Genomic DNA, 72,089 nt, shown 5'->3' on the forward strand with positions numbered 1-72,089 from the left:
TGTTATAGTTATAGAAATTGAACCAAAGTTTGAATATGATTATTACCTTGTATTAGAATGATAACCTACTGTAAGAAACAAAGATTTCTTGAGGTTGGATGATCACCTTACAAGATTGGAAGTGAGCTAGCAAACTTGAAAGTATTCTTGATTTTATGAAACTAGAACTTTTGGAATTTATGAAGAACACTTAGAACTTGAAGATAGAACTTGAGAGAGTTCAATTAGATGAAGAAAATTGAAGAATGAAAGTGTTTGTAGGTGTTTTTGGTCGTTGGTGTATGGATTAGATATAAAGGATATGTAATTTTGTTTTCATGTAAATAAGTCATGAATGATTACTCATATTTTTGTAATCTTATGAGATATTTCATGCTAGTTGCCAAATGATGGTTCCCACATGTGTTAGGTGACTCACATGGGCTGCTAAGAGCTGATCATTGGAGTGTATATACCAATAGTACATACATCTAAAAGCTGTGTATTGTACGAGTACGAATACGGGTGCATACGAGTAGAATTGTTGATGAAACTGAACGAGAATGTAATTGTAAGCATTTTTGTTAAGTAGAAGTATTTTGATAAGTGTATTGAAGTCTTTCAAAAGTGTATAAATACATATTAAAACACTACATGTATATACATTTTAACTGAGTCGTTAAGTCATCGTTAGTCGTTACATGTAAGTGTTGTTTTGAAACCTTTAGGTTAACGATCTTGTTAAATGTTGTTAACCCAATGTTTATAATATCAAAAGAGATTTTAAATTATTATATTATCATGATATTATGATGTACGAATATCTCTTAATATGATATATATACATTAAATGTCGTTACAACGATAAACGTTACATATATGTCTCGTTTCAAAATCATTAAGTTAGTAGTCTTGTTTTTACATATGTAGTTCATTGTTAATATAATTAATGATATGTTTACTTATCATAATATCATGTTAACTATATATATAACCATATATATGTCATCATATAGTTTTTTTTTTTTTTTACAAGTTTTAACGTTCGTGAATCACCGGTCAACTTGGGTGGTCAATTGTCTATATGAAACCTATTTCAATTAATCAAGTCTTAACAAGTTTGATTGCTTAACATGTTGGAAACATTTAATCATGTAAACATCAATCTCAATTAATATATATAAACATGGAAAAGTTCGGGTCACTACATAAGTGTTGTACCACTTCTTGTGGTAATGGCTTTAGCTGTTTCATTCCGGGGGTTAGCGTTTGTATCACTAGGTAAACTTTCCGGTTTTCTTTCACCTATTAACCTTGCTAGGTTACTTACTTCTTGTTCCAGATTTTGAATAGAAGCTTGTTGATTTCTAAATGCTTGAGCATTTTGTTCATTAGTTTGTTTCTGAGATGTGAAAAACTGCGTTTGAGTTTCAACTAGCTTCGTCATCATATCTTCTAAATTCGGCTTTTTATCATCGGTTTGTTGTGGTGGTTTGTTTTGAAAATTAGGTCTTTGCTGATTGTAAGTATTATTGGATACTTGTTGATTGCTAGGACCTTGTTAGTTGTTGTATGGAATATTTCTGTTATAATTCTGGTTTTGATTGTAAATCGGTCTTGGCGGTTGATAATTATTCTGATAATTATTTCCAGGCCTTTGGTTTATGTATGAAATATTCTCTCTTTGTTCCATTGTTAATTCAATACTGAGATAATCTTATGTCAAATGTGGTCCTCCACACTGCTCACAACTAATTCGTATTGAGTGAATATCTTTAGTCATCTTTTCCATTCGTCTCTCTATAGCATCTATCTTTGCGGAAATGGAATCTAAGTCATGGCTAGAATCTGCTCTAGCTGCTTTAGATGATCTAACGATATCTTTTTCTTGGTGCCACTCATGTGAGTGGGAAGCAGTGTTATCAATAATTTTGTAAACATCAGTTTCGGTTTTCTTCATTATAGAACCACCAGCTGCTATATCTATGTCTTTCCTTGTAGTGATGTCGCAACCTTGGTAGAATATTTGTACTATTTGACAGGTGTCTAAACCATGTTGCGGACATCCTCTTAATAACTTTCCAAATCTAGTCCACGCCTCATATAGAGTTTCATTTGGCTTCTGTGTAAACGTAACAATTTCTCCTTGAAGTCTTACGGCTTTAGATGCAGGAAAGAATTGTTTAAGAAATTTTTCAACTAAAACGTCCCATGTATCAATCGCCCCTTCAGGTAACGACTCCAACCAATCTTTGGCTTCTCCCTTTAAAGTCCAGGGAAATAACATGAGATATATCTGTTCATCCTCAACTTCTCGAATTTTAAATAGTGTGCAGATCCTATTAAAGGTACGTAGATGTTCATTTGGATCTTCCTTCGGCGCACCACTAAATTGGCATTGATTAGTCACCATGTGTAGAATTTGTCCTTTGATTTCATAATCTGGCGCATTAATGTCTGGATGAGTAATTGCGTGACCTTGGCCAGTGCGTTTAGCTCTCATTCGGTCTTCCATACTTAAAGGTTCCAGATTCTCCATAATTGAATTTGTTGAATCGGAATCACTAGAGGATTCTGATTTAATGGTTCGTTCCTCAACAGTCTCTGTTTGAATGATTGGTGGTTCCGGAGGAAAGTTTAGTGGTTCAGGATCTACGAATCGTTCCTGAATATTCTCCGGATTCTCAATTGTGAGGTCCGGTTCAAAAAATGGATTATCGGAAATTTGAACTGGAGTACTTGGTCGACTGGATGACGATTCTAAAGAAAAATCGACGGCAGTAATATTTGCTAAATGTCTTGATCTAGTTACAGGTGGTGAACGTACAAAAGGTGGTGAACGTCTTGCTCGGTGCACTCACTGAATATCCTATTAGTTTTTAAAAGGAAAGAAAAATTATAATAAGTTATCCAATCAATAGACTTTTCTGATTTTGCCCACGTTTCGAATAGCCAAAAGATGCAGCAGAGGGGCAGGATTCGTTTGGTCTCAATATAATTGAGGACTGTTTGGCTCCAATAACCCGGTCCACGTACAAATCTAACTATTACTACGAACCAGAAAATTTTGATGTCTATCAATTTAACCACTTAAAATAAATTTTCGTAATTTTAAGAAATTTAGATAAGAAGTAGAATAAAAATCTATGTCCTAAAACTAGAATATCGAGAAATAAGAAAGAAAAAGAGTTCGTCGAAAAAGGTCGAAAAAGAAAAATGGTTGAAAAATAAAAGGTGACGAAAAAATAAAAGAAACTTATAAAACTTAAAAATACTTGACTAACCTAACCTTATTACTACAACTAACTTAAAATTATAATCGCAAATTGAGATTACTAATTGGAATGATAATTGATACATAGGTAAAAGTCGTCTAAAAATATTAAAGCTTACAGGAAAAATTAAATCCCAAATGGAAATAACTTAAAAATAAACTAAAACTTAAAAAGGCGTCGCAAAATTCTAAAGCACCTAAATCTTAGTCTAAAGAAAAAGCACTTAAGGGATTCTACGGCAAAGCCTAAAAATCTAGAAGTAAAAATAACTATGGCAAAAACTAAGTTTAAAACTAAATATGAGCTAAAAAAATACAAATATTATGCTAAAACTATTAAAACGGGACAAAATATAAAAATATACAAAAAGTTGTAAAAAGTACAAATTTTATAAAAATATTATTTTTATATTATTTATTTATTAAAACTATTAATTTTACAATTTAATTAAACTAATTTAACTAAATAAAACAAATTAAATAAAAAGAAACTTTAAAATAAAACTAATTATAATAATAATAGGTAATTAGGGTTTATAATAATAATAATTAATAAATACCCCGTAATTAATGATGTTTAGGGTTTCTGTCAGTGGTGTCAGAGAAACTCCGCGAGTTGCGGTATTTAAAGCAGCAAACCCCGCGAGTCGCGGGGTTTCAAAATTCAACTTTGGTACAGTTTTTTAATTGACGCGTTTTTTTTTTCTGTTTTTATCAAAATATTTATATAATAAAAACTTATATTTAAAAACTTAAATAAAAATAGAACCACTTTATAAATTTAAAAATATCTTAAAAATAGATTTATATATACTAAAATTTTTTTTTTTTTTATATTAGCGTTGCGCTTCCGGCGTTTAAGAGTTCCCCGGCAGCGGCGCCAAAAATAACTTGATGTGTGCGAGGTGTACTAGGAAATACTATTAATTTTAGCAGAAAAATACTATTAAATACGATACAATTTTACACAAGATATTTATTTATTTAGAGAATGGATATACTTAAACCTTGCTACAACACTTATAGGCAGTGTACCTAATCATACAGTAGTGTAGTTTTTAGTAAGTCCGGTTCGTTCCACAGGGAAATCTTTAAACAAAGCTTAACGCTATATTAGTTTACTTTTATAAAAATACAAATATATATATATAAGTAATATTATTATTATAAAGGGGGGGGGGGGGTTTACCGTTTAATGACCGGTTTGTCGATTTTAAAACTTTAGTCGCAGTTAAAACCAAATGTAAAATAATAAATAAATACAAGACTTAATTTAAAGCGTAAAGTAAATAACGATAATGAAATTGTGAATAATAAAAGTGCTATAAAATAAACTTACGATAATTAAAAAGTACGATAATTAAAAGTGCAATTAAATACAATAACAATAAAAATGCGATAATTAGAAGTGCAATTAAATATAAAATAAAGGAAATTAAATATGAAATAAAAGAATTATGCTTATTTAAACTTCCGTAATCATGATGTTTGACGTGTTGATTTTAGTTTTATGCCCATGGGTTAATTGTCCTTTGTCCTGGATTATTTAATATGTCCGTCTGATTTTTGTCCATAACAGTCCATCAGTCATAAATATAAAGTGCGAGTGTCCTCGTCAAATTATCCTTATACCCGAAGTTAAATATTCCAACTAATTGGGGACTTAAACTGTAACAAGATTTTAATACTTTGTTTAATAATTACACCAGGATGTCGACTGAGTGTAACCCAAGGTTTTAATATTTTGTTATCGATTATACCAAGTGTCCTTGTACATAATTTCACCCCTGTTTTAATTATTCTAGTGGCTATTAATCCATTCCCGTGTCCGGTTAAATGAACGATTATTCGTACATATAAATACCCCGCCCATCGTGTCCGATCGAGTGTACATGGTAATTTATAGGGACGCCCAATTGTAAATCTTTATATTAACATTAACAAACTATCATTTAGTTAAACAAATATAAAGCCCATTAATAGCCCATAGTCTAATTTCCACAAGTGTCGTTCTTTTGTCCAAACCCCAATTATCGTACAAAGCCCAATTACTCAATTTTAGTAATTAGCCCAACATCATGATTACTTCGGATTAAATAAGCATAATAATAACTTAGCTACGAGGCATTAAATTAAAAAGGTTGAACATAACTTACAATGATTAAAAATAGCGTAGCGTTACACGGACAGAATTTTGACTTACACCCTTACAACATTCGCTAACATACCCTTATTATTAGGATTAAAATTAAAATTAAAATATAAATATATATATTTACGATATAGATAGAGAGATGGATATATGAATGTGAAAAATGATCAGAATTCGGTTGGCTTTATAGGGAGTTTCAAACTTTGGGGCTCCGCGACTCGCGGCATTTTTTGCCTTCAAACTCCGCGAGTCGCGGAGTTTGAAATTACAGCTCACTCCAGTTTGGAGTCTTTCTTGCCGACGGTTTATTTTATTTATATAATATATAAATAATTATAAGAATTATTTAAATATTATATTATATTTATGTGCATAGTTGACTTGTAATTTTTAGTCCGTTGCGTCGAGCGTTGAGAGTTGACTCTGGTCCCGGTTCCGAATTTTCGAACGTCCTTGCGTACAATTTAATATCTTGTACTTTGCGTTTTGAATCTTGTACTCTTGTAATTTCGAGACGTTTCTTATCAATAATTGGAACCTCTTTGATTGTATTTTGTAATTTTGAGCTTTTTGGTCGTTTGCGTCTTCAATTCGTCGAATCTGTCTTTTGTCTTCACCTTTTATTATTTAAACGAATATTACTTGTAAATAGAACAATTGCAACTAAAAGCTTGTCTTTCTTGAGGAATAATGCTATGAAATATATGTTCGTTTTTAGCATTATCAGTTAGTAACCTACAACTAGTTGTCCACAGTTAGATGTACAGAAATAAATCGATATATATTATCTTGAATCAATCCACGACCCAGTGTATACATATCTCAGTATTGATCACAACTCAAACTATATATATTTTGGAATCAACCTCAACCCTGTATAGCTAACTCCAACATTCACATATAGAGTGTCTATGGTTGTTCCGAAATATATATAGATGTGTCGACATGATAGGTCGAAACATTGTATATGTGTCTATGGTATCTCAAGATTACATAATATACAATACAAGTTGATTAAGTTATGGTTGGAATAGATTTGTTATCAATTTTCACTTAGCTAAAATGAGAAAAATTATCCAATCTTGTTTTACCCATAACTTCTTCATTTTAAATCCATTTTGAGTGAATCAAATTGCTATGGTTTCATATTGAACTCTATTTTATGAATCTAAATAGAAAAAGTATAGGTTTATAGTCGGAAATATAAGTTACAAGTCATTTTTGTAAAGGTAGTCATTTCAGTCGAAAGAACGACGTCTAGATGACCATTTTAGAAAACATATTTACACTTTGAGTTTAACCATGATTTTTGGATATAGTTTCATGTTCATAAGAAAAATCATTTTCCCAGAAGAACAACTTTTAAATCAAAGTTTATCATAGTTTTTAATTAACTAACCCAAAACAGCCCGCGGTGTTACTACGACGGCGTAAATTCGGTTTTACAGTGTTTTTCGTGTTTCCAGGTTTTAAATCATTAAGTTAGCATATCATATAGATATAGAACATGTGTTTAGTTGATTTTAAAAGTCAAGTTAGAAGGATTAACTTTTGTTTGCGAACAAGTTTAGAATTAACTAAACTATGTTCTAGTGATTACAAGTTTAAACCTTCGAATAAGATAGCTTTATATGTATGAATCGAATGATGTTATGAACATCATTACTACCTTAAGTTCCTTGGATAAACCTACTAGAAAATAGAAAAATGGATCTAGCTTCAACAGATCCTTGGATGGCTCGAAGTTCTTGAAGCAGAATCATGACACGAAAACAAGTTCAAGTAAGATCATCACTTGAAATAAGATTGTTATAGTTATAGAAATTGAACCAAAGTTTGAATATGATTATTACCTTGTATTAGAATGATAACCTACTGTAAGAAACAAAGATTTCTTGAGGTTGGATGATCACCTTACAAGATTGGAAGTGAGCTAGCAAACTTGAAAGTATTCTTGATTTTATGTAACTAGAACTTGTAGAATTTATGAAGAACACTTAGAACTTGAAGATAGAACTTGAGAGAGATCAATTAGATGAAGAAAATTGAAGAATGAAAGTGTTTGTAGGTGTTTTTGGTCATTGGTGTATGGATTAGATATAAAGGATATGTAATTTTGTTTTCATGTAAATAAGTCATGAATGATTACTCATATTTTTGTAATTTTATGAGATATTTCATGCTAGTTGCTAAATTATGGTTTCCACATGTGTTAGGTGACTCACATGGGCTGCTAAGAGCTGATCATTGGAGTGTATATACCAATAGTACATACATCTAAAAGCTGTGTATTGTACGAGTACGAATACGGGTGCATACGAGTAGAATTGTTGATGAAACTGAACGAGGATGTAATTGTAAGAATTTTTGTTAAGTAGAAGTATTTTGATAAGTGTATTGAAGTCTTTCAAAAGTGTATAAATACATATTAAAACACTACATGTATATACATTTTAACTGAGTCGTTAAGTCATCGTTAGTCGTTACATGTAAGTGTTGTTTTGAAACCTTTAGGTTAACGATCTTGTTAAATGTTGTTAACCCAATGTTTATAATATCAAATGAGATTTTAAATTATTATATTATCATGATATTATCATGTATGAATATCTCTTAATATGATATATATACATTAAATGTCTTTACAACGATAATCGTTACATATATGTCTCGTTTAAAAATCATTAAGTTAGTAGTCTTGTTTTTACATATGTAGTTCATTATTAATATACTTAATGATATGTTTACTTATCATAATATCATGTTAACTATATATATATCCATATATATGTCATCATATAGTTTTTACAAGTTTTAAAGTTCGTGAATCACCGGTCAACTTGGGTGGTCAATTGTCTATATGAAACATATTTCAATTAATCAAGTCTTAACAAGTTTGATTGCATAACATGTTGGAAACATTTAATCATGTAAATATCAATCTCAATTAATATATATATAAACATGTAAAAGTTCGGGTCACTACAGTACCTACCCGTTAAATAAATTTCGTCCCGAAATTTTAAGCTGTTGAAGGTGTTGACGAATCTTCTGGAAATAGATGCGGGTATTTCTTCTTAATCTGATCTTCACACTCCCAGGTGAACTCGGGTCCTCTACGATCATTCCATCGAACCTTAACAATTGGTATCTTGTTTTGCTTAAGTCTTTTAACCTCACGATCCATTATTTCGACGGGTTCTTCGATGAATTGAAATTTTTCGTTGATTTGGATTTCATCTAACGGAATAGTGAGATCTTCTTTAGCAAAACATTTCTTCAAATTCGAGACGTGGAAAGTGTTATGTACAGCCGCGAGTTGTTGAGGTAACTCAAGTCGGTAAGCTACTGGTCCGACACGATCAATAATCTTGAATGGTCCAATATACCTTGGATTTAATTTCCCTCGTTTACCAAATCAAACAACGCCTTTCCAAGGTGCAACTTTAATCATGACCAACTCTCCAATTTCAAATTCTATATCTTTTCTTTTAATGTCAGCGTAGCTCTTTTGTCGACTTTGGGCGGTTTTCAACCGTTGTTGAATTTGGATGATCTTCTCGGTAGTTTCTTGTATTATCTCTGGACCCGTAATCTGTCTATCCCCCACTTCACTCCAATAAATCGGAGACCTGCACTTTCTACCATAAAGTGCTTCAAAAGGCGCCATCTCAATGCTTGAATGGTAGCTGTTGTTGTAGGAAAATTCTGCTAACGGTAGATGTCGATCCCAACTGTTTCCGAAATCAATAACACATGCTCGTAGCATGTCTTCAAGCGTTTGTATTGTTCTTTCGCTATGCCCATCAGTTTGTGGATGATAGGCAGTACTCATGTCTAAACGAGTTCCTAATGCTTGTTGTAATGTCTTCCAGAATCTAGAAATAAATCTGCCATCCCTATCAGAGATAATAGAGATTGGTATTCCATGTCTGGAGATGACTTCCTTCAAATACAGTCGTGCTAACTTCTCCATCTTGTCATCTTCTCTTATTGGCAGGAAGTGTGCTGATTTGGTGAGACGATCAACTATTACCCAAATAGTATCAAAACCACTTGCAGTCCTTGGCAATTTAGTGATGAAATCCATGGTAATGTTTTCCCATTTCCATTCCGGGATTTCGGGTTGTTGAAGTAGACCTGATGGTTTCTGATGCTCAGCTTTGACCTTAGAACACGTCAAACATTCTCCTACGTATTTAGCAACATCGGCTTTCATACCCGGCCACCAAAAATGTTTCTTGAGATCCTTGTACATCTTCCCCGTTCCAGGATGTATTGAGTATCTGGTTTTATGAGCTTCTCTAAGTACCATTTCTCTCATATCTCCAAATTTTGGTACCCAAATCCTTTCAGCCCTATACCGGGTTCCGTCTTCCCGAATATTAAGATGCTTCTTCGATCCTTTGGGTATTTCATCCTTTAAATTTCCCTCTTTTAAAACTCCTTGTTGCGCCTCCTTTATTTGAGTAGTAAGGTTATTATGAATCATTATATTCATAGATTTTACTCGAATGGGTTCTCTGTCCTTCCTGCTCAAGGCATCGGCTACCACATTTGTCTTCCCCGGGTGGTAACGAATCTCAAAGTCGTAATCATTCAACAATTCAATCCACCTACGCTGCCTCATATTCAGTTGTTTCTGATTAAATATGTGTTGAAGACTTTTGTGGTCGGTATATATCATACTTTTGACCCCATATAAGTAGTGCCTCCAAGTCTTTAATGCAAAAACAACCGCGCCTAATTCCAAATCATGCGTCGTATAATTTTGTTCGTGAATCTTCAATTGTCTAGACGCATAAGCAATCACCTTCGTTCGTTGCATTAATACACAACCGAGACCTTGCTTTGAGGCGTCACAATATATCACAAAATCATCATTCCCTTCAGGTAATGACAATATAGGTGCCGTAGTTAACTTTTTCTTCAATAACTGAAACACTTTCTCTTGTTCATCCTTCCATTCAAATTTCTTCCCTTTATGCGTTAATGCAGTCAAGGATTTTGCTATTCTAGAAAAGTCTTGGATGAACCTTCTATAGTAACAGCTAGTCCTAAAAACTGGCGTATGTGTTTCGGAGTTTTCGGGGTTTCCCACTTTTCAACAGTTTCTATCTTTGCCGGATCCACCTTAATACCTTCTTTGTTCACTATGTGACCGAGGAATTGAACTTCTTCCAACCAAAATGCACACTTTGAAAACATAGCGTACAATTCTTCCTTCCTCAATACTTCTAACACCTTTCTCAAATGTTCACCGTGTTCTTGGTCATTCTTTGAGTAAATAAGTATGTCATCAATGAAAACAATGACAAACTTGTCAAGGTATGGTCCACACACTCGGTTCATAAGGTCCATGAACATAGCTGGTGCATTAGTTAAACCAAACGGCATGACCATAAACTCGTAATAACCGTAACGTGTTCTGAAAGCAGTCTTTGGTATATCATCTTCTTTCACCCGCATTTGATGATACCCGGAACGTAAGTCAATCTTTGAATAAACAGACGAGCCTTGTAGTTGATCAAATAAGTCGTCGATTCTAGGTAGTGGGTAGCGGTTCTTGATGGTAAGTTTGTTCAACTCTCGGTAGTCGATACACAACCTGAATGTACCATCTTTCTTCTTGACAAACAAAACAGGAGCTCCCCATGGTGATGTGCTTGGTCGAATGAAACCATGCTCTAAAAGTTCTTGTAATTGGCTTTGCATTTCTTTCATCCCGCTGGGTGCGAGTCTGTAAGGAGCACGAGCTATTGGTGCAGCTCCTGGTACAAGATCTATTTGAAATTCAACGGATCGATGTGGGGGTAATCCCGGTAATTCTTTCGGAAATACATCGGGAAATTCTTTTGCAATGGGAACATCATTGATGCTCTTTTCTTCAGTTTGTACTTTCTCGACGTGTGCTAGAACAGCATAGCAACCTTTTCTTATTAGTTTTTGTGCCTTCAAATTACTAATAAGATGTAGCTTCGTGTTGCCCTTTTCTCCGTACACCATTAAGGGTTTTCCTTTTTCTCGTATAATACGGATTGCATTTTTGTAACAAACGATTTCTGCTTTCACTTCTTTCAACCAGTCCATACCGATTATCACATCAAAACTCCCTAACACTACTGGTATCAAATCAATCTTAAATGTTTCGCTAACCAGTTTAATTTCTCGATTCCGACATATATTATCTGCTGAAATTAATTTACCATTTGCTAATTCTAGTAAAAATTTACTATCCAAAGGCATCAATGGACAACTTAATTTAGTAAAAAAATCTCTACTCATATAGCTTCTATTCGCACCCGAATCAAATAAAACGTAAACAGATTTATTGTCAATAAGAAACGTACCCGTAACAAGCTCCGGGTCTTCCTGTGCCTCTGCCGCATTAATATTGAAAACTCTTCCGCGGCCTTGTCCATTCGTGTTCTCCTGGTTCGGGCAATTTCTAATAATGTGGCCCGGTTTTCCACATTTATAACAAACTACATTGGCATAACTTGCTCCGACACTACTTGCTCCGCCATTACTCGTTCCGACACCATTTGTTCCTTTCGTTCTATTAAACCCTGGTCCATAGACCTCACACTTCACTGCGCTATGACCATTTCTTTTACACTTGTTGCAAAATTTGGTGCAGAACCCCGAGTGATACTTTTCACACCTTTGGCATAGCTGCTTCTGATTGTTGTTGTTGTTGCGGTTATTATTGTTGTTGGGATGATTGTTGTAGTTGCTGTTGTTGTTGTTGTTGTTGTTGGGCCGTTTGTTGTAGTTGCGATTGATGTTGCGATTGTTAGGATAATTGTTGCGATTATTGTTGTAATTGTTGTTGTTGTTGTATTGGTGATTCTTATCACCGTTTTCCTCCCACTTTCTTTTGACTTGCTTCACATTGGCCTCTTCAGCAGTCTGTTCTTTAATTCTTTCTTCAATCTGGTTCACTAGTTTGTGAGCCATTTTACATGCCTGTTGTATGGAGGCGGGCTCGTGTGAACTTATATCTTCTTGGATTCTTTCCGGTAATCCTTTCACAAACGCGTCGATCTTCTCTTCCTCACCTTCGAACGCTCCTGGACACAATAGGCACAATTCTGTGAATCGTCTTTCGTACGTGGTAATATCAAATCCTTGGGTTCGTAACCCTCTAAGTTCTGTCTTGAGCTTATTAACCTCAGTTCTGGGACGGTACTTCTCGTTCATCAAGTGCTTGAATGCTGACCACGGTAGTGTGTACGCATCGTCTTGTCCCACTTGCTCTAGATAGGTATTCCACCATGTTAACGCAGAACCTGTGAAGGTATGCGTAGCGTACTTCACTTTGTCCTCTTCAGTACACTTACTTATGGCAAACACCGATTCGACCTTCTCGGTCCACCGTTTCAATCCGATCGGTCCTTCGGTTCCATCAAATTCCAAAGGTTTGCAGGCAATGAATTCTTTGTAGGTGCATCCTACACGATTTCCTGTACTGCTAGATCCAAGGTTATTGTTGGTATGTAGCGCAGCCTGTACTGCGGCTATGTTTGAAGCTAGAAAAGTACGGAATTCCTCTTCATTCATATTCACGGTGTGTCGAGTAGTCGGTGCCATTTCCTTCAAAATAGTCAAATGGAACAAGTTAATCATACAGAATATTAAGAGTAGTTAATAGTATTTCGTAGCATAATATGAACTCATTTATAAAAGCTTTTTCTTCATATTAGCGTTTTATAAGTTTAAATTCGGGTAGTACCTACCCGTTAAGTTCATACTTAGTAGCTAATATACAATTCAACTACTACAATTCTATATGAAAAATTTATTATAATAATATTTCGCGTTCAAACTTTTACACAATATTTTACAAACTTACAATACCGCTTATTTTACATATAGCATGAAATATAGCACACAATAAATTTGATACAAGATGGTTGTGAAGATAATTCTAGCTAGTACACAAGTCGTTCAGCAAAGACAATAAAGACACGTAATTCATACGTCCAGAAACAAGTCATGCATTCTGGTTTTACTAGGATTACTTCCCATCCTTGGTCTTGTGGAACATAACCGTTATGGCCGTTGATAAGACAGCGTATTGTAACGTCGTCAAAGGGATGAGGGTTACGTAATGTCCAACAGTCCCGTAACAATCTAAAAACCTCATTTCTTACCCCAATTACCGACTCCGTCACTTGTGGGAACGTTTTGTTTAATAGTTGTAGCCTGATGTTCTTGTTCTCACTTTGGTGAGAAGCGAACATTACTAATCCATAAGCATAACATGCTTCTTTATGTTGCATGTTAGCCGCTTTTTCTAAATCACGAAGTCCAATATTCGGATATATTGAGTCAAAATAATTTCTTAACCCATTGCGTAAAATAGCATTTGGGTTCCCCGCAATATATGCGTCAAAGTAAACACATCGTAACTTATGGATTTCCCAATGTGATATCCCTCATCTTTCGAACGAAAGCCTTTTATAAACCAAGGCATTCTTGGAATGTTCTTCGAATGTTTTACAAACTGATCTCGCCTTAAATAGTTGTGCCGAAGAATTCTGACCGACTCTAGACAAGATTTCATCAATCATGTCTCCGGGTAGGTCTCTTAAAATATTGGGTTGTCTATCCATTTTGTGTTTTTATACTGTAAAATAGACAAGAGTTAGATTCATAAAAAAAATACTTATTAATACAAGCAATTTTTACATATATCATAAAGCATAAGCACACTATATTACATATATTACACCACACGAATACAACTATCTTATTCCGACTCGCTTATTTCTTCTTCTTCGGTTTTGGTTCGTTTTGCCAAGTTTCTAGGGATATATGATGTTCCCTAATACGAGCCGTCGTTTTCCACATTGGTTTAGAAAAACCTGGTGGTTTAGAGGTTCCCGGGTCATTGTTACAACTTAAGGACTTCGGGGGTTGACGATACATATAAAGTTCATCGGGGTTGGAATTAGATTTCTCTATTTTTATGCCCTTTCCCTTATTATTTTCTTTTTCCTTTTTAAATTCAGTTGGGGTAATTTCTATAACATCATCAGAATTCTCGTCGGAATCCGATTCATCGGAGAATTGGTAATCCTCCCAATATTTTGCTTCCTTGGCGGAAACACCATTGACCATAATTAACCTTGGTCGGTTGGTTGAGGATTTTCTTTTACTTAACCGTTTTATTATTTCCCCCACCGGTTCTATTTCTTCATCCGGTTTCGATTCTTCTTCCGGTTCCGATTCTTCTTCCGGTTCCGACTCTTCTTCCGGTTCCTCTTCGGGAACTTGTGAATCAGTCCATGAATCATTCCAATTTACATTTGACTCTTCATTATTATTAGGTGAGTCAATGGGACTTGTTCTAGAGGTAGACATCTATCACATAATATCAAACGCCTTAAGAGATTAATATATCACATAATATTCACATGTTAAAAATATATAGTTTCCAACAAAATTTGTTAAATATATAGTTTCCAACAAAATTTGTTAAGCAATCATTTTTCAAGTAAACACGGTCGAAGTCCAGACTCACTAATGCATCCTAACAAACTCGATAAGATACACTAATGCAAAATTCTGGTTCTCTAAGACCAACGCTCGGATACCAACTGAAATGTCCCGTTCTTATTGATTAAAAACGTTCCATATTAATTGATTTCGTTGCGAGGTTTTGACCTCTATATGAGACATTTTTCAAAGACTGCATTCATTTTAAAACAACCCATAACCTTTATTTCATCAATAAAGGTTTAAAAAGCTTTACGTAGATTATCAAATAATGATAATCTAAAATATCCTGTTTACACACGACCATTACATAATGGTTTACAATACAAATATGTTACAACAAAATAAGTTTCTTGAATGCAGTTTTTACACAATATCATACAAGCATGGACTCCAAATCTCGTCCTTATTTAAGTATGGGACAGCGGAAGCTCTTAATAATCACCTGAGAATAAACATGCTTAAAACGTCAACAAAAATGTTGGTGAGTTATAGGTTTAACCTATATATATCAAATCGTAACAACAGACCACAAGATTTCATATTTCAATATACATCCCATACATAGAGATAAAAATTATTCATATGGTGAACACCTGGTAATCGACATTAACAAGATGCATATATAAGAATATCCCCATCATTCCGGGACACCCTTCGGATATGATATAAATTTCGAAGTACTAAAGCATCCGGTACTTTGGATGGGGTTTGTTAGGCCTAATAGATTTATCTTTAGGATTCGCGTCAATTAGGGTGTCTGTTCCCTAATTCTTAGATTACCAGACTTAATAAAAAGGGGCATATTCGATTTCGATAATTCAACCATAGAATGTAGTTTCACGTACTTGTGTCTATTTTGTAAATCATTTATAAAACCTGCATGTATTCCCATCCCAAAAATATTAGATTTTAAAAGTGGGACTATAACTCACTTTCACAGATTTTTACTTCGTCGGGAAGTAAGACTTGGCCACTGGTCGATTCACGAACCTATAACAAATATGTACATATATATCAAAGTATGTTCAAAATATATTTACAACACTTTTAATACATTTTGATGTTTTAAGTTAATTAAGTCAGCTGTCCTCGTTAGTAACCTACAACTAGTTATCCACAGTTAGATGTACAGAAATAAATCGATATATATTATCTTGAATCAATCCACGATCCAGTGTATACATATCTCAGTATTGATCACAACTCAAACTATATATATTTTGGAATCAACCTCAACCCTGTATAGCTAACTTCAACATTCACATATAGAGTGTCTATGGTTGTTCCGAAATATATATAGATGTGTCGACATGATAGGTTGAAACATTGTATACGTGTCTATGGTATCTCAAGATTACATAATATACAATACAAGTTGATTAAGTTATGGTTGGAATAGATTTGTTACCAATTTTCACGTAGCTAAAATGAGAAAAATTATCCAATCTTGTTTTACCCATAACTTCTTCATTTTAAATCCGTTTTGAGTGAATCAAATTGCTATGGTTTCATATTGAACTCTATTTTATGAATCTAAACAGAAAAAGTATAGGTTTATTGTCGGAAATATAAGTTACAAGTCGTTTTTGTAAAGGTAGTCATTTCAGTCGAAAGAACGACGTCTAGATGACCATTTTAGAAAACATACTTACACTTTGAGTTTAACCATGATTTTTGGATATAGTTTCATGTTCATAAGAAAAATCATTTTCCCAGAAGAACAACTTTTAAATCAAAGTTTATCATAGTTTTTAATTAACTAACCCAAAACAGCCCGCGGTGTTACTACGACGGCGTAAATTCGGTTTTACAGTGTTTTTCGTGTTTCCAGGTTTTAAATCATTAAGTTAGCATATCATATAGATATAGAACATGTGTTTAGTTGATTTTAAAATTCAAGTTAGAAAGATTAATTTTTATTTGCGAACAAGTTTAGAATTAACTAAACTATGTTCTAGTGATTACAAGTTTAAACCTTCGAATAAGATAGCTTTATATGTATGAATCGAATGATGTTATGAATATCATTACTACCTTAAGTTCCTTGGATAAACCTACTTGAAAAGAGAAAAATGGATCTAGCTTCAACGGATCCTTGGATGGCTCGAAGTTCTTGAAGCAGAATCATGACACGAAAACAAGTTCAAGTAAGATACATCACTTGAAATAAGATTGTTATAGTTATAGAAATTGAACCAAAGTTTGAATATGATTATTACCTTGTATTATAATGATAACCTACTATAAGAAATAAAGATTTCTTGAGGTTGGATGATCACCTTACAAGATTGGAAGTGAGCTAGCAAACTTGAAAGTATTCTTAATTTTATGTAACTAGAACTTGTAGAATTTATGAAGAACACTTAGAACTTGAAGATAGAACTTGAGAGAGATCAATTAGATGAAGAAAATTGAAGAATTAAAGTATTTGTAGGTATTTTTGGTCGTTGGTGTATGGATTAGATATAAAGGATATGTAATTTTGTTTTCATGTAAATAAGTCATGAATGATTACTCATATTTTTGTAATTTTATGAGATATTTCATGCTAGTTGCTAAATGATGGTTCCCACGTGTGTTAGGTGACTCACATGGGCTGCTAAGAGCTGATCATTGGAGTGTATATACCAATAGTACATACATCTAAAAGTTGTGTATTGTACGAGTACGAATACGGGTGCATACGAGTAGAATTGTTGATGAAACTGAACGAGGATGTAATTGTAAGCATTTTTGTTAAGTAGAAGTATTTTGATAAGTGTATTGAAGTCTTTAAAAAGTGTATAAATACATATTAAAACACTACATGTATATACATTTTAACTGAGTCGTTAAGTCATCGTTAGTCGTTACATGTAAGTGTTGTTTTGAAACCTTTAGGTTAACGATCTTGTTAAATGTTGTTAACCCAATGTTTATAATATCAAATGAGATTTTAAATTATTATATTATCATGATATTATCATGTATTAATATCTCTTAATATGATATATATATATATATACATTAAATGTCTTTACAACGATAATCGTTACATATATGTCTCGTTTAAAAATCATTAAGTTAGTAGTCTTGTTTTTACATATGTAGTTCATTGTTAATATACTTAATGATATGTTTACTTATCATAATATCATGTTAACTATATATATATATATATATATCCATATATATGTCATCATATAGTTTTTACAAGTTTTAACGTTCGTGAATCACCGGTCAAATTGGGTGGTCAATTGTCTATATGAAACATATTTCAATTAATCAAGTCTTAACAAGTTTGATTGCTTAACATATTGGAAATATTTAATCATGTAAATATCAATCTCAATTAATATATATAAACATGTAAAAGTTCGGGTCACTACAGATCCTGGCGAACCGCGGCCTGACGACACCGCGCAATTAAAAACCGTCCGTTTCGGCCATATCAGGAGAGTTACTAGTTTTTGATGCCGTTGCCGGGGAACTGGTATCAGGCAATACTGCTCTCTATCAAACTTATTCACAAGCATTTAGTGGTGTCTAAGAAAGACAATTATACACGGACTTGGTTATTGTATTTTCTGAACAGTCGCCAATTATATTGGGACCAAAAGGATCCTGCCTCTCCGTAGTCATCCTGGCCACTTGGTTTGTTGAATAGTTCGTGCGGAGCTCTGTTACCGAAATACCAGGGAATCAGAAGCCAGAACCAAAAACATATTCCACCGTAGGATAGTTAGTTAATTAGTTAAAGAACTTTAGATTACTCTAGATTACCTTAGATTAGATTACCTTAGATTACCTTAGATTAGATTACCTTAGATTAACTTAGGTTACAATTAGATCAAATTAGATTACCGTAGAATTAAATTAGTTTAGTTTAGCTTATTATAATTTAGCTTATCTGCGAAAATTTAAAAACAAAAAGGCATACCCAGTGTATGACCCAAACCCGATCTAGACCAGGGCCGTTGTTATTCGTACCTGATCCAGACGCAATAATCTCTAAAGCACGCAAGGAAGCACGAATCAGAAACCAAATGGTGTTACGCGTTACTTTAGCAGAAAATACCAAACCCTCGATTGAAGGTCGAGGAGGACCAATTAGATTTCCAGAGATTCAAGGACACTCGTTCGAGTTAAAACATCACATCATCCAGCTCATTCAGAATAGCTGTCATTTTCATGGATTACCGAATGACGATCCTAATTCTCACCTTGATAAATTCATATCTCCTTCAAACTCCTACAAACAGCCAGGGATAGGACAAGATATAGTTCGGCTATACCTGTTCCTCTATTCTCTCACTCATCATGCTAAAACTTGCTTTGAAGTACTGGAAAAAGATTCCATCACGTCATAGACGAAGATGGCTACTAAATTCCTAACCAAATATTTCCCCCTTCTAAACAAACCAAGCTGAAGAATGACATCATTAACTTCAAACAAAGTTATGATGAATCTCTTTACACTGCATGGGAGCGTTTCAAAACCCTGCTGAAGAAATGCCCTAATCACCAGCTAGAACGGTCAGCCCAAATCTGCACCTTCTACAATGGTCTTACGGTAAATCATAGGACGACGATCGATGCAGCAGCTCAAGGGAATCTGATGAACCAAACCACAGACGAAGCATGGGAATTGCTCGAAAACATGACGATGCATCATCATGACTGGAACAGTGGTGAAACAACTTCATCATCTGCCCCACTCTCTGCACTTAACAATCAAACGGAGGCCATCAAATCCCTCACAGACAAGATGGAATCTCTTGCTAAACAACTCGAAGAATTGAAGACACAGCCGCAGCAGGTTAACCAAGCTCAAGCTTGTGTTAATTGTACCAACCCACAACCTACTGAAGATTATCAAGTTGAGTACGAAAACCCCGACGGTTCAGTCTGTTATGTCCAATACCCAGCTCGTCCACCAAATCCCGGATTCAATCAACCACCCAGGGTTAATCAATTTTAGCGAAGCAATCAACCTTTTCGCTATCACTATCCACCTTACCCAGCCCAACAATCTCAATTGACCTACGATCAACCACTTCCACTCACTGGTCCCCCAACTGAGGAAAATTCCCCTACCACCCAGATTACAAAAGCAGATAACCCCACTCTCGAAGTTGATGATTAGTTAACTCAGTTCATCCAAGGACAACAATAGCTAAATCATAGAACTACAGCTAGGCAAGATCAGACGGAGATACTAATGAGAAATCAATTGGCTCTGCTCAAAAGTTTAGAAACGCAGCTCGGACAGTTATCACAACGCCTTGAAACCGGACCGCAGGGAAGATTGCCAAGTAATACTATCCAAGATCCCCACATAGAAGAGGCAAAGCAAATGGTTTCCGTAATCCCAGAGGAAGAACCACGGAGAAGTTCAACTAGGCTCAAGAACAAATCGACATATACTCAGAAGCTGACCCCTGAAACTCCAGTTCGCGTACCTTATCCTGCTAGGCTACAAGGAGTACCATCCAAGCTTGATTCCTTTAAATTGGATGGCAGATTCCTAGACACCATGTCCAAAGTTCCCAACCAGAAGAGATACATCCGAAGGCTTCTTTCTACAAAGGAGAGGATACCATACTCTAACAAAATTCCACTGAGTGAAGAATGCTCTGCATTACTCAGAAACTCTCTACCACCTAAGCTAGGAGATACGGGCCGATTCGTTTTCCCGTGTTTAATCTACCAATCTGGAACCATTCATGTGCTAGCAGATTTAGGAGCAAGTATCAACCTAATCCCCTACTCTCTCTATAAGAGATTATACCCTACTTGTCGATCATACAATTCGGTATCCTAAGGGCATATTTGAGAACTTCTTGGTGAAAGTTGACAAATTCTTGTACCCTACGGATTTCGTAGTAATGGATATCAAGGAAGACCTACACACCCCAGTAGTGTTAGGAAGGCCTTTTATGAATACGGCTAGGACTGTCATTGATGTGTACAATCAAACCTTGATCTTACGATCACATGGGGAGAGCGTTACCTTCAAAATTGACCAACCAACCGATCTTTCTGGACAGGCAGAGATGTTTGCTATTTCCACCAGACGGATCACTTCTGATGACGAGTCTTTACCACCAGCCGATGATGTCGAGATGGGTGTCGAATCACAGTCTGTAAACGACCCAGAAAAGGAAGAAGAGGATCCCAGCGAAGAAATAGAGGAAGGGGAGGAATCTGAGGAGGAAGAGGAAATGGAAGACGTAAAAGAAACTGCGACAATACCCGTTCCAAGCACTGAGCATCATGAAGAAATAATGAGGCTTGAGACAGAAGATCACAGTTTAATCATTCGCTTCAAGAAGAAGACCGACAAGGCTGAGGTTAACGATATAGAAATTGATCCTGTAAGTATCAAAGTGGAGAATCAGAATACTGAAGAAACCCGTTCATCAGACGCATCCTCAGAGGAACCAGATACTGATGATGACGAGGAAGAGCAACATGAGGACATTCTGAATAACTCACACTCTCCAACCAAACCAGATCAAGGGGAGCCGGACTCTTCTTCAGATTGAATTCCGGTTATATCCACACATGCAGACATGATCACCTTCATCAATGATACCGATGATTTTGAAGACATTCTCGAAGCCATCCGAAAGTCAACCATTGATTTTTCGCTATGCTTAACAGAACGAATTATGGCTATCAGAGAAGAACACCACCTCTATCTCCGAAGAGAAGACAATGATGTTGAAATCCTAGAAGGATGCATTCAAGACTTTATCAATTCTCTTCACGATCATATCTATCACGAAGAAAGGCAACGAGAGCATAATTCAGTGGTTTGTACTATTCTCGAAACAAGATTCTGTCGAGATCAGAAGATCATTTACTCTAGGGTTTATAACGCCTTAGCCGAATCTGTACTTTCGTTCTCACGAAACCAAAAAGCACTACTGACTCTCATCCGGAAGCATATGGATCTTTCCATCGGATGCCCGACTTATCACTCTGATTTGAAAATGGTCGAGGATATTCACAGTCTTTTTGCTCTTCTGGATAGAGATAATTTCGAAAGCACACCAGACAGACTAGTGATTTACGTAACAATTGATCACCACGCTGATCTGATTATCAAAGAGTTACAAGACGCTGTTATGGAGGAAGCAAGGCGAAACAATATGTTCTCTCATATTGAACCAGATCGAGTCAACATTACCACCTATGTTACGAAGCAGCTATCACGTATCTTCCATGAGTCCACAGATCCTAGTTTCACATTTAAAGCTGGATGTCGGGAGATATACTCAAAGACGGTGAAATTAATACTCGGATCAGGATTGCTGTTCACTTCTTTCCAGCTTCGTCTCTTAACTAATCTGTGCAAAGCAACCGACTCCTACTGTGGAGATCACCGTTCTGAAGACTTCGAAATTCTAAAGATACAGTTTCTGACATTATTTGAAGACCTCCGAAATGAGCATCCCATCAGAGAAATCATTAACACCAGCACTGCTTCTATGATTGACATTTATGGGTCAACCAGCAGGGCTGTGGATCATATTCTCACCGGACTTCAAGACTTAGCAAGAGCCGAAACTGCGCACTACTTATCTTTCAGAAGATCTTCAAGAGAAGTACCGGACCTGTTACCACTATTGGTCCGACACTTTCTCAGGATTTATCCACCAAGACTCACATTCCCTCGAGAAGACCAAGATCACAACCATCGGCGAGGAATGTTTGCTTTTTGAAGCATCACTACGATCGAGCCAATGACCTTAAACAAAAGCGCTTCTCGGGAGGCAACCCGTGCAATAAAGTAGAGTAGAAGAATAAAGGGTGATAAATGAGCCGATAAAGAAGCAAGGAAACCAGCCGCATCTGCTAGGGGTATTTCTTTCTTTTCGCTACTAGCTCAAGATTCAAACTATGCCACATCCTAGCTTTTCACTAAGTGTGGGATAACACCCAACTAAAACACTAAACAAATACTCCTAAATCTTCAACTTAAACTCCTAAGTGTGGGATACACTAGGAACATTGAGGACAATGTTCATCTAAGTATGGGATGTTGGTTTCTTTTTATGCTGTATTATAATAAACCATTACGAAGATTCCAAGTCCTTAAGCCAAATTTCAAAATTTTTTGCAAAAAGAAACCCTTTTCGAAAGAGTATTTTTGAAAACCTAAAACGTTTGTCAATAAAAATAAGGCTTAAGTAGGGTAGAAATCTTGTTAGATTGAAATCTGATGCGTTGAAAGAGTACCTTTATTTATGAACGGATTTGAGTTGTTTTGTTACACGAATTGGTTTATTGTATATATGGTATTTTAATGAATTTAGGTTGATTTCACACATATATAGGCAACTAGTCCTATTCGCGTAGTTCAGTTTGTTGGTAAATCTGGTTCGTTCCACAGGGAGATAGTGTTTAATGGTTTTTAATAGTCTTTGAAGTTAAACTTATTTAAAGGGGGTTTTGGATTAGAAATTTATATTTAGCATAACATAATAATAAAATATAACTTATTCTTATATTTAATTGAACTACTTATTAATTAAAATTACAAGATTTCATGATTTATAATTATTAACTTAAAAGTGAATTAATTGAAACTATACTAATTGTGATAAAACAAGTTTATTACTAAATGATAATTAATAAAAATAAAAACTTGTAATAAAATTATATGATTACAATTTTGTTTTGAGCGATAAAATATAATACAAATTTATTTAAATTAACTTAATAATAAATTTTAGTAAGATTAAAACAATTATTAAGGGAACATATAATAATTAATACTAATTATAAATTAATTAATATAATAATAAAATATTTAATTTAAACTTTAGAAAATAAATAAAATTCGGAACAGTGCTGAAATTATACATACGCGTTTCGCCTACGTATATACGCGTTCCGCGTTTAGTTTTGACTGTACGCATTTTGTGTGATGTATACACGATACGCGTAAGTAATATTCGATCTGACAAACAGTACTGGTACAAATTCGAGTATTTTGGTGTATATTTTTATTTTTAGTGAATAATAGTAATACGTAAATAATAATAATAATAATAATAATAATAATAATAAGTATTTTATAATATATAAATAAATGGGAGTGTTCACTTAAATGTGTCACCTATAGATCCATGGATTGTTTTGAGTTTAAGCCCTATTAAAATGTTTTAGTATAAAACTTTATATTTTTCTTTCGAATAAATATAAAGTTATGACTAACTAAATTAAATCTAATTTTCATCGAATTCTATATAGATAGTTACTAGTCCTTAAGTATTTAAATTAAGACCCAACCCAATTTTGACCTTCGCCAAAACCCAAATCATAACGGTTTCTCTTTTTACAATTTCACTATTATATGACTAGTGATATTACCCAAACCACCGAACTTTATTTCTAATTTAGTGTTAGTAAATTATTCATAAATTCGTCTAAATCACTTTTAATGTTGAAGCTTAATTTATATAAATAAAAAATAACTTTCGTTATTTTAATCTAACAAATTAAGTGATAGGGGTTAAATATCCAAGTATATAATAATGGTTCTTTTAATTAGGCTCAATGTTAAAAATACTAAAGTTACATTTTAATTTTATTTTCAAATGATAACAATCCATTTCACTAGGGGCTCTACATCTAAGCAAACACTAGGGAAATTAGCTACTCATTATGCTAGGACAAACATTAAAATATAAATATATAAACATAATAATAATGCTAAAAATTGATAACGATAATTTTAATGGAATATACTTACGAAAATCTTCACTTTCATTAACTTCAAACAGTAGAAAATTACAATAATAACACCCTTTAGCGCGTACAATAATACCCTTAATTGCGAACAATACACCCTTAAAACTATCCTAAATATTGAACCTTAGACTGAACAATAATAGTGGTACTTGAAAATAAAATACAGTAGCTAAAATAGTTGATTGATGTAAATGTTGTTGTATATGGATTTGTGTACTGTGTAAATTGTGTTCCTTTATGCACCCCCTCCCCTTTGATGCACTCCGTATTATATCATTTAGATTGAAGTAGTAGGTGTACATTCTATCTGTATAACAATCCCTTTTTTGCGGTAAAAGACTGAAAATTGTTGTAAAGAAATAATATTAAATCAAAAAGCAACCGTCCCATGTGAAATTGAATTTGAATCTGGACTCGATATTACGCGTTTCGTGTAGAATATCACACGATCCGCGTAGGGCTAAAATACTACGCGTTTCGCGTAGAAAACCACACGATCCGCGTAGGAGTAATCGACAGTTTTCTTAGTTTTATTTTTTCGTTTGTTCTTTGTTGATCCCGTGTTGACGTATATTTACTTGGAACTTTTCATTTGAACTCTTTCTCTTCGATCATCTTGGACTTGCATTCAAGTAACGTTATCACGATATATATTTGGTTTAAATTCGTCGTTTATTATCATTTCTTCAAACTTTAAGCTCGCATTTACTTTTGCCTTTTTTCTCGTGAATTATGCATTTGAGTGTCTTCGTTTTGGTAAAATCCGATGAAATATAAATGATATTGCGTCGAAATATATGTATGTTTAAAGCAATATCAAAATACCCCACACTTGAACGTTGATTGTCCTCAAGCAATTACATCTTCTAAATAGAATCGGAACATTAAATATTTTTCCATATCGAACATTAAATCACACAACACACGCTACACGAAATGAAACACACGCTATATGGAATAAGATGGAAACACTACACAATATTTTGTTTTTATTGGATCACACGCACACCACACGAAATGAAATTCTGACAACAGAAACAAAGTAGAAACTCGTGATTAAGGTTTAAAAATTTGGATCCTTAGGGAAAATTGGACCTTGTGAAAACGTTTTATGATTTTTTAAAAGTCATGCTAGTTTTTACACTAGACACGTTTTCCGGTTTTAACCTCAAATTCCAGTTGAGGGTAACTGAAAACCGTAGTCTCAGTCGGCGATTAGCAAGCTATCCGCCCCCATAATTGAAGTATCATGGAACTTGAAACCGAATGTCCTAAAAATGATTTTACACAATATAATTTATAAAATAGCATAAGTTTTAGAATAAAATTATATCGTGTCCAAATATCATCGGTAAACCATGAGTTTGCATACCTCAATTTGTTATGGCATATGTATGTTGACCGCGGTCAAACATAGATGCGGTTGATCTTTACGGAGATCATCCATCTGGGGATTAGATTCATTAGTCTTAAAATCTAATTTGCAATGTGCCCCCCCCCCCCCCCATTGTACGAGACAGATCCATCTCATGGTTAGGATAAGTCTGACCACCAAAAACCCTATTTGATGCTGAGGTGAGGTGGATTTCCAGCCGATGATAGAGATGACTTTTCAAGATTTTTCGTCAACCTACAGCTGTTCTGGACTACATCTTCTAACATAAGTTAGAAAGTGTGTCATTTTGGAAGACTTTACTTCCTTAAAGGATGGACTTGATTCATCCTTTATTACTCGTATCAATGGGATATTCAGGTTTATACATTCCAAAGCAATGATATCTGCAATAAACTTCATAGAAACACGTGATAAATAGTTTTAAACATATGGGTTTATAAATTCTGATATACTTGGTTTTCTTTTATATATTTTAATCAAATAAACTTATGTATTTTTAATGTATGGAGACAATAATTTCGATTTTTGACACCTAATCTTTAATTGCTCGTAATTACCTTAAAATTGATTAGTTATATTTGTTTAAAAATTGTAAAAATTTTCATAAAAACCACTAAATTATAAGTTCTCAAAAATTTATATACTCCCACCCCACACTTAAGATTATGTAATGCCCTTATTACATAAAATCAGATTAAAATGTATAAATTTGAGAGGACAAAAAGTGTAAAGTGTTTAGAACTTCCTTTGTTAAGCAATTTGAGATTGTAAAATGCTTATTGTATGAACATAGCCAATCCTTTTTATCACAATAATACTTTCGTGTTTCGCTATGTCGAATCTCATCATCGTAAGTACCTGTCAATAAATATGTCAATCACAAACGAGATGGGGTTGTACTTTAGTAGTATAAAAATTTTACCCCACACTAAAAGTTTTTGTATATATAAAATATATAAAAGTAAAAGTAAATTAACACACCATAAAAATTATTTTACACAAACAAATACAAAATAAATTATTCTAAAATTAAAAAGAAAACTAGAAAAATGACCACGCAGGGCCTCCCTGATCTTCCTGTTCCTGTTGCTATTGCTGTCGATGTTCATTTAGGCGTTGTTCCTCGTAAAAACGCCTATAGGCTTCCTGACTTGCGGCTAGGGCAGCGTTGGGGTCATAAGGTGGAGGTAGAGGGTCACCGTGTGCTTGCCATTGGGGGTATGAAGGAAAGGCTGAGGGTGTGTAAGCCTGTGGGTTAGCTGCGTATAAATATGCCTGATGATGCGCCCACTCTAACTGTGCTCCCTTGCCCCTCTGATCGTAGCTGATGTTTTTCTAGAATATTACCTTGATCTAATTGGGTTGCCCTTACATCCCCTAACTGTCGAGATAAACTAGTGTATTGGTTTTCTGATCTCTGTCCTCATGTTTCATATGAGTTTCTTACGTCTAAACTCAATGAATCAAATGAATTTTGTAGCATATCGAAATCAGAAATACCTGCACTTGATGAACTAGCCTGATCTGGCTGTCTTCATCTCCTCCTAGTTTCCCTCGCGGGTTCTCATCCTCCTCCATAGGAGCGGAAGCAACAACTTCTTGTCGTCTTAAACTAATTACCCCGCCCCTCACGTGTATAGCCTTTGCCGTCCTATACACCTCCAATCCTAAAGTTTTAACAGCTTGATCTACCCGTTGGATTGGAGGTTCTAATTCACTCGGGTCGAGTTCGAACTAGTTTCCTAGACACGTGATGTAGTGACCCCCTGACATGTCACTTGTCCCTCTACCACCTTTACCAACATAGGCCAAAAAGTAAGCAACTCCATAGGGTATACTAACAAATGTATCCCTATCTCTGATCGCATCTAAATACCAAAGGTCGATATAATTAATTTTATCTGTATTACTAAATGACCTTTGGTTTATTGCGTTCGCTATAAATTTATGAATTATTCTAAAGCGAACATCAGTGATCTTTAGGTATGATTCCTGGCCTGGCTCATATGTATTCCTTCGAGTAAAAGATTGCCAGACTCTCGAAGAATCATAATTTCCTGTATATCTTGCCCCTGTAAAAATATACTCCCTAAAATCGGGAGCCAACATCTCCTCAACGGTGTAAATCCCTAATGCGTCAGTCACGTTGCTTAGGGACATACTTCTATCTACCCCACCCAGTCGAAATTGTAGAAAATTAGGGTCATTGATAGTTTCTGGGTGTAAACTCATTCTAACGGTAGAATAGAACTCTAAACACCATTCTCTATATACAGGGCTATTTAAATTAAACAACCTCTCAAAATCATTAAAAACCAAAGTCATTCCAAATTCGTTTGTGAAACTTTGGTTTAAAATTCTTTGTTCATCTAAGTTGAATGGGTGTCCTAAGGGAGCCCAATCCACAACGTATACTGGAGAGATGTTTCTGTTGACTAGAGAAAGTAAGTCCTTAACCTTTTGTAATTGGTTAGGTAAATCATAAGGAAATCTTAGGTTCGAGTGCATGTTCTGAAGTTGTTGTTACATTTTCGGTGTTACTTGTTCTTCCCCTTGTTGTTGGTTTACAGATCTCATTCTAAATAATCCATGCATAACATTTTAAAACAAGAGAAATCGTCCCAATTAGGTATGTTAATGTTAGCAAAGAATTCATACTCAACATACAAGCTTGTTTCAACACCACATGAATCAATATTTCAACAACAGTTTACTTCTAAAAATTAAAACAAACAAAAATAAATCAAAAATTCATAATCATAAATCAAGTTTCTAAAACAAAGTTTAATTCACAAGTGGAACACGCAATTAGCTAAGCATATATAATCCAATTCAATCACATTGCGTATATTCCAGCTCCTAATCATCATTACAATCCATACTTGTTTCATGACAATTGCAAAAATTATGAAATTTACACGAAAATTAAAATCACAAAATCAAACAATCAAACTTATATTCAAAGGTTCTACTACTATCAAAACATTTAAAACATCTAATTAGACCCAAAATAACACAATTCAATAGCAATTCCTCAATTTCCCCAATTTCTACAAACCCTAACTTTTCAATAATCAATTAAACATCAAATTTTCATGCTAATCGGGTTTAATAACATACTACCAACATAGCCATAGCAATAATCAAGCAAAATTTAACAATAACAAGCTCTAAATTCGGATTAAAGCTAAACAAATAAATAATGAAAAATTTGAAGAACAAGTGGTAAAATGGGTTTAGGACCCTTACCAATCTCGGCATGTTGAAAGGTGGAAGAATTGGGGAAGATTGAGAGTGTTAATTTAGTTTTTGGGTGTGATTTTGCTGATTTTCGTGTTCCTCCTTCGTCCACAGGAAAATGAAAATAAGAATGAAGTGTGGAGGAGAAGCTGCTGGTCGATCTGATTAGTATCTGATTTTGACCTTACGCGTTTCGCGTAGACTTCAATTATACGCGTTACGCGTGGATAGCCACACGGTCCGCGTAAGTGTTTGGCCCCCCTTTTTTTTTTAACTTTATAAGTAATTAAATTTTTAAGATTTCTTTTATAAATTTATATTTGTTGTTACGGAAATTTTGGTTTATTATACCTAGTCTTTATCCGTTTATAAATTTTTAAATTCAATTATAAAATTTAATTCTTTAAAAGTTAAAGTTTTTAATATTTTACGAAAACAACTTAGAAAAAAAAACACTATATATTTTTTTCTATATGTATATACTTTCAAACCAACTAATTTTCAAACTTAAAACTTTGTTTCCTATCAACTAGGTAGAGATAATCTCGGTTGTTACACCTATCATTACCCACGACAAAGTTTACAAGTTATATATTTTTACGGTTATTGATAAAAAAGTATATTTTTAGTAGTTTTAATTTTTCTTTTGTTTTGTGGTTTACTATTTAAAAGATATATTATGAATCCAACAATTAATTTCATGCAATTTGAAGAACGACAATTTAGTTGTTACACTTAACATTATCGTTTTCAATGAAAATAGGTTAAGCTCAAGGTTTATCAATTTTAAATGGTAGACCTTTTTTTAATAAAAACACAACAAACAAATACAAACTAAAACACACCAAAACATAAACACACAAAAATGCACAAAAATATAAAAAATACACAAAAACACAAAAATGCACAAACACACAATTGGCGAGAAAAAGAATTAGATAGTGAAACCACGTTGACTCGCCTCGTAGTAGAGTTGCACCATTTCGCCCCCCATGGCTTCGTTGGAGTAACCTCGTTGGTTTAAGAGGTTTTCCTTTGAACATTTAAAAGGCCCTTCTCGGCACAAGGTTACGTACTCGTAATTAGAGTCCGTCTGGTTCTTTAGGCAATTTCCGTAATGAGCTGGTTTTCCACATTTTACACACTTGCCCAAATAACGCGCTCGACGTTTCTTAGCTGATTTTGATTTTCCTTTGGCATAATTTTTCTCGTTAAGTTTTTGCCTTATTTCTTTACTCGCCTTATCGCATCTTCTCTTTATATCTAAAACCACATCTCTTGGTAAAATTTTATCGCACATCAAAAAGAAATGGTTGTAGACATATTGATTGCGCATCTTGAAAATAAACAATAAATAAAAACGAGAAAAAAAATAAAAAGGTAAAATGGAGGGAGAAGACTAGTTCTTTAGTGTCTGCTAGGGAAAGACCGAACAAACCTCACTCTTAAAGATGAAAATAAAGTTCGAGAATGGAGATGAAAAACCTTAAAGTTACCCTGAATTTACTTGTCCTTAGGGTAGAAGGTGATCTCGTCTCTTTCCGTAGTATTGATTCCTTCAAAGTATAATTTGAGTCGATGACCGTTCACTTTGAAAGTTCCACCGTCTTTTCTATATAATTCTGCATATCCAGATGGAAAAACTTGTTTTATTATATATGGCCCAGTCCACCGGGATCTAAGTTTCCCATGTGAAAACTTAAAACGTGATTGGAATACTAATACTTTATCCCCTTGTTCAAATTCTTTCTTTTCTTTTAACCGTGCATCGTGCCATCTTTTAGTTTTTTCCTTGTATGTTTTAGAGTTTTCATACGCTTGTAGTCTTAATTCATCTAATTCATTCAGTTGCAAGAATCGGTTTTCTCCGACTTTCACAAGGTTGGTATTACATTCTCTCAGAGCCCAGTATGCCTTGTGTTCCACTTCGACAGGTAGATGACACGCCGTACCATAAATTAATCGGAAAGGTGTAGTACTAATGGGTGTTTTAAATGCGGTTCTAAATGCACAAAGCGCATCATCTAGCTTTCGATGCCAGATTTTTGGATTATTTTTAACCGTTCTTTCTAAAATTCGTTTAAGACCTGTGTTTGTGTTTTCAACTTGGCCACTCGTTTGAGGTGGTAAGAAGTTGAAAAACGATGATTAACTCCGTAATTTTTAAGCACTTTCTCGAGTAGTTGATTTGTAAAATGAGTTTCACGATCACTCATTAATGCTTTTGGAATCCCAAAACGCGAGAAAAGATATTTAAGAAAGCTGACAACAACTCGAGCATCGTTAGTGGGTAGGGCTTTTGCTTCAGCCCATTTAGAAACGTAATCGACTGTCACGAGAATGTATTTGCATTTGTTAGAAGCGGGGAATGGACCCATGAAGTCAATACCCCAAATGTCGAATACTTCGCATACTAGGATGCTTTGTTGTGGCATTTCGTCTCTCTTAGATATATTTCCAGATCTTTGACAAGCATCACAAGTTTTTACCATATTGTGTGCATCTTTAAAAATTCTAGGCCAGTAAAAACCTGAGTCAAAAACCTTTTTGGCTGTATAGCTTGGTCCAAAATGTCCACCAGCCGGTCCTTCCTGACAGTGCTCTAGAATTTTTTGCGCTTCTTTGCCTTATACACAACGACGAATAACTTGGTCAGCCCTTATACGAAAGAGGTTAGGGCTTTCCCAGAAGTAAAACTTCAGATCAGCAAAAAATTTCTTCTTTTGCTAATAAGTTTGATTTTTAACAAGAATTCATGCGGCTAGATAATTAGCATAGCCCGCAAACCATGGAATTTCTTCTTCTGTTTCAATTCTCATAAGGAACTCGCCCGGAAAAGTATCGTGAATAACAGATTCGTCGAGTGTTTCTAAGTTAGAATTTTCAAGACGGGATAAGTGATCTGCAGCGAGATTTTCAGCTCCTTTTTTATCCTTAATTTCAATGTCGAATTCTTGTAGGAGAAGAATCCAACGAATTAGTCTAGGTTTAGCATCTTGCTTTTTGAATAAGTACTTTAGGGCTGAATGATCGATATAAACAATTGTTTTAGATAACACTAAGTAAGATCTAAACTTATTGAAAGCAAAAACTACTGCAAGAAGCTCCTTCTCAGTAGTTGTGTAATTCAACTGAGCTCCTGTAAGTGTTTTACTTGCGTAGTAGATTGGTTGAAATTTGTTATCTTGACGTTGACCTAAAACAGCTCCCATCACGAAATCACTAGCATCACACATTAGCTCGAAAGGTTTGGACCAGTCGGGTGATACCATAATGGGTGCATTCGTAAGTTTATCTTTTAGAATGGAGAAAGCTTGTAAGCATTCGTTATTGAAATCGAATGTACTATCTTTCTCGAGAAGTTTAGTCATGGGTCTAGCGATTTTGGAAAAATCCTTTATGAATCGTCGATAGAATCCCGCATGACCTAAGAAACTACGAATTCCTTTAACGTTAGTTGGAGGAGGAAGCTTTGAGATTACATCGATCTTAGCTTTGTCTACTTCGATTCCATCTCAAGAAATCTTATGTCCTAAAACAATGCCTTCCTTCACCATGAAGTGGCATTTTTCCCAATTTAAAAAAAGATTTGATTCCTCACAACGAATTAACATTCGCTCGAGGTTTGAAAGGCATGAATCGAAGGAGTCTCTAAAAATGGAGAAATCGTCCATAAAGACTTCCATACTTCCTTCTATCATGTCGTGAAATATTGCCATCATACACCATACCTCCTTTTTGACAACTTCTTTCATGTTAGGGTTAAACCTTCGTTGTCTTTGTACCACAGGTTTAAAATCTTCTTCCATTAGAATCTTATGAGTACAATAAGCGGGGTTAATCCCTGAAATATCTGTTGTTTTCCAAGCAATTGCTTTCTTATGAGTTTTTAGAACGGACATTAACCTACTCTTTTCGTCATTGGAAAGTTTTGATGAGATTATAACAGGTAATTGTGATGTACCTTGGAGATAAGCATACTCCAAATGTTTCGGGAGTTCTTTAAGTTCCAAGGTTGGTGGTTCTTCCACGGAAGGTTTTATTCGGAACCTGTTACCATCGGTAATTTCTTCAAAGGGTTCATCTTCCTTGGAAATTTCTTCCTCACAGCAATCTTCATCGATGACTAATTTCAACAATTCGTCAAGCTCAAGTTCTACATCGAATTCATCACTTTCACTCATTGGGGTGAAGTTTGGGGTGTCTATATTTAGTAATTCTTGCAATTCTTTTTCAACACAAAAATCAACAATGTCTAACTTATAACATTCGTCATCAGAGGAGATAGGTTGTTTCATAGCTTTATCTATGTTTAAGGTAACTCTATCTTCCCTTACACCTAGACTAAACTTTTTATCTTTAACACGCACAATTGTGTCGGTGGTATTTAGAAAAGGTCGCCCTAGAATTAGGGGAACCTTACTATCTTCTTCCATTTCAAGGACAACAAAATCGGCAGGAAAGATTAAATGATTAACTTTAACCGGTAGGTTTTCGGCAATACCAATAGGATAGTTAAAAGTTCTATCGGCTAGGCATATACACATCCTAGTTGGTTTTAGATCTCCTAGGTTTAGTTTTAAGTACAAGGAGTGTGGCATAAGATTGATACTTGCGCCTAAGTCAGCTAATGCATCGTACATTACTGAATCTCCCATCAGACACGGAATAATGAAATTACCAGGATCTCTAAGTTTCGGTGGCATCGTTTTCTTTTGCAAAATTGCTGAGCATTCCTCATTGAGGAATGTGGTTGAAACTTCTTCATATTTACCTTTATCGGCTATGAGATCCTTGATAAACCTTCCATAATTTGGCATACCCCTAAGAACTTCCGCGAGTGGCATGTTAATGCTAATTTGCTTAATCATATCTGCAAATCTCTGATATTGGCTCGTGAGTTTGTCTTTCTTTAATGCCTTTGGGTATGGAATAGGTGCCTTGTGCACCTTCACTGGTGGTTTTTCACCATTCTTTGATATGATCTCAGGTGGATCATTTTTCTCTTGTTCTTTCTCAACATGCTCATCTATATTAACAGGTTCTTGTAAACTAGAAGAAGATAAAGGAACTTCTGAGGTCTTACTAGTTTCTGGGTTAACAATTAAACCACTTCTAATAGTTATAGCATTTACATTTTCATTCCTTGTTTGATTGTTGTTGGGATTCACTTGAGTATTTGAGGGGAGAGCGCCTGGTGGCCTCTCTGATAGTAACTGTGAGATCCTTCCAACATCTCTTTCTAAATTCTGAATCGTAGCTTGTTGATTTCGAATTTGTTGAGTTTGAATTTCCGCAGTTTGCTCGTGTTTAACCAAAAAATCTCTTAAGAGATCTTCTAAACCGGATTTCTTTTCGGGTTGTGGTTGCATAAGTGCTTGTGGTTGTGGTTGATTGTGTTGGAAATTATTTTGATAAATTCATTGAGGTTGATTTCGGTTGTTTAGGTTATTGTAACTTGGTGGTGCATTTCTTTGATTTTGATTTTGATTTTGGAAATTTCGGTTATTTTGGTAAACCGGATTTCCTCCTTGATAGTTATTATTATTATTTAAACCTGAAGGTCCTCCTACTTGGTAGTTGTTAATTGGAGGATATTTTCGGTTATTTGCTTTTATCGCTGGAAAATTGTTGAAATTCATTTCACCTTTTCGCAAGTAACCTAGGAAATTTGCTTGCTCTTCCATCGTTGCTTGATCACAATCTCTGGTAAGATGGGGACCTTGGCATAGTTCACATCCTACCCTGATAGCATGCATTTCCTTAGTTACTTTCTCAATTTGCCTTGCTTGATTTGCCATTTGAGCTTTTAAAGAAGCAATTTCATCATTGCTTTCGATATTAGCAACAGTTGATGATCTAGAGAATTCTATCTCTTGATGCCAATTATGAGAATGTGCTGCTATATCGGCAATGATAGTGTGAGCATCTTCCGGTGTTTTCTTCATGATCGAACCTCCAGCTGCAACATCTATATCTTTTCTAGTAGCCACATTGACTCCTTTATAGAATATTTGGACTTTTTGGAATGTATTCAACCCGTGTTGAGGACATACCCTAAGCATTTTGTTGAATCGGGTCCAAGCTTCATAAAGAGTCTCATTAAGCTTTTGTTTGAAGTGGTTTATATCACTTTGCAATTTGGCTGCTTTTGAAGCAGGGAAGAATTCTAACAAAAACTTGTCCATCATATCATTCCAATCTTCGATATAACCTTCTGGTAATGAGTCTAACCAATCTCTTGCATAATCCTTTAGGGACCATGGAAAGATTTTCAAACATGCGACTTCATCGGAGACATCCTTGATTTTGAATAGCTTGCAAATGCTTACAAACTTACGAAGATGTTCGTTAGCATCCTCATTTGGAGCTCCACCGAATTGGAATGTACTAGTCACCATGTGAAGGAATTGACCTTTTATTTCAAAGCCGTCAGTCATCGTAGGTTGAATAATTGCGTGGCCTTGACCTGTTCTTGTTGCCTTCATTAATGCTTCCATCGTTTGATTTGTAACAGCCATCTCTTCTTCTTCCTTAATAACTGGCTTTATGATTGGTTGAATATCTGGTTCAGAGTTAGAATCTAATGAAAGTGATTCTAAATCCTCGGCGAGAGACTCTACTTCTTGAGCTCTTAAACGTTCGTGAAATTCTCTTTAGGGTGCAGGATATGGAGGAGTTAATTCAGTGTTGGAGGAACGTAAATTCATGCATTAATTTCTATTATGAATTCATAACACCAAAAGCTTTTCTAGTTTTGAATTCCTATAAAAGGATCGAATAACCTAAAGTCTATTAAAAAATTTTAAACAAAACCGCTCCCCGGCAGCGGTGCCAAAAAGTTGATGCATTGAAACAGTACCTTTATTTATGAACGGAGTTGAGTTGTTTTGTTACACGAATTGATTTATTGTATATATGGTATTTTAATGAATTTAGGTTGATTTCACACATATATAGGCAACTAGTCCTATTCGCATAGTTCATTTTGTTGGTAAATCCGGTTCGTTCCACAGGGAGACAGTGTTTAATGGTTTTTAATAGTCTTTGAAGTTAAACTTATTTAAAGGGGGTTTTGGATTAAGAATTTATATTTAGCATAACATAATAATAAAATATAACTTATTCTTATATTTAATTGAACTACTTATTAATTAAAATTACAAGATTTCATGATTTATAATTATTAACTTAAAAGTAAATTAATTGAAACTATACTAATTGTGATAAAACAAGTTTATTACTAAATGATAATTAATAAAAATAAAAACTTGTAATAAAATTATATGATTACAATTTTGTTTTGAGCAATAAAATATAATACAAATTTATTTAAATTAACTGAATAATAAATTTTAGTAAGATTAAAACAATTATTAAGGGAACTTATAATAATTAATACTAATTATAAATTAATTAATATAATAATAAAATATTTAATGTAAACTTTAGAAAATAAATAAAATTCGGAACAGTGTTGAAATTATACATACGCGTTTCGCGTACGTATATACGCATTCCGCGTATAGTTTTGAATGTACGCATTTCGTGTGATGTATACACGATACGCGTAAGTTATATTCGATGTGACAAACAGTACTGGTACAAATTCGAGTATTTTGATGTATATTTTTATTTTTAGTGAATAATAGTAATACGTAAATAATAATAATAATAATAATAATAAGTATTTTATAATATATAAATAAATGAGAGTGTTCACTTAAATGTGTCACCTATAGATCCATGGATTGTTTTGAGTTTAAGCCCTATTAAAATATTTTAGTATAAAACTTTATATTTTTCTTTCGAATAAATATAAAGTTATAACTAACTAAATTAAATCTAATTTTCATCGGATTCTATTTAGATAGTTACTAGTCCTTTAGTATTTAAATTAAGACCCAACCCAATTTTGACCTTCGCCAAAACCCAAATCATAACGGTTTCCCTTTTTACAATTTCACTATTATATGACTAGTGATATTACCCAAACCACCGAACTTTATTTCTAATTTAGTGTTAGTAAATTATTCATAAATTCATCTAAATCACTTTTAATGTTGAAGCTTAATTTATATAAATAAAAAATAACTTTCGTTATTTTAATCTAACAAATTAAGTGATAGGGGTTAAATATCCAAGTACATAATAATGGTTCTTTTAATTAGGCTCAATGTTAAAAATACTAAAGTTACATTTTAATTTTATTTTCAAATGATAACAATCCATTTCACTAGGGGCTCTACATCTAAGCAAACACTAGGAAAATTAGCTACTCATTATGCTAGGACAAACATAAAAATATAAATATATAAACATAATAATAATGCTAAAAATTGATAACGATAATTTTAATGGAATATATTTACGAAAATCTTCACTTTCATTAAATTCAAACGGTAGAAAATTACAATAATAACACCCTTTAGCGCGTACAATAATACCCTTAATTGCGAACAATACACCCTTAAAACTATCCTAAATATTGAACCTTGGACTGAAAAATAATACAGGTACTTGAAAATAAAATACAGTAGCTAAAATAATTGATTGATGTAAATGTTGTTGTATATGGATTTGTGTACTGTGTAAATTGTGTTCCCTTATGCACCCCCTCCCCTTTGCTGCACTCTGTATTATATCATTTAGATTGAAGTAGTAGGTGTACATTCTATCTGTATAACAATCCCTTTTTTGCTGTAAAAGACTAAAAATTGTTGTAAAGAAATAATATTAAATCAAAAAGCAACCGTCCCATGTGAAATTGAATCGGGACTTGATATTACGCGTTTCGCGTAGAATATCACACGATCCGCGTAGGGCTAAAATACTATGCGTTTCGCGTAGAAAATCACACGATCCGCGTAGGAGTAATCGACAGTTTTTTTAGTTTTATTTTTTCGTTTGTTCTTTGTTGATCCCGTGTTGACGTATATTGACTTGGAACTTTTCATTTGAACTCTTTCTCTTCGATCATCTTGGACTTGCATTCAAGTAACGTTATCTCGATATATATTTGGTTTAAATTCGTCGTTTATTATCATTTCTTCAAACTTTAAGCTCGCATTTACTTTTGCCGTTTTTCTCGTGAATTATGCATTTGAGTGTGTTCGTTTTGGTAAAAGCCGATGAAATATAAATGATATTGTGTCGAAATATATGTATGTTTAAAGCAATATCAAAATCTCTAATAGAGCATTGCATGACTAAGGCATTATCGACCTAAATTTATTGTGGTGAGGCACCCCAAATAAGACCAGCATTTATCTTTAATGCTTCACTATTTTTCGTTAAGAGTGCCGATGTATGTGCTCAGGATTAGAACTTGCTTTAAATCTACATCTCCAAGCAGCAAAACGCGATTCGGTTGTACTCAAAATAGATAGCCATTTGTCAAACATAAACCTTCCGCACCTCCACTACTTCTACTCCACCACCACATCCATATCACCTTTACCATCTCTCGAAAAATTCAGAAAATGAGGTTCCTTCCAAAAACTCGATGTTATAAACCTCTCAAGTATCATGGCAAAGGTCTTGAAAAAGTTTACCGACAAAAAGTTTCTCAAGATGAAGTCTCCAAAAAAAATGATAATATTTTCAAGTTCTGAAAAAAGGAGCAGAACTAAGTAAGAGAAATGCCGAAGAGAACTCGACCGAAAATGATTATCAAATGAAGAAAAAATTCAAAAGTGCTTCTCAAAATACTTCAGCACTCCTATCTATCCGAATAAAAGTCTGTGTAAAGACTATATTACCCTTTTATCTCACCCTTCAAAAACAACTTCACTATCACTCCAAAATTCCTTTCCCATCATTAACAAATGACCTATTAAGCTGAGATTACTACCATTCTCGCATTAGCAGCAAGGATTTGAGTCTTTATCAAGCCTATGACGACGGGTGTAGTAGGACTGGCTATGAGTGTACTTCATTTCTTAGATCTATAGGGAATCCTAAACACTTGAGTGATTTGAGTGACCCGTGAAAGCTAGCCTATGTCATGTAACCTCCTCGCATGCTTGCAGAGATAATTTTAATCCTAACATAGATGACTCACCATATCTTTTTACTCTTATAATAAAAGCAAACCGCTTAGGCTATTAGAAAAGAAACACCGAAAAGATTCTTAAAAAAATGAGAGTTTGCTTGAGGACAAGCAAAGTCTAAGTGTGTGATATTTGATATCGGCTAAAAAGTCACGTTTTCACCCCGGTATTAAAGCCCAAAAACAAGAAAGATTCGAACTTTGTTGAAAAAATACCCACTTCGTCGGTTAGAATTGAAGAACAAGAGAATCAGAGCTAAAACGAAGATTCTAGAGCAAAAACGGTGAAAGACAAGAAATCTAGTTACGATCCAGGGAATCAAGGCTGACCAGCATCAAATCCGGCCTGCCATACGGGCTGCCATACGGCCTGCCTGTATGGATATGGCCTGCCAAATACGCCCCAACACACGGCCCACCATGCGGTCTGCCAGCAATACGGCCTGCCAAATACGCCCCACCATACGGCCTACCATGCGGCCTGCCAGGCGTATTCTGGCAAATTCCAAGTCTATTTAAAGGGTCTTTGTCATTCATTCCAACACAAACTTCAATTCACTTCTTTCTCTCTCTTGTACAATATTAGTCATACTCTCAAGGCCTTCGACTCCATGCGGGAAACCTAGTACCCGGAGAAGAATGCTGAAGATTGTATTAGGAGCGTTCTGGAGTCTTAAAGTTGTCACTTTTGTATTCGAAACTCATTTAATCTACTGGTACTTCTATCCTTTATCTTACATAATGTTTTATGATATTGTTGCCATGATTAGCGAGTAGTTATCTTTAGTGTATGCTATGATGTAAGCAGTTATAATGCCGAAATAATATTATGGTTTGTCTATGCTGTCGAAATGCTTTTCGATTATGCTTTAAACTCAATCGATTTTCCAACTAATAGTACGTAGTTATAGGCTCTGTTCTTGGGAAGTCGCGAACCCCGATTCAGAGTACATTATCTATGTCACCCCTTGGTAAGAGAAGTCTATCGGATACAACGTAAGATCAACCGAGGCACACCGGTTATAGTAAGTCTACCGAGCTTTGGATTCCGACTGAGGACTCTTTCGTAGTGAAACATCTGACTAGGCCCTTAGTACATTGTCGGTCCTAGACCATGCTAGTGTAGTCACCAAGCATATAAACTTCATACATGCACGCTGAAGCACAGCGGTTGTTGTAAGCTGTACCTCTGCTAAGTATGGCCATGGAACACGGTTAGTGTTGACCAGTACAATGCACCATAAAGCGGTCTCAAGCATTGCACCCCGTTTGAGGGATTCTTAGTTAATTAAAGAAATGTTTGTTTAGACACATAAAGGATTAGACCGTTAGGATAACCGAACGTGTTCATGGAAGTCAACTTGACTTGGCCATGGTGTTCTTTATGGTTGAACTCTTTTTAAGGGCCTAACTATCTTTTACCAATCATTAAAGAAAACATTGAAACACATCACGTCTCTCGGATATGGTAAACCATGTATTCTATTATGCTTAAGAAAGTTTAGACCATTTTGGAATGTTAATACATCACCCAACCGAGTCGCTCAATTGGATGAGCCATCTGAACGTGTATGCCTGTAGTCAGATTTCACGGGCGTCGGGGGTAAGGGACGTTGCTGTCTATTCAGAATCTTCAAGCCTAACGCAGTACCCAGTGACATGTCTTATGACAGGGGCGTTTAGGACTAGTGTAATGAATACAAGGCCTCTGTCTATTCATGAGCCAGCATTCCATAATCTCGGCAACATAACTGACGAAATCATAGTATGCACTTACTTTAACCTTATCTGGATTACAAATTTTATCGTATTTACTTTACTTGTCTTATAAACTAGAAAATCCCAAAATAAACATTCACTACTCCCTAACTATCTTAGGCTAAAATATAGGTTCGATGTTACTGATATCTCAAAAATACGACTCTAGGTTATACTTCCCTTACTTATAAGGAGTAGTAAGATTTAGACCCCGCTAAATATAAATTTAAAATAGTACTCTCTCCCACGAGTGGCTGATCCTGGCGAGCCGTGGCCTGACGACACCGCGCAATTAAAAACCGTCCGTTTCGGCCATATCAGAATTCAAAGTATGGTTTTGTAAGATGTGAAAATTTAATAGTGATATCTTCTGTTAAATCTTGACTCGGATTCTGATCTGTCAAAAATCAGAATGTATAATCGAATTTGTATGAAAATGGTTGTTATGATTCTTTTGGAAGAATGTATATCACTGTGAATGTAGTGAGTATAGTTAATGATTCTTGAATCAAAATTGAAGAATGTATAGTGTAATATATTAATTGTGAACTTATATATTTCCCGGGTATTACCTACCCGTTAAAAATTTCACAAGTAATATTTGGTACAGAAGAATTTTACTACAGTATTTATGAAAATATATATGTATATTTTCTTCGGATGTAATACGGATGTAATGAGTTAATATCATATTAAGCTCATTTGTTTTTCGGCTGGATTAGAAATGAATAATCTTTAAAACATTAAAGATTTCATAATCTTCGCGGAGTATTTCACTAATATAATCAATACTTCATTATTCAGTTTTATTGATATTTCCTCAGTGAATCATGTTGGTGTTCATGGAACTCTTGCTAACTTCGCAAGGTACGAATGATGTTTTCTAGAAAGTTTCGAGTACATCAAAAATGAAGTTTAAAATCAAACGTGTAATTGAATAATACACTTAGTTTATTATGAAAAGTAATTCATTGAATTTGAAACAGAGACTGTAGTTAACGATGGTTATGTCGTTAATGTAGGATGTACATCATTGCATATTAGTAATATGAACTAACCGAGTAGTACCTACCAGTTAAGATTCACACGTAATAGCTTAGTATGAAAAGATTTATTTTGATTTCAAAATTCATATATATTAAATATACATATAATTTCTTCAGGAGAAATGAGTTAATACTTCATCGGTTATTGTTGCTGGTATTTCTTGGTAACTACGGTGCGTATGACATTGATGCTCGTGGAACAGATTGTGAAGTTGAGGTTTGCGATGCGGTTGTTGTTGGTGGTGGTAATGGTATTGTTGGTGTTGATGCCGGTGATGCTGCTGGTGCTTGTAACCTTTGCACCATATTCTCCAAAGCCACTACCCGATCGCGAAGCTCGTTGACTTCTTCTATTACACCAGGATGATTGTTGGTTCGGAAGAGCGAATGAATAAGATTCAGAATTTGAGATAGTATATTATCGTGACGAGATACTCTGGAAATGAGAGAGAAAATGGTGTCTCGAACAGGTTCATCGGTAAGTGCTTCAGGTTCTTTGCCAAGAGGGAAATGTGGTGGATGGAAGGGATCACCTTCTTCTTGTCTCCAATAACTAAGCAGGCTACGAACCCATTCCTAATTCATCCAGAATAGGTGATGGCTGATTGTTTGATCCATTCCGGTTACACTGTCTTCGGAGTTCAGGTGAATATCCATATCGGAATAGCTTCAAAGTTTAAGGAATTTGAACTAGATACGGGATCCATCTTGTATAATTAAGGAGATGATTTTTGATATGAAATAGATTATAGAATTTAGATTGGTACTCTTCAATACATAATTTACATATGTATATATAATACCAAAATTCCATAAATCACGGAGGAATTTTCGGAAGATGTCAGGAAAAGTTTACAGTAACAGATACGCTAAGATATGAATTAGCAGATACGCTAAGATATGAATTTTGTCTATACATTATTCATGCAATAACTGCAGGCAAACGTGTCTAGACTTAAGAATGATAAGCATGTAATTTCTGACAAGAAATGATAAGAAAAACTCAGTAAAAACAGATACAGTCATAGTCCAGACTCACTAATAGATCCTAACAATTACCAGTTAAACACACTAATGCAAATTCTGGTTCCCTATGACCTCAAGCTCTGATACCAACTGTGACGATCCGTTCAAATCCCTTTGGACGAACACATCATTCATCGATTTCACAGTGAGGTACTGACCCCTACATGATACGTTTTGTAAACATTGCATTCTTTTGAAAAAGGCACACCATAATTGAATATCAAATTCCAAGGTTTTTGATGTTTAATGATTTCTACATATAGACAATTACCGTAATTAATAGTTTACAATACTACATCCGTTGATAATGCAGTCAAAATAAGATACATGGTGATGATTTTGTGAATGCAACGTTTTCTTGAATAAAGCATGTATGTGTGATGACCCGGAAATTTTTGACCAAATTTAAACTTTATCTTTAAATGATTTAATGTTTTCGACACGATAAGCAAAGTCTGTAATGTTGAGTCTCAAAGTTTTGGAACTATATTCATGTAATCAATTATTCTTTGACTGTTCTCGAAGATTCACGAACAATATATATATAACTTAATGTGCATATATATATATATATATATATATATACATATATATATATATATACATATATATATATATATATATATATATATATGATTTCAAGTTATTTAGTAAACGATAGTAACATTCGATTATTAATTCGATTGATATTTAGATAAGTTAACTAAAATGTTTAAGATGAACCAGTAAAACACTAATTTGCTACGGTATTTTCGAATTACTACAGTACCCGAAAAGCTACAGTGTTTTCGAAAATCACTATTTGCTACAGTAAAAAAAATTTGCTACAGTAAAACATTATTTCAAAATGAAAATGTATATGTATAAACTACGAGACGATGATTTATAGAAATAAATGACCAAAACACTCGAAAGTTTAAGATACACTTTGAGTGATATAGTTTATTGATAATTTAAGACTATATTTTAACAAAGGTACGAGTCACGAAACGTAAGGAGCCAGTTTTCTCAGCGTACGAATGGACATTCGAAAAACCGAAACCAGGACATAAGTCGCGTGATGACGTACGACTTATCGGAACAAAAATTACAAGTCACCTATACACGAGAATATAATATAATATATAATTAATTAATTTAAATTATATATATTATATATATTATTAATAAACATGCCGACAAACAAAAATACAAAAGATTGTGAGCTGGAAATGGGAGCCATGAGATCGCATGGCATCCCCTCACATAATCCATGCGATCGCATGAATAAGGATTTCAGGCCACATCTATAAATCGAGCTGGTTCCTACACTTATAACACACACACATATCCGAATACATATTACTCCCTCTGTTAGTTATAATTATTTATATTATCATTATTATTATTATTATTATTATTATTATTATTATTATTATTATTATTATTATTATTATTATTATTATTATAAATCTTATTATTATTAATAGTATTATACAAAAAATACTACGACGAGGTCATGAGCGTGTCACTTTCAAAATGAGTTTTCGAGCGGGATAGAGCTAAGGAAATTATGGGTTATAATTATGGAGGTTATGGGTAATATTCGCAAGTCAAACCTAGTGTTTATCATCTCTGTTACGTCTACATACTTTCCTACAATATTGAATCTCAATATTGATACGTAAGCACTCATATTTTATCTTTTATATATTAATTGTGTATCCAGGTCTAGTGCTCGAGTATATATATTTATACATGCTTGTATGCTAAATTTCGTCGTTAAACAGTTATGATGAATCACGAAGTAAATACATATATTACTGATAAAAGGTATATGATATGCATGTTTTTGGAAAGCTGTCGAAAAATCAATAACTTTTCATTTAGATATCGAATAGTTTCGATGAATGGATTAAAAGATATGATCAACTGAATTATGATTGACGTTAAGTGAAATTGCTTTTGAATCTGCAATTAAGATTTAAACAACTTGTTTACAAGATTGATAAAATGGATTTTTAAATATTACCAGCCGAGTAAATGAAATCTTATATAAGGCACGTCTCGTTTTGTTAAACTATTGTCAAAATTGACTTTTTGAAACAACTTTGGATAACTTTTGTATGTCGATCTCGAGCATTAGGATTGTGATACACTATGACCTGACCTAGCTTAATAGACATTTATTGACCAACATATGTTCTCTAGGTTGAGATCTACGATTATTTGGTAATCCGAATTTCAGTCACATTTTGGTGAACGACTTTATATGCTGCTAAGGTGAGTTTATAGATCCCTTTTTAATTGCTTTTGCAATCTATATTTTTGGGCTGAGAATACATGCACTTTATTTTAAACGCAATGGATACAAGTACATACTTAATTCTACACTGAGTTTGAACCGAAAATACCTTAGCTTTGGCAACTAGTAGCTGCCGGTTATAAGAACTGGTGGGCGCGAATAGTTGTATATGGATTCATAGGGCTTGACATCCCCGTCCGTTCCAGGTATAGAGACCCTAGCCTGAACTATAAAAGGGACATATGCTATTTGAGTTTAGTACACGTTGGTTTGCGTGTATTGTACATGTTGGTTACATGTATGTTAAAACAGAGGTACTTATTATATATACGTTAAGTTTGGTTACCAGGGTGCTCAATCTTGTAGAATATTTTGATAAACGTTTCTGGATGAAACAACTGAAATCTTGTGATCCAACTTTATATACAGATTATGCGAAACACTAAAACTATGAACTCACCAACCTTTGTGGTAACACTTGTTAGCATGTTTATTCTCAGGTTCCCTAGAAGTCTTCCGCTGTCTGCTTATATGTTAGACAAGCTATGTGCATGGAGTCTTACATGGCATATTTATCATGGAAACGTTGCATTCACCAAATCATCACCATGTATCTTATTTTGACTGCATTGTCAACGGAATTACTATTGTAAACTATTATTTACGGTGATTGTCTATATGTAGAAATCATCAGATGTCGAAAACCTTTGATTTAAATATTTATTTATGGTGTGCCTTTTCAAAAGAATGCAATGTTTACAAAACGTATCATATAGAGGTCAAATACCTCGCCATGAAATCGATGAATGACGTGTTCGTCCAGATGGATTTGGACGGGTCGTCACAGTATGACTCCATGCACCTAGCTTGTATCACATATAAGCAAACAGCGAAAGACTTCTAGGAACATGAGAATAAACATGCTTACACGTGTCAACATAAAGGTTGGTAAGTTCATAGTTTTAATGTTTCGCATAATCTGTATATAAAGGTGGATCACAAGATTTCAGTTGTTTCATCCGAAACATTTATCAAATTATTCTACAAGATTGAGCACCCTGGTAACTAAACTTTAACGTTATAATAAGTACCCCTGTTTTAACATACATGCAACCAACATGTACAATACACGCAATCCAACGTGTACGAAACTCAAATAGTATACGTCTATTTTATAGTTCAAGCTAGGGTTTCTAAACCTGGAACAGATGGGGATGTTAAGCCCTATGGATCCATATATAACTACTCGCGCCCACCAGTTCTTATAACCGGCAGTTACCAGTTACCAAAACTAAGGGATTTTCGGTTCAAACTCGGTGTAGAATTTAGTATGTACTTGTATCCATTGCGTTTAAAATAAAGTGCATGTATTCTCAGCCCAAAAATATAGATTGCAAAAGCAATTAAAAAGGGAGCATATAAAACTCACCTTAGCAGCACATAAATTCATTCATCGAAATGTGACCGAAACTCGGAATGCGAAATAACCGTAGATCTCAACCTAGACAACATACGTTGGTCAATACATGGCTAACAAGCTAGGTTGGGTCATAGTATATCACAATCCTAATGCTCGAGACCGACATGCAGAAGTTAACAAAAGTCATCTCAAAAGTCAACCTGACCCAATATGATCTTTAAATCTATACATGTTTATTAACATAGTATAAGTCTTGATAATTGAACGAATTTATAGTTTATCAAACTCAAAATATTATTTATTTCAGGAGCTATATTATACTTGAATTATCATGGCAATCGAACATGATTTTCATATAGTTTTTCAATACTTGAAAATCAGATTATAATGTTTATAAAGCTTTAAAACATGATAAGACAGTCAACTTTAACAATTGTTCAATAAGACGAGATGTGCCTTATATAGAAATTCATTTACTCGATTAGTAATATTTGAAAATCCAATTTATCAATCTTATAAACAAGTTGTTTAAATATCAATTGCAGATTCAAAAGCAATTTCAATTAATGTTAATTATAATTCAGTTGTCCATAACTTTTAATCCGTTTCTCGAAAACACACGATTTCTAAATGAAAAGTTATTAATTTTTCGACAGCTTTCCTACGACATGCATATCATATACCTTACATCAATAACATATGTATCAAATTCGTGATTTATCATAAACTATCTAACGATAAAATTAAAGTATACAAGTATGCATAAACATATATACTCGAGCACTAGACAGGGATACACTATTAATATATAAAAGATAAGATATGAGTGCTCACGTATCAATATCGAGATTCAATATTGCAGGAAAGTACGTAGACGCGACGGAGATGATAAACACTAGATTGACCTCACGAGCTATACTCTGAACCATACCCATAACCTCCATTGCTATAACTCATAATTTCCTTAGCTCTAACTCGTTTGAAAACTCGTTTGAAAACTCGTTTTGAAAGCACTCGAGCAAAACCCCGTCTTAGTATTTTATGTAATAATAATAATACTAATACTAATAATAATAAGATGAATAATAATATTAATCTTAATAATAATATAAATAATAATATAATTAATAATAATATAAATAATAGAGGGAGTAATATATCGGTGGATGTGTATGTGTGTGTTACAAACCGAAATCGATTGAATTTATAGGACCTGACATGCCCCAGCCTTCCATGCGATCGCATGGTTTTTGGGCATCATGGCCATGCGATCGCATGGCCCTTTATTCCAGCTATCATCCACTCAATTAGGGGCTGCCGACATCCATTTATTATTATATATAAATAATTAATTAATTTATATAATTATATATATATATATATATTATATTCTCGTGTCTAGTTAATTTGAATTCTTAGTTTCGATGACTCGTACATTTACGTTCGACTTATGTCCTGTTTCCGGTTTCTCGAACGCATTTTCGTACTCTTAGAAAACTAACACGTTACGTTATGCGACGTGTACCTTTATTAATAATTCGACCCAATCATCGATTGACTATATTACTCAAAGTATAAACTTTACATTTAAGTGTTGTGGTCATTTGCTTCTATAAATCAAGATCTCGATATTCATTAACGTGATAATATTAATTAAAATCCAAAACGTTTTTGTATCCAATTAAAATCATATATATATATATATATATATATATATATATATATATATATATATATATATATATATATTTTAAAAATAAAAATTGTACATTTATATATAGTTGAAATATTTATAATATTTAGTTTTTCAAAAACAATTATATTTCGAAATATAAATTAGATCGTTTACGTAATAGAAAATATTATATCATATAACGTTTTCAATTTAATAGATATAGTTTATCTATGTACTAGCCTTTTAAATATCAATTGCATCACTAAGCGAGTGTTACTATCGTGTACATAACTAATTTGAAAACATATAAATTTAATGAACACGTTTTAAATACACGTTGCAAGTTCTTTATATATTTAGTTCTAACAATTATCATTTCGACTTATCGTATGTTCAAATTCATTCTTTAAAAGATTTCATCTATGTCATAAAACGTTTTCAATATTATCTTATCAAAAGACACGAGACAATCATTGTGTTGAAAGTTAATCTCTACAAACCTTTGTCCAGTTATCGTTAATTGAAAATCATTTCATTAATCACGTGTGGGAGAAGTGTAGTATGAAACGCTGCAATCGTCGGGAAAACTTTCGTTGGCAGGATAGACTATTCATTAACAACATGATGGAAAATGCGTATGAGGATGATGATGAAGATGGGTGCTGCTCGTGTTGTTCGTCCTGCGAGTCCTCGGAGTCGGAATCTTAAACTCTGTCTAGTCGTAGTGTACGGGTTTTTGTGATTGCGTAATACTGTTTCCATTGTAGTTTTCGTGTCTCTATTATCGCGTGTGTTTTTTTTTTTCGTTGGTGTTGTAATTGATTGGTAGTCTCGTGTTTTTTGTTCTAGCTCCTGGCTAGTTCCGGTGCGTGTAATTTTTGCTATATTAATAAATTTGCTTGCCTTTCAAAAAAAAAAAAAAAAAAAAAAAAAAATGAATATGGAACATACAGTTATATGTGCTTAAATAAAAATCTAAATTTTGGAAGGATAATAAAAAAATGAAATTCCCGACAAAGGCTATGCAAGTGAAATCAAGAAAAGGTTGGAATAAAAGGAAGAGAACAAATAGAAGAAGGGCACATGAGGGGTTAGGATTCTTGCAAGGCTGGCTGCCAATATGCAAGCTTTGGTTCATTCTTAGCCTATATGGCTATATAGCTACTCTGATTCAGTCCTATGAGAACCACCCACCGCTGGTTAAGACCCCTTCGTTTGTGGGGTTCACAACCAGGGTTTGGATCGTCATGATCAGATAGTACCTTCTTGTCTATCCATCTTTGTATATTCCCTTAAAAAACATATATTCTATTTATATATGTTGAAAATTACTTTAGAATGTCTACAAATTAATACGGAGTATTCTTTATCAAATATGCTAACTTCTTTTTTTTAACAGCATTACGAGATCACATAGAGAACTTAACTACTCATGTATTCATCTACCACAATTGCATAACTTGCCCCCAACTGTTGTTCAGAAAGAAACCCGACCCAATCTGAGAGAATTGACGGTAAAACCCCCTCCCCACTACCCCCACAATGCGATGTACAGAAGGCACTCTTGGGTGGAATTCAAGGAGTAAAGGGGCAACCGTGTGTGCAATGCTGCACCCCACGGGAGTCGAACTACTGACCTCTCGCTAAAAGAGGCAGACCACTACTACATGTGCTCAAACCCGAGCTTGACCTTATATTCAAGCTCGTTTAGGAAATAAGTCCGAGCTCAAATAGGGTGTAAATGAGTCGAGCTACTTGACCTCGACTCATTAAAAACTTGATTCGAGCCGAGACTAAACGAACTCACGCTCGAGCTTGACCTTATTTTCAAGCTCGTTTAGGAAACAAGTCCGAGCTCGAGCTTCATATCTCGAGCTCGAACAAACTCGCGAGTCTAAACTAGCTTTTCATTTATATACACTAAAATATTATTTATTTTTTTTGGGTAAGCGAGGAAGTCCTCCTATGATCGAGCACATTGACTCCCCCACAGAAAGTAAAACCCCGGGTAATCAAGCCCCTCAAGCGCGAGACCTGTTACCGGGTGAATAGCACATTATGTGCACCCTATAGTCAAACTCACTTTTTGAACAATTTGGCATAGCCATGAATTGAAACCGGGTGGTGTGCTTCATTGGGCAACTCGGTGGCCACTCAAACCAGCCTGCGTGGTTACTAAAATATTATTTTTAATAATATAATATATATAGGTATATAATAATTACTACGGACTTACGGAGTATTATATAAATAATAGCATTAAATTAAATATGATTATTATAAGTGACTAAAAATAACATAAACAAAAAAAAATTAAATAATATAAAGAAAATAACATCATGTAGTTAACGAGTCGAGCTCGAAATTGTAAAATATCAAACGAGCTGAGCTCGAGCTTAAGTTATTAGGCTCGAATTGAGCCGAGCTCTAGCCCGGGATCTTTAAAATTTAAACTAGCCGAGATCGAGCTTAGGCGAGCTCGAGCTCGGCTCATTTACACCTCTACGGTGTCAAACTTTTCTGTCGTTTGAACCCACAAAACGACATCACATTTTTTGTAATTTGTTTGTCTATTTTATTATTTATTTGTGATAAAGTGTATCAAAGACATGACACTTGTAGCAATTATTTATTAAATAATTAATTTATATTTGATATTAAATTTTGGTATGCTATTTTTGTCTGTGCGCGATTTTCCCAGCGAATCAAAACTCAATTTGGCTATTGATAAACAAAAGTGCACAAATAATTTGAGTTCGATAACGTTTTCAATTGAATTGATTTAATAATTAATAATTTATCTATATACGAAGTACTAACAACGAAACCGTGTTTATTATTCTTTTATTCTTTACTTGCTAACTTAGGTTGAGTTATGTAGTAGTTGGGGTTGAAACTATAGTAAACTAAGGCCACATGCAGCCGTCTGTTAGTGAGTACTGCCACCACCGCCACCGGATAACCACCGTCACCAGCAATCCGTGAGAGGAGTCGCCAGTGACCCCTGCAACGGGGATAACAGCTCGATTGCGGGACCCACCAAATTTTTTTTCTTTTTTTTTTCTTCTCCAACGGAACTATTTTGAATATTTATATTTTATTTTTTTCCTTTTTCTTATTACTATTACATATTTCACTATATATACACTATCATATACTTCACAAACTCACTACTCTCAATCTCAATCTTTATTCAAACACAAACATAATCACACTCACATACACCCTTAATCTTTCAATTCACACAAAAAATGTCTCAACCACATAACGATTTCTTCAACCATATGTTAAACAACCCAATCCCGTCACCGAATCATTCATCATCTAACCAAGCTAGTAATTCATCGTCAAGCCAAACTAGTTTTTCTCAATCACAACAACTACCACCGTATCAACATTTACAAATTGTTCAACCACCACCGCTACCATTTCAACAACAATTACAATATCAAAACATGAATACGTATTATTCACCACAACAATTTTCTATTAACCAACAACAATTCTTTTCACAAACACAACAACAACTCCCATTCATACAACAAAACGTAACACCACCGCCTCTTGAAGTCGTACCCGAAACACAACCCGAAACCGTACAACAAAAAAGTAAAAGAAAGGGAAAAGGTAAAGTAGCCGAAGGAAGTGATAAACCGAAACGTCTAATCATGCATTGGACTCCGGAAGAAGAAGAAGTTTTGGCCGAACATTGGCTCGATGCCACGGAAAATCCGAAAATTGGAACTTCACAATCGTCCGAATCGTTTTGGAATACGGTTGTGAACAACTATAATCAAGTCGCCGATCGACATAGGAACAACGATCAAATTACCGGGAAATGGGCGAAAATGTCAAGAGATATCAAAGTTTTTATTGCTATTTACAACCAATTAAAAAAATGGCAAAGTGGAACTAATGACATGGATGTCATTGAAGCGGCGCGGGAAGAATATCGGAGGCGTCAAAGTGCTCCGTTTACGCATTACAAAGCATGGCAAGTACTTAAAACTTGTCCAAAGTTTTGTGCCCCGGAAGGTGTTATTACAACACGTAGGCGTCAAGTACCGGAGTCACCGATCACTTTGGGGGAGGATCAACCTTTAAGGGTTGATCCAAACCCCGATCACAGCACTTTATTCGGGGAAGACGCAATACGACGTCCACCTGGTCGCCAAACTGGTAGAAAAAGCCGAAAGAGTTCGGCTTTGTCCGACGCCGCCTCGTCTTGTTCATCCGAAGAAGTTCGTTCTCAAATGTTGGTCGCCCAACAAGAAATTGATGCTACTCAAAAACAAAAACGTCAATCGGTTGTAATGAAAATAATAAATCGCGCCTTTCAAATTTTCAACACAACCGTTAACCCGAACTTTCCAAAGCAAGACCAAGAAATGTAAGACCCGTTCGCGATTTTAATATTTTAAAAGGGGCATTTTAGGTATTTCGTGTTGGGACCAGTTTTGTGGCTATAAATATGGCCAAAACCTTATCTTATCCTCATTTTCACATCCACACAATCCTCTCATCTTTCTAGAGTGAGAAAGCTCCATTTTTTTAGAGAGATAAAGCTTGGATTGGAGAAGAAGGAGTTGGAATCTCTTCAAGGTGCAAGAGTTAATGTTGTCATCTCCCTTCTAGCCACGTTTTGATGGTGATGGTAAGTTCTAGCTCCAATTTTAATTGTTTGATTCTTGTTTGGGTTAGGGATTGGGTTGATAATGAGTTATAGAACCCATTTCCTATGAAATTTGGGGGTTTTGGTGTAAGCTTGTGGTTATTAACCCTAATATGGTGGGATTAGGGTTTAATGACGAATTTGGGTGTATTTGTCTTTGATTTAAGTGATAGTCACTACATTGGAGGAGTATTGGTGATCTTGGTGTTCATAAGAACAAGTTTGAAGTCATGCACACAAGGTGTTTGATGAAATGACTCAAAGAGGTGAAGTTGTTGTGGATGTCTATGTTTATGATCTAAAGTCAACCTTTGATAGTGTTGTTAATCAATTGGTGGTATGGTGGTGATTTGGGTGTGTTAAAGAGTTTGATTTTGGTCAAAATTGGATGTTGACTTGGTTTGGTGTTTTGGAAATATAATCACTAGTCGTTAGTGATTTTGGGCGTTTTGTGACTTTTGTCAAAATGGGTAAATTGACTTGGGTCGAATTTGGTAATGACACTAATTTTGGATTAAATGGGTGTTCAACACTTTTGTTAAGTATTAAATGGCGTTTTTGAACGAAAGTAATCGTGGGAGGTGATTTTGGTTTAAAATGGTATTTTAACAATAAGTCAAACGTGGTCAAATACAATATGGATCAATATTGTTCGTGTTGGGGTTTTGGTGTATATGGTGTTTGAAATGATCACTACCTAAGTAGTAACCTAGTGTCGGGACCTATGTTGGTCTAATTAGTGTAAAGTGAAAATTGGGTTAACTTGTACTTATTAGTGTGGGTTTGAATTACTACCCGAAGTGGTAATCGGATTGAGCTCATTAGGAGATAAATGGGCGGGTTGAACGAGCAAGGTGAGATCCCTCGACTAAGGGATGTGAGTGTTGAGTTCTCTTTTAGAGAATTGTTATTTATGTGTATTGTGCCTATATGTGTATTATAGGTAAAGGTTTGCTCGGTTGCGTTTGGAGGCGATTTACATACATGACTTGTGCGGACATTTCAAGGTGAGTGGAATAAGTATACATGTATGTATATAATGTATTTATTTGTAGGAACGGATATGTGTTGTCCGAGTTAGTGATATATGTCGTTGCAAACTAACGGTTTTATGAACGGATATGTGTTGTCCAAGTTAGTGATATATGTCATTGTACATTGTACACTAACGGTTTTATGAACGGATATGTGTTGTCCAAGTTAGTGATATATGTCGTTGTACACTAACGGTTTTTATGAACGGATATGTGTTGTCGTTCCGCCAAGGGTTAATGATATATGTCGTTGTACACTAAGGGTTGTTATGAACACCGATCGGAAATTCGAGTACCATTCCTTTGTACGATTGGTTAACCATATGGTTTGTGTATGTGTGGTAGTGTAGCATGTTATATTATGTCGTTTATATGCTATTGGATATGCTAGTTGCGGTATTGGAGGTTATTAGCTTTATACTTGAGATGGTATGCTAATTATATTGCTAGCATGTATGCGGTATGTGAGTAAGTGTATGCAAGTAAGTAGATTATATACGTATATGTATAATTATTGCATTCACTAAGCTTTATGCTTACCCCTCTCGTTGTTTACCTTTTTACATGTATTGTGATTGTGAAGCTAGCTAGTTGTTAGACTAGAAGCGTAGGAGCACTTAGGCTCGATGTGGTAGCTTTCGGATATTTGGACGCGGTCTGGGGATTTGGTAGCCCCCGGGAATATGCTCTTGGTATCGGGTTGGGTTGTAGAGTCGTAACTCGTCTAAATGTATATTTGAGTCGAAATTACACTGTTTGGTTGTATGGGTTGTGAAAACCTTTTTGTAAACTCAAATAGATCAAAAGTTTCACCTGAAAGTTTTAATGAGAAAGGTGTCACCTGAAATTTTAGTATCGCCTGAAAGTTCACCTGAAAGTTTAGTGTCACCAGGAAGTTTAACGTCACTTGAAAATTCACCTGGAAGTTTACCTGAAAGTTTAAAAATATATATATATGCTTCGTTTTTGGTAAACGGTTTTGGGGTCGTTACAAGTGGTATCAGAGCATAGTCTAAGGGAATTAGGTGACCTTGGAGTAGGCGCCTAGTCTTAGACTGATTGACAGTGGTGCGTTATTTGCGGGACTTTAGGAATACGTGTCGGATTGAGATTTGTTAGTGCCTCAGAGTAGGTGACTAACTAGGACTTGTGCTTGTCCAATGTGGGATTATGTGGGGCCTTATTTCGTGAGTAAATTAGTGCCTTAGATTGCTAGTGCCTAATGTAAGTAGGCGAACTTGGACGTTGTTTTAGTGATAGTCACCTAAGTTGTAGGTTGACTTGTAGTTGCAGTGTACAGGTGTATATCTATTATTATATTGTATATATGTGTATATATAGGTATCTATTGGTGCGGTGTCCTAGAGATGAATCTATTGGAGAGATTCGCATGTTTGGCGGTTTGAGTGATCAAGTTCACGGTAAGGACTTTGATCATTCGGGTACTAGGAGTTATCGCGTGTTATTTTGTGTGAATGTTGCGTCAGTCCGGGTAAAGTACTTTGCGTGACCATGTGGAAATGGTAAGGTACGCAATTATAATAGTGACTGATCACCATTATTATGAAAGTGTATCTTGAAACCAAGCATGACATGACGAGTACCGAATGAAGGAAACGTGGCATGGTTGGGGTAGAATCGGGACGAATTAGGAATCTTCTATTAGTTCCTAGGATATAGTGGTCTCGAGTGATGTGTTTGTTGTCACATCGGGTTCTTTGTGAGTCAGGAAGTGTTACGGTGGATTCGGTTAGTTAAGGTGAGTGAGCGGAACTCACGAGTTTGGTGCGTGCTTAGTCACCCTAAGTAGTGGGTGCACTATCGAGATTGTCATTGGTTGTGGTTACACATCGTAACTAGGATGACCGATTAGTGAGTGTGTGCACGACGAAGACTTAAGTCCCGTAATGGGATGTAGCAAGTCTAATGATTGTAGAATTGGGTTACACTCGGTAGAGTGTGTGGTTAGAGAATTGTGTAAGGATTCTAGTTGTGGGTCGCCTTGAAATTTGCGAATCGAGGAGTCTTCGGGTCGTTAAACTCATGGGAGTGGGACCCATATGACAATGTTTGTGTTAGCGTGTTAGTTTGTTGTGGATTATAGGGGAACATTCCTAAAGGAATATCCCATGCAGTTGTGGTTGTGCCGTTATGGGGAAGGGTGAGACTTGGTGTTCCCGAGCATCTCCTTAGTGGTTGATGAAGGGCTTCATTAGGTTATATCATTTGGCCTTTCGGAAATTGTGGGTAGCGTGTTATCAGTAGGAACTTTCGATAAGACAAATAAACCGTAAGGTTTGTCGGGTAGGTATGACTTCGGGTCATAAATGTGGAGAGATGGGTAACATCGGGTATATGGAACCCAAGGATCGAGTTTCTGAAAATCGGTATACTGCGATGGGAGTTTGCATGACACTGCGTCAGGTGCCCCCTTATACCTGCTAGTGTGATGTTCAACTCTGGTGATAGTGTGATCACTTTGTACTTAGGGTGACCGTGAGATACCCTTGGAAGCATCAGAGATTATAATAGTGATCGATGGGTGTTGATAATTCGACAGTTGTGAAAGTCGAAGTTCAAAAAAGTATTGAGGTAAATACTTCTTATGAAATGATGGATAATTGCTGCTCTTAAGTGTTAGATGAGTAAAGATGACAGGTGAGCCGGTGATGGAGTTAATGGACGGTTAGGCTGTAGGATATGATGAAGTGTTGATATTACGGTCGACGCAATTATTGTGTGTGTCAGATTGATCATTTTTCTCCATGAGAGTGAACAATTGTTGATAAAGGTTTGTTGAGCAGAAGGCCGGGTGATCTCGACTGAGAAGCACGACTTATTAATCGGAGTGGCATATGCTTAGGCATAGGGGCACATGTGGGACTTTGGTGGAGTTCTCTTTGCGAACGATCAAGGCAGTTGATTATGATTTGTGGTATAAAGGTGCGATGTCATCGCGTGTACGGCATTTCAAGTGATTGTATATGACGGCTCTGCGAGCCTAAAGTGAATTTGCGGTGATTTGGTGTTTATGACCAACGGTGAGAATGATCATGTGTGTCATGGAATGACAATTCCACGAGATGTTATCATCCTGGCGGTGAGAATGTAGAGATGAATCCTAAGTGGGGGAGTTTTTACTGCCGCCCGAGGAAGATCCGGTGGTGTATTGTATACCGAAGTATCGGAGTGTACCGTGCTAGGCCTCAATAGGGATTTGTAGTTCCTAACGAGAAAGAGTGACAGGTTGTTGATGTCGACTCGAGATCGTGCATTACGATTGTGGGTTACAATTCCGAAATGTTACGTGTGAAGATTGTGATAATGGGATCGAGGGAAATGTAAGTCTTCTTATGTAAGATGGTCGTGTAGTACCAATGTGCGGTATGAGATCAAATGTGAAGTTTGAGATCCCAGAGTGAGAGAATGAAGCTGTCGTTGCGGGTGCTCTCGTAGTAAAAATCTGGGTTTTCGTGAAACTCAGACATGATTATTGAATGGGAACGAGGTCGATATCGTGGTGAATACTGCATTTTCCATGTCAGGAAACGTGATCGTGGAGATCGTCAGTGGATTATTCCACTTTATGGGTGATTGTGAGGCAGAGGGTGCCGATTCTGATTGTCTCACATAGAGACATGCGGTTGTTGTTCATTTGCGAGGGTGTGTTCCTTAGTGATGTGACCCGTTGTTGCATTGAAATGTCGAGGCCATCCTTAACGGACGGTCGGGGCAAGAGGATTCTCCAGGCGTTGGTGGATATTTCTGTGGGTCGCGTAGTGATAATTCATTATTGACTGGATTCTAGTACACGAATAGTTTCCATGCTAGTACTAGGAAGCCGTAATTGTAAGGATGTGTTGGAGGGTTTATGGTAGAAACCCTGTATCGAGTGTTGGTGTTTCGTCTAACTCGTGGTGTATTATTGTCGTCCTGGATTAATCCAGAGACTGGTGGTCGTGTGCGGATCGATTGATGGGAAAGTTGTGTTCCCAGTGTGAATATTTGGGGATACCAAAATTTCTTCGTTGAAGGAATAACCTGGTTGTGGTGACTGTAAGAAGTGCTCATTGGAGGAGTGTGTCGATTGCCCCATTGGCATCGACTTGTAAAATTGAAAATCACGGGTGTTATGGGGTGGAAAACAAATTTTTGCGCATAAGCGGAAGTGCGACCGTTGAGTGGTACGTTTATGGACCGTCGAAGTGCGGAGTTTAACGCGGCATAAATCCTTCTCGATTTGGATTAATGAAAGACTTGGTTCACAGCGCAGTGAATTTAGTAGATCGCGTTGGGTGATATAGTTATGGATGTAGATTGTTGCGAGTGTAGCCGAGAGAACTTGAAGGAATATATAGTGTTTTTTCGTATTTCCTAAGTGGGCATTTTGGACGTTGAGCGTATGAGATACCGCTGGTTTCGGTAATGCACACTAGTGATTATTAGCGTCTGGTATTATATTCGGGTCAATGGAAATTGTTATGGACATCGAGTTTGGATGTGTGTCGGAGGACCATAGAGTGTGGGTCCGGTTGGTTAAGTGACGGAGATCACGGGGACGTGATCCAGTTTAAGTGGGGGAGAGTTGTAAGACCTGTTAGTGATTTTAATATTTTAAAAAGGGCATTTTGGGTATTTCGTGTTGGGACCAGTTTTGTAGCTATATATATGGCCAAAACCTTATCTTATCCTCATTTTCACATCCACACAATCCTCTTATCTTTCTAGGGTGAGAAAGCTCCATTTTTTTAGAGAGATAAAGGTTGGATTGGAGAATAAGGAGTTGGAATCTCTTCAAGGTGCAAGAGTTAATGTTGTTCATCTCCCTTCTAGCCACGTTTTAATGGTGATGGTAAGTTCTAGCTCCGATTTTAATTGTTTGATTCTTGTTTGGGTTAGGGTTTGAGTTGATAATGAGTTATAGAACCCATTTCCTATGAAATTTGGAGGTTTTGGTGTAAGCTGGTGGTTATTAACCCTAATATGGTGGGATTAGGGTTTAATGACAAATTTTGGTGTATTTGTCTTTGATTTAAGTGATATTCACTAGATTGGAGGAGTATTGGTGATCTTGGTGTTCATAAGAACAAGTTTGAAGTCATGCACACAAGGTGTTTGATGAAATGCCTCAAAGAGGTGAAGTTGTTGTGGATGTCTATGTTTATGATCTAAAGTCAACCTTTGATAGTGTTGTTAATCAATTGGTGGTATGGTGGTGATTTGGGTGTGTTAAAGAGTTTGATTTTGGTCAAAATTAGATGTTGACTTGGTTTGGTGTTTTGGAAATATAATCACTAGTCGTTAGTGATTTTGGGTGTTTTGTGACTTTTGTCAAAATGGGTAAATTGACTTGGGTTGAATTTGGTAATGACACTAATTTTGGATTAAATGGGTGTTCAACACTTTTGTTAAGTGTTAAATGGCGTTTTTGAACGAAAGTAATCGTGGGAGGTGATTTTGGTTTAAAATGGTATTTTAACAATAAGTCAAACGTGGTCAAATGCAATATGGGTCAATATTGTTCGTGTTGGGGTTTTGGTGTATATGGTGTTTGAAATGATCACTACCTAAGTAGTAACCTAGTGTCGGGACCTAGGTTGGTCTAATTAGTGTAAAGTGAAAATTGGGTTAACTTGTACTTATTAGTGTGGGTTTGAATTACCACCCGAAGTGGTAATCGAATTGAGCTCATTAGGAGATAAATGGGCGGGTCGAACGAGCAAGGTGAGATCCCTCGACTAAGGGATGTGAGTGTTGAGTTCTCTTTTAGAGAATTGTTATTTATGTGTATTGTACCTATATGTGTATTATAGGTAAAGGTTTGCTCGGTTGCGTTTGGAGGCGATTTACATACATGACTTGTACGGACATTTCAAGGTGAGTGGAATAAGTATACATGTATGTATATAATGTATTTATTTGTAGGAACGGATATGTTGAAATGTCCCGTTCTTATTGATTAAAAACGTTCCATATTAATTGATTTCGTTGCGAGGTTTTGACCTCTATATGAGACGTTTTTCAAAGACTGCATTCATTTTTAAAACAAACCATAACCTTTATTTCATAAATAAAGGTTTAAAAAGCTTTACGTAGATTATCAAATAATGATAATCTAAAATATCCTGCTTACACACGACCATTACATAATGGTTTACAATACAAATATGTTGCATCGAAATCAGTTTCTTGAATGCAGTTTTTACACAATATCATATAAACATGGACTCCAAATTTTGTCCTTATTTTAGTATGCAACAGCGGAAGCTCTTAGTATTCACCTGAGAATAAACATGCTTTAAACGTCAACAAAAATGTTGGTGAGTTATAGGTTTAACATATATATATCAAATCGTAACAATAGACCACAAGATTTCATATTTCAATACACATCCCATACATAGAGATAAAAATCATTCATATGGTGAACACCTGGTAACCGACATTAACAAGATGCATATATAAGAATATCCTCATCATTTCGGGACACCCTTCGGATATGATATAAATTTCGAAGTACTAAAGCATCCGGTACTTTGGATGGGGTTTGTTAGGCCCAATAGATCTATCTTTAGGATTCGCGTCAATTAGGGTGTCTGTTCCCTAATTCTTAGATTACCAAACTTAATAAAAAGGGGCATATTCGATTTCGATAATTCAACCATAGAATGTAGTTTCACGTACTTGTGTCTATTTTGTAAATCATTTATAAAACCTGCATGTATTCTCATCCCAAAAATATTAGATTTTAAAAGTGGGACTATAACTCACTTTCACATATTTTTAATTCGTCGGGAAGTAAGACTTGGCCACTGGTTGATTCACGAACCTATAACAATATATACATATATATCAAAGTATGTTCAAAATATATTTACAACACTTTTAATATATTTTGATGTTTTAAGTTTATTAAGTCAGCTGTCCTCGTTAGTAACCTACAACTAGTTGTCCACAGTTAGATGTACAGAAATAAATCGATAAATATTATCTTGAATCAATCCACGACCCAGTGTATACGTATCTCAGTATTGATCACAACTCAAACTATATATATTTTGGAATCAACCTCAACCCTGTATAGCTAACTCCAACATTCACATATAGAGTGTATATGGTTGTTCCGAAATATATATAGATGGGTAGACATGATAGGTTGAAACATTGTATACGTGTCTATGGTATCTCAAGATTACATAATATACAATACAAGTTGATTAAGTTATGGTTGGAATAGATTTGTTACCAATTTTCACGTAGCTAAAATGAGAAAAATTATCCAATCTTGTTTTACCCATAACTTCTTCATTTTAAATCCGTTTTGAGTGAATCAAATTGCTATGGTTTCATATTGAACTCTATTTTATGAATTTAAATAGAAAAAGTATAGGTTTATAGTCAGAAAAATAATTTACAAGTTGTTTTTGTAAAAGTAGTCATTTTAGTCGAAAGAACGACGTCTAGATGACCATTTTAGAAAACATACTTTCACTTTGAGTTTAACCATAATTTTTGGATATAGTTTCATGTTCATAATAAAAATCATTTTTACAGAATAAAAACTTTTAAATCAAAGTTTATCATAGTTTTTAATTAACTAACCCAAAACAGCCCGCGGTGTTACTACGACGGCGTAAATCCGGTTTTACGGTGTTTTTCGTGTTTCCAGGTTTTAAATCATTAAGTTAGCATATAATATAGATATAGAACATGTGTTTAGTTGATTTTAAAAGTCAAGTTAGAAGGATTAACTTTTATTTGCGAACAAGTTTAGAATTAACTAAACTATGTTCTAGTGATTACAAGTTTAAACCTTCGAATAAGATAGCTTTATATGTATGAATAGAATGATGTTATGAACATCATTACTACCTCAAGTTCCTTCGAAAAACCTACTAGAAATGAGAAAAATAGACCTAGCTTCAAAGGATCCTTGGATGGCTTGAAAGTTCTTGAAGCAGAATCATGACACGAAAACAATTTCAAGTAAGATTTCCACTCGAAATAAGATTGTTATAGTTATAGAAATTGAATTAAAGTTTGAATATGATTATTACCTTGTATTAGAAAGATAACCTACTGTAAGTAACAAAAGTTTCTTGATCTTGGATGATTACTTGGAATGGATTTAGAAAACTTGGAAGTAAACTTGCAATCTTGGAAGTATTCTTGATTTTATGAAACTAGAACTTTTGGAATTTATGAAGAACACTTAGAACTTGAAGATAGAACTTGAGAGAGATCAATTAGATGAAGAAAATTGAAGAATAAAAGTGGTTGTAGGTGTTTTTGGTCGTTGGTGTATGGATTAGATATAAAGGATATGTAATTTTGTTTTCATGTAAATAAGTCATGAATGATTACTCATATTTTTGTAATTTTATGAGATATTTTATGCTAGTTGCCAAATGATGGTTCCCACATGTGTTAGGTGACTCACATGGGCTACTAAGAGCTGATCATTGGAGTGTATATACCAATAGTACATACATCTAAAAGCTGTGTATTGTACGCGTACGAATAGGGGTGCATACGAGTAGAATTGTTGATGAAACTGAACGAGGATGTAATTGTAAGTATTTTTGTTAAGTAGAAGTATTTTGATAAGTTTCTTGAAGTCTTTCAAAAGTGTATGAATACATATTAAAACACTACATGTATATACATTTTAACTGAGTCATTAAGTCATCGTTAGTCGTTACATGTAAATGTTGTTTTGAAACCTTTAGGTTAACGATCTTGTTGAATGTTGTTAACCCATTATTTATTATAACAAATGAGATGTTAAATTGTTATATTATTATGATATTATGATATATAATATATCTTAGTATGATATATATACAGTTAAATGTCGTTACAACGATAATCGTTACATATATGTCTCGTTTCGAAATCATTAAGTTAGTAGTCTTATTTTTACATATGTATTTCATTGTTAATACACTTAATAATATATTTACTTATCATTTAACATAATTAACCAAGTGTATCAATATCTTAATATGATTCATATGTACCTAGTAAGACGTTGTTATAACGATAATCGTTATATATATCATTTTCGAGTTTCTTAAATTAATAGTCTCATTTTTATGTATATAACTCATTGTTAAAATACCTAATGAGATACATACTTATAATAAAATCATGTTAACTATATATATAACCATATATATGTCATCGTATAGTTTTTACAAGTTTTAACGTTCGTGAATCACCGGTCAACTTGGGTGGTCAATTGTCTATATGACACATATTTCAATTAATCAAGTCTTAACAAGTTTGATTGCTTAACATGTTGGAAACACTTAATCATGTAAATAACAATTTCATTTAATATATATATAAACATGGAAAAGTTCGGGTCACTACAGTACCTACCCGTTAAATAAATTTCGTCCCGAAATTTTAAGCAGTTGAAGGTGTTGACGTATCTTCTGGAAATAAATGCGGGTATATCTTCTTCATCTAATCTTCATGCTCCCAGGTGAACTCGGGTCCTCTACGAGCATTCCATCGAACCTTAACAATCGGTATCTTGTTTTGTTTAAGTCTCTTAACCTCACGATCCATTATTTCGACGGGTTCTTCAATGAATTGAAGTTTTTCATTGATTTGGATTTCGTCCAACGGAATAGTGAGATCTTCTTTAGCAAAACATTTCTTCAAATTTGAGACGTGGAAAGTGTTATGTACAGCCGCGAGTTGTTGAGGTAGCTCCAGTTGGTAAGCTACTGGTCCGACACGATCTATAATCTTGAATGGTCCAATGTACCTTGGATTTAGTTTCCCCCGTTTACCAAATCGAACAACGCCTTTCCAAGGTGAAACCTTAAGCATGACCATTTCTCCAATTTCAAACTCTATATCTTTTCTTTTACTGTCCGCGTAGCTCTTTTGTCGACTCTGGGCGGTTTTCAATCTTTGTTGAATTTGGATAATTTTCTCGGTAGTTTCTTGTATTATCTCCGGACCCGTAATCTGTCTATCCCCCACTTCACTCTAACAAATCGGAAACCTGCACTTTCTACCATAAGTGCTTCAAACGGCGCCATCTCAATGCTTGAATGGTAGCTGTTGTTGTAGGAAAATTCTGCTAACGGTAGATGTCGATCCCAACTGTTTCCGAAATCAATAACACAAGCTCGTAGCATGTCTTCAAGCGTTTGTATCGTCCTTTCGCTCTGTCCATCAGTTTGTGGATGATAGGCAGTACTCATATCTAGACGAGTTCCTAATGCTTGCTGTAATGTCTGCCAGAATCTTGAAATAAATCTGCCATCCCTATCAGAGATAATAGAGATTGGTATTCCATGTCTGGAGACGACTTCCTTCAAATACAGTCGTGCTAACTTCTCCATCTTGTCATCTTCTCTTATTGGCAGGAAGTGTGCTGATTTGGTGAGACGATCAACTATTACCCAAATAGTATCAAAACCACTTGCAGTCCTTGGTAATTTAGTAATGAAATCCATGGTAATGTTTTCCCATTTCCATTCCGGGATTTTAGGTTGTTGTAGTAGACCTGATGGTTTCTGATGTTCAGCTTTGACCTTAGAACACGTCAAAGATTCTCCTACATATTTAGCAATATCGGTTTTCATACCTGGCCACCAAAAATGTTTCTTAAGATCCTTGTACATCTTCCCCGTTCCAGGATGTATTGAGTATCTGGTTTTATGAGCTTCTCTAAGTACCATTTCTCTCATATCTCCAAATTTTGGTACCCAAATTCTTTCAGCCCTATACCGGGTTCCATCTTCCCGAATATTAAGATGCTTCTCCGATCCTTTGGGTATTTCATCCTTTAAATTTCCCTCTTTTAAAACTCCTTATTGCGCCTCCTTTATTTGAGTAGTAAGGTTAGTGTGAATCATTATATTCATAGATTTTACTCGAATGGGTTCTCTGTCCTTTCTGCTCAAGGCGTCGGCTACCACATTTGCCTTCCCCGGGTGGTAACGAATCTCAAAGTCGTAATCATTCAACAATTCAATCCACCTACGCTGCCTCATATTCAGTTGTTTCTGATTAAATATGTGTTGAAGACTTTTGTGGTCGGTATATATAATACTTTTGACCCCATATAAGTAGTGCCTCCAAGTCTTTAATGCAAAAACAACCGCGCCTAATTCCAAATCATGCGTCGTATAATTTTGCTCGTGAATCTTCAATTGTCTAGACGCATAAGCAATCACCTTCGTCTGTTGCATTAATACACAACTGAGACCTTGCTTTGATGCGTCACAATAAATCACAAAATCATCATTCCCTTCAGGCAATGACAATATAGGTGCCGTAGTTAGCTTTTTCTTCAATAATTGAAACGCCTTCTCTTGTTCATCCTTCCATTCAAATTTCTTCCCTTTATGCGTTAATGCAGTCAAGGGTTTTGCTATTTTGGAGAAATCTTGGATGAATCTTCTGTAGTAACCAGCCAATCCTAAAAATTGACGTATATGCTTCGGAGTTTTTGGGGTTTCCCACTTTTCAACGGTTTCGATCTTTGCCGGGTTCACCTGGATACCTTCTTTGTTCACTATGTGACCGAGGAATTGAACTTCTTCCAACCAAAATGCACACTTTGAAAACTTAGCGTACAGTTTTTCTTTCCTCAATACTTCTAGCACTTTTCTCAAATGTTCTTCGTGCTCTTGATCATTCTTTGAGTAAATAAGTATGTCATCGATGAAAACAATGATAAACTTGTCAAGATATGGCCCACACACTCGGTTCATAAGGTCCATGAACACAGCTGGTGTGTTAGTCAATCCAAATAGCATAACCATAAACTCGTAATGACCATAACGCGTCCTAAAAGCAGTTTTTGGAATATCATCCTCCTTTACTCGCATTTGATGATATCCAGAACGTAAATTGATCTTCGAATAAACCGACGAGCCTTGTAGTTGATCAAATAAGTCGTCAATTCTCGGCAGTGGATAACGGTTTTTGATGGTAAGTTTGTTCAACTCTCTGTAGTCAATACACAACCTAAATGTACCATCCTTCTTCTTGACAAACAAAACAGGAGCTCCCCATGGTGATGTGCTTGGTCGAATGAAACCACGTTCTAATAGTTCTTGCAGTTGGCTTTGCAGTTCTTTTATCTCGTTGGGTGTGAGTCTATAAGGAGCACGAGCTATTGGTGCAGCTCCTGGTACAAGATCTATTTGAAATTCAACAGATCGATGTGGAGGTAGTCCCGGTAATTCTTTCGGAAATACATCGGGAAATTCTTTTGCGACGGGAACATCATTGATGCTCTTTTCTTCAGTTTGTACTTTCTCGACGTGTGCTAGAACAGCATAGCAACCTTTTCTTATTAGTTTTTGTGCCTTCAAATTACTAATAAGATGTAGCTTCATGTTGCCCTTTTCTCCGTACACCATTAAGGGTTCTCCTTCTTCTCGTACAATGCAAATTGCATTTTTATAACATACGATCTCTGCTTTCACCTTCTTCAGCCAGTCCATGCCAACTATTACATCAAAACTCCCTAACTCTACTGGTATCAAATCAATCTTAAATATTTCGCTACCCAGTTTAATTTCTCGATTCCGGCATATATTATCTGCGGAAATTAATTTACCGTTTGCTAATTCGAGTAAAAATTTACTATCCAACGGCTTCAATGGACAACTTAATTTAGCACAAAAATCTCTACTCATATAGCTTCTATCCGCACCCGAATAAAATAAAACGTAAGCAGATTTATTGTCAATAAGAAATGTACCCGTAACAAGCTCCGGGTCTTCCTGTGCCTCTGCCGCATTAATATTGAAAACTCTTCCGCGGCCTTGTCCATTCGTGTTCTCCTGGTTCGGGCAATTTCTAATAATGTGGCCCGGTTTTCCACATTTATAACAAACTACATTGGCATAACTTGCTCCGACACTACTTGCTCCGCCATTACTCGTTCCGACACCATTTGTTCCTTTCGTTCTGTTAACCCCTGGTCCGTAGACCTCACACTTCGCCGCACTATGACCATTTCTTTTACAATTGTTGCAAAATTTGGTGCCGAACCCCGAGTGATACTTTTCACACCTTTGGCATAGCTGCTTCTGATTGTTGTTGTTGTTGTTGTTGTTGTGGTTGTTATTGTTGTTGGGATGATTGTTGTAGTTGCTGTTGTTGTTGTTGTTGTTGTTGTTGTTGTTGTTGGGCCGTTTTTTGTAGTTGCGATTGATGTTGCGATTATTGGGATAATTGTTGCGATTATTATTGTAATTGCTGTTGTTGTTGTATGGGTGATTCTTATCACCGTTTTCCTCTCACTTTCTTTTGACTTGCTTCACATTGGCCTCTTCAGCCGTCTGTTCTTTAATTCTTTCCTCAATCTGGTTCACTAGTTTGTGAGCCATTCTACATGCCTGTTGTATGGAGGCGGGCTCGTGTGAACTTATATCTTCTTGGATTCTTTCCGGTAATCCTTTCACAAACGCGTCGATCTTCTCTTCCTCATCTTCGAACGCTCCCGGACACAATAGGCACAATTCTGTGAATCGTCTTTCGTACTTGGTAATATCAAATCCTTGGGTTCGTAACCCTCTAAGTTCTGTCTTGAGCTTATTGACCTCAGTTCTGGGATGGTACTTCTCGTTCGTCAAGTGCTTGAATGCTGACCACGGTAGTGCGTACGCATCATCTTGTCCCACTTGCTCTAGATAGGTATTCCACCATGTTAACGCAGAACCTGTGAAGGTATGCGTAGCGTACTTCACTTTGTCCTCTTCAGTACACTTACTTATGGCAAACACCTATTCGACCTTCTCGGTCCACCGTTTCAATCCGATCGGTCCTTCGGTTCCATCAAATTCCAAAGGTTTGCAGGCAGTGAATTCTTTGTAGGTGCATCCTACACGATTTCCTGTACTGCTAGATCCAAGGTTATTGTTGGTATGTAGCGCAGCCTGTACTGCGGCTATGTTTGAAGCTAGAAAAGTACGGAATTCCTCTTCATTCATATTCACGGTGTGTCGAGTAGTCGGTGTCATTTCCTTCAAAATAGTCAAATGGAACAAGTTAATCATACAGAATATTAAGAGTAGTTAATAGTATTTCGTAGCATAATATGAACTCATTTCTAAAAGCTTTTTCTTCATATTAGCGTTTTATAAGTTTAAATTCGGGTAGTACCTACCCGTTAAGTTCATACTTAGTAGCTAATATACAATTCAACTACTACAATTCTATATGAAAAACTGATTGTAATAATATTTCGCGTTCAAACTTTTATACAATATTTTACAAACTTACAATACCGCTTATTTTACATAAAGCATGAAATATAGCACACAATAACTTTGATACAAGATAGTTGTGAAGATAATTCTAGCTAGTACACAAGTCGTTCAGCAAAAGCAATAAAGACACGTAATTCATACGTCCAGAAACAAGTCATGCATTCTGGTTTTACTAGTACTACTTCCCATCCTTGGTCTTGTGGAACATAACCGTTATGGCCGTTGATAAGACAGCGTGTTGTAACGTCGTCAAAGGGACGAGGGTTACGTAATGACCAACAGTCTCGTAATAACCTAAAAACCTCATTTCTTACCCCAATTACCGACTCCGTCACTTGTGGGAACGTTTTGTTTAATAGTTGTAGCCCGATGTTTTTTTTCTCACTTTGTTGAGAAGCGAACATTACTAACCCGTAAGCATAGCATGCTTCTTTATGTTGCATGTTAGCCGCTTTTTCTAAATCATGAAGTCCTATATTCGGATACATTGAGTCAAAATAATTTCTTAACCCGTTGCGTAAAATAGCATTTGGGTTCCCCGCAATATATGCGTCAAAGTAAACACATCGTAACTTATGGGTTTCCCAATGTGATATCCCCCATCTTTCAAACGAAAGTCTCTTATAAACCAAGACATTCTTGGAACATTCTTAGAATGTCTTACAAACTGATTTCGCCGTAAATAGTTGTGCCGAAGAATTCTGACCGACTCTAGACAAGATTTCATCAATCATGTCTCCGGGTAGGTCTCTTAAAATATTGGGTTGTCTATCCATTTTGTGTTTTTATACTGTAAAATAGACAAGAGTTAGATTCATAAAAAAAATATTTATTAATACAAGCAATTTTTACATATATCATAAAGCATAAGCACACTATATTACATATATTATACCACACGAATACAACTATCTTATTCCGACTCGCTCGTTTCTTCTTCTTCGGTTTTGGTTCGTTTTGCCAAGTTTCTAGGGATATATGATGTTCCCCTAATACGAGCTGTCGTTTTCCACAACAGATTAGAAAAACCTGGTGGTTTAGAGGTTCCCGGGTCATTGTTACAACTTAAGGGCTTCGGGGGTTGACGATACATATAAAGTTCATCGGGGTTGGAATTAGATTTCTCTATTTTTATGCCATTTTCCTTATTATTTTCTTTTGCCTTTTTAAATTCAGTTGGGGTAATTTCTATAACATCATCGAAATTCTCGTCGGAATCCGATTCATTGGAGAATTGGTAATCCTCCCAATATTTTGCTTCCTTGGCGGAAACACCATCGACCATAATTAACCTTGGTCGGTTGGTTGAGGATTTTCTTTTACTTAACCATTTTATTATTTCCCCCACCGGTTCTATTTCCTCCTCCGGTTCCTCCTCTTCCGGTTCTGATTCTTCTTCCGGTTCTGATTCTTCTTCCGGTTCTTCTTCGGGAACTTGTGAATCAGTCCAATATATATTCGACTCTTCGTTATTATTAGGTGAGTCAATGGGATTTGTGCTAGAGGTAGACATCTATCACACAATATCAAACATGTTAAGAGATTAATATATCACATAATATATACATGTTAATAATATATAGTTTCCAACAAAAATGTTAAGCAATCATTTTTAAAGAAAACACGGTCGAAGTCCAGACTCACTAATGCATCCTAACAAACTTGATAAGACACACTAATGCAAATTTTCTGGTTCTCTAATACCAACGCTCGGATACCAACTGAAATGTCCCGTTCTTATTGATTAATAACGTTCCATATTTATTGATTTCGTTGCGAGGTTTTGACCTCTATATGAGACGTTTTTCAAAGACTGCATTCATTTTTAAAACAAACCATAACCTTTATTTCATAAATAAAGGTTTAAAAAGCTTTACGTAGATTATCAAGTAATGATAATCTAAAATATCCTGTTTACACACGACCATTACATAATGGTTTACAATACAAATATGTTACATCGAAATCAGTTTCTTGAATGCAGTTTTTACACAATATCATATAAACATGGACTCCAAATCTTGTCCTTATTTCAGTATGCAACAGCGGAAGCTCTTAGTATTCACCTGAGAATAAACATGCTTTAAACGTCAACAAAAATGTTGGTGAGTTATAGGTTTAACCTATATATATCAAATCGTAACAATAGACCACAAGATTTCATATTTCAATACACATCCCATACATAGAGATAAAAATCATTCATATGGTGAACACCTGGTAACCGACAGTAACAAGATGCATATATAAGAATATCCCCATCATTCCGGGACACCCTTCGGATATGATATAAATTTCGAAGTACTAAAGCATCCGGTACTTTGGATGGGGTTTGTTAGGCCGAATAGATCTATCTTTAGGATTCGCGTCAATTAGGGTGTCTATTCCCTAATTCTTAGATTACCAGACTTAATAAAAAGGGGCATATTCGATTTCGATAATTCAACCATAGAATGTAGTTTCACGTTCTTGTGTCTATTTTGTAAATCATTTATAAAACCTGCATGTATTCTCATTCCAAAAATATTAGATTTTAAAAGTGGGACTATAACTCACTTTCACAGATTTTTACTTATTCGGGAAGTAAGACTTGGCCACTGGTTGATTCACGAACCTATAACAATATATACATATATATCAAAGTATGTTCAAAATATATTTACAACACTTTTAATATATTTTGATGTTTTAAGTTTATTAAGTCAGGTGTCCTCGTTAGTAACCTACAACTAGTTGTCCACAGTTAGATGTACAGAAATAAATCAATAAATATTATCTTGAAACATTCCATGACCCAGTGTATACGTATCTCAGTATTGATCACAACTCAAACTATATATATTTTGGAATCAACCTCAACCCTGTATAGCTAACTCCAACATTCACATATAGAGTGTCTATGGTTGTTCCGAAATATATATAGATGTGTCGACATGATAGGTCGAAACATTGTATACGTGTCTATGGTATCTCAAGATTACATAATATACAATACAAGTTGATTAAGTTATGGTTGGAATAGATTTGTTACCAATTTTCACGTAGCTAAAATGAGAAAAATTATCCAATCTTGTTTTACCCATAACTTCTTCATTTTAAATCCGTTTTGAGTGAATCAAATTGATATGGTTTCATATTGAACTCTATTTTATGAATATAAACAGAAAAAGTATAGGTTTATAGTCAGAAAAATAAGTTACAAGTCATTTTTGTAAAGGTAGTCATTTCAGTCGAAAGAACGACGTCTAGATGACCATTTTAGAAAACATACTTTCACTTTGAGTTTAACCATAATTTTTGGATATAGTTTCATGTTCATAATAAAAATCATTTTCCCAGAATAACAACTTTTAAATCAAAGTTTATCATAGTTTTTAATTAACTAACCCAAAACAGCCCGCGGTGTTACTACGACGGCGTAAATCCGATTTTACGGTGTTTTTCGTGTTTTCAGGTTTTAAATCATTAAGTTAGCATATCATATAGATATAGAACATGTGTTTAGTTGATTTTAAAAGTCAAGTTAGAAGGATTAACTTTTATTTGCGAACAAGTTTAGAATTAACTAAACTATGTTAT

At 35.0% G+C, this 72,089-nt stretch overlaps 1 non-coding gene across 1 annotated transcript; it reads right to left on the reverse strand.

Moving 5' to 3' along the window:
• Positions 1 to 19,314: 19,314 nt before the first annotated feature.
• LOC139865443 (small nucleolar RNA R71) lies at positions 19,315 to 19,421 on the reverse strand. The gene has a single exon (XR_011764963.1). It is a non-coding gene; the product is annotated as a small nucleolar RNA R71 (small nucleolar RNA).
• Positions 19,422 to 72,089: the final 52,668 nt, after the last annotated feature.

Source organism: Rutidosis leptorrhynchoides, chromosome 8, assembly GCF_046630445.1.
Source record: "Rutidosis leptorrhynchoides isolate AG116_Rl617_1_P2 chromosome 8, CSIRO_AGI_Rlap_v1, whole genome shotgun sequence".
Lineage (NCBI taxonomy): Eukaryota > Viridiplantae > Streptophyta > Magnoliopsida > Asterales > Asteraceae > Rutidosis > Rutidosis leptorrhynchoides.